Consider the following 72,089-nt stretch of genomic DNA (forward strand, 5'->3'; position numbering starts at 1 on the left):
CAATTGAGTCATTTAACTTGTTGACGTGACTCATATATGGCCTATGTTTTATGATGTGGTGGCCTGCATAGTCAATTTTGGAGTGAGTCCCACTATTAGAAATCTATCAAATAAATAGTTTTTCAACAAATAATCCAACTATAACTTGAACTCATAACAGAATATTAATGAATTGGACCTATTAGATCAAAATTGAAAGTACATGGGCGTTTTTGATGAAATTAGAAGTCCAGGGACTGAATTGATTTTGGACCTAAACCACAGGGTAATAACCAGTATTTAGCCCATAATTTTATTTGTTTCTTTTTTATTTTTAAGTAGATTAGGAACCAAATTTGAAAACCCCCATTTTATTCTTTTATTTGTTAATTGACATTTTTGTGTAGGTGTACCCTACAATTCCCAGACTGAACGATCCCTGCTTATTCTATACTGGCAACTACATTTTGCAGGGTTAAATTGTGAGGCTATCTTAGCCGCATCAACAATCCCCTCATCTACCATGAAATGACATTTCTCCCAATTCAAGACCAAATTGGTCTCTTTGCATCTCGCTGATAGGAGCATTTTAATGGTACGTTTTAATTGCTATTTCCCTATATTTCCTGCTTTATTTCCTTAAAGAAACCCTGTTTAGGAAAGTTTCAATTCTTCGATTGGGAAAGTTCCTATTTGTAGAAAGTTTCCGTTTTGTAGTTTCTATTTTTCATTTTTAGAAAGTTTCCCATTTCAGTTTAGGAAAGTTGCCATTTCTTGTTTTAAGAAAGTTTCTATTTTCAGGTCCTTGGAATAAATGAGCTGAAATGAGCTCATAAATGGAAAGAGGAGCTAACCAATGTTGGAGGGAGTAAAGACAAGACACAAAGGGTTGCATAAATGAGCAGAAATGAAGAAAAGAAGCTTTCCTGTTTCAACCAGGAAATCCTGTCCAGAAGAGGAAACCCTGCCAAAACAAGACTCTTGAACCAACCAAGAATGGAAATCGAAATGATGAAGTGTCATGGTGTGAGGGAAGCTTCTTGAAGACCTTAGAAGATGACATGGCAAGAAGGTGACGCAAGAAGGCCCAAGAACTCTCTAGAATGAATTGGATTTTCGGCAATGGACAAAAGCCCATGTAATTAGGGTTTTGTGACGCAAAGGAGGATATGGTGAGTAATTGCCATGAAATTCTATGAGGAGGAGAGAGAGTTGGCGTAAAAAAATAAAGAGGAGAATAAAAGATTACACAAGAGATTTTCTAGAGAGATTTTTATGGAAGGAAATATTCTTGGAGGAGTAATTTTGTGTGATTGCCGTGATATGCTAGGAGAGAAAGGAGGAAGCAATGTGAAAAATCAGAAAATATAAAAGAAATTACGTTGGAGATTTCTTTGGGAGACTTTTAAGGGAAGAAAAAGAGTGGACACCAAGAAAAGGTCTAAAAGGCGTCTAGATTCATCCCTAAAATCCCTAAAGGAAGTTTGGCCGAAATAAAAGAGAAAAATCAGAATAATTCCAAGGAATTTCGGCAACTAAATATTAGGGAGGTATTTTAGAGAGTTTTGATTGGTTGAACCACATCACAGGGCTTACTTGGCGAGTTATCATTGGTTGAAGCTATGTGGAAAATTCTGATTGCTTGGAGAACCCTAGCCATGTCCCTATATATACTACCTATTCTTGACATTGAAGAGGAGTTCCGCACTCTAGAAAAATTCAGAAAATACACATTGTTGCCGTGAGCTTCTCTCATCCTCTCTCCATCCTGTAGTTCATCCACGGAATTCAAGCAAGGCCAAAGGGAGAAGAAGCAGCCGTGAACCATTCATCCATCAACCACCATTGAAGACTTGCTTCCAAGCTTCAAGGAACCCAACGTCAATCATCCATCTTGACCTTTCATCCACGGTGTAATTCAACCTCTACTTTGTAACCTTGTTTGATTTTCGTTGGATTGTTCTAGTTGATATTTATGTTTGAACAAAGTTATTAATTCTGAAATTTATATGATTGAATGAGAGTTTTCTATTCATATGTTGTGATTCTTAGTTGCTTTTGTGTGATTGTTCAATTGAATTTGCTTAATTGATATCTCTTATATGTTGATTCTAATTGGTTCGAAACTTTTAGGGTTTATGTATGAGTGGTGCTAGATTTAAGAACGTGATTCAACTTATTGTTTTGTGAACTTGAATCAAAAGTAGTAAAGATTTTAGACAAAAATCGAATTCAATTGAAAAGGATTGCAATTAGGTGGACTTTTTCATACTAAGTTCCACACTTGAGTTGATAGCCTTTCTTTGTGTTTCATGCGTTAAACATGTTATGATTGTCTAGCTTTCTAGAGCTTGAATGCATGTTTGATAGGATTAGTCTTTGTGCTTTCACTTAGGTTAATTAGCATTGAAAAGTAAAATATGGGAAATTATTTGCTTTCAATATTTCACATGATCAACTCCTTTCTCATGACTTAGATGAACAATGTTAGGGTTGAATCGAATTTGATTATAATTTTGGTTTTGATCTTTGTTTCTCTCATTTCATTCTTGTAATTATGTTTTTGTGTTTTATTTGTTTTCTTAACTTAGTTAATTTTCGAAACCCAATTCTAAATACCCCCCTTAATTTCGTAAATTTGTTTATACTTGTAAATATTTTTGTAAATAGTATACTTTGTTTTAATTTTAATTCTTTATTTGTCCTACAATGACAGGTGTACCCTCAATCCCCGGATTAGAATGATCCCTATTTGCTTTTACTACTAACAATATTAATAGGGTTAAATTATGCGCATGCTTTTAGCGCATCACTCGCAAGTACAAGTGATAGATGGGCAGCGCAATCATCGACGCTATCTCCATGTATACTAAAATGATCCATAAACACCTCCATAAATTTTTAGGTTATATCATGAAAAATAGACATCATCAACCTTTGAAATGTAACGGGGGCATTGCAAAGCCCAAATAGCATTCTCCGATAGGCAAAGGTCCGAATGGACAAGTAAAGGTGGTCATATTTTGGCCTTCGGGGGCGATTGCTATTTGGTTGTATCGGGAGTACCCATCCAAAAAGCAATAATGAGAGCGCTCCAATAAACGATCCAACATCATGTCAATAAAAGGAAGGGGAAAATGATCTTTTCGAGTAGCAGCATTTAACTTTTGATAATCAATACATACACGCCGCCCCGTTTGTACCCTTTGTGCTACCTCTTCTCCTTTTTCATTTGTTATCACCGTTACTCCACCTTTCTTAGGAACAACTTGCACCGGCGAAACCTCCTTTGAATCACTAATTGGATGGATCACAACCACATCAACTAACTTAAGCACCTCGGCTTTTACCACCTCCATCATCGGAGAAGTCAACCTCCTTTGAGCATCTCGCACCGGTTTTGAGTCCTCTTCCAAATGAATTCGATGCATACACTTACTCCAAGAAGCTTCCCTTCCTCCAACTCACTAAACTTTGATGAAATAATAACCGGAAGGGTATCATTGTCTCCAAGAAAAACATACTTCAATGTAGGCGGCAAGGGTTTCAACTTAAGTAAAGGCACTAACTTGGGCTTGTATGCCTTTTGGAATGACATTATAGTCTCCATGTGATTCACGTCCTCCATAATGTCATCATCATTAAATCTCAAGATATGGTGGTCTATAGAGGCCTCAAATGGATCCTTAGAATGTGACAAGGTAATGAAAGACTCCTCAACAAGATCATCAATAATATCCACCGTCTCTACTCGAAAGCAATTTTTGAGGTACATCGAACTTTTCATGACATCAAATATTCGAAATCCAATTGTAGTATCAAACACCGTCATAGTTAAGATTCCCTTTTGAACATCAATCTTGGTGCCGGCGGTTGCCATGAATGCTCGCCCCAAAATAATGGGAAGCTCCTCACTATCACTACTCAAAGGCTCCATATCTAAAACGACAAAATCGGCGGGTACTAATATCTCATCAATTTTCACCAAGACATCTTCTACCACTCATCTTGGATAAACCACGCTTCAATCCTCCATTTGTGTTAATGTCTAAAAGTCTAGCGGTAGCTGGACCTTAGTTAACGCTGATCCGGCGGGCGGATCGATACCTTTGTTGTGAGTGGTTCCCGTTACCTGTCAAATAAAATACAATGGGTGTCAGAGGGAGACCGCGCCGGGCGGTCTTCAACTCTCCGATGCCTAAGTTAGTCAATGTATTTATGTTGACAAAGTAACAGTAGGTAAGTATTGAATGCGTTATTAATGAGGAGAGAGGAGAGAACCTTTTATAGGTGAGGAAGAGGATGATCTTCTCTTTGTTTTCGATGTGGGACTGATGGTGCTTCAGTTCCCAGTTTCAGTAGCTTCTGATGCCATCTTGACACGGCGCGTGGCGGCGCGTCGGCGGTGCTTTGGGTTTGATCCGGGGCTCAGGCGGTAACCCGGCTAACTGTCTTTACGCCAGTCACTCATATGGTGGGCGTTGGTACCCCTGGTGGTACCATGAGCGTGGCTCATTATAGCTAATTATGCTTGCAAATGGACATGTATGTACAATTTGCAACCTACTCTTGACTGGTTTAATGTCCTCTAAAGCAAGTGTTTTGTAGACTTCATAAGGCATAAGATTGAAGCTCGCTCCAAGATCTAGAAGTGTCTTATCAAAATTTCTCAACCCAATGGTACAAAGGATGGTAAAGCATCCGGGATCTCCAAGTTTAGGAGGAAGCCTTCATTGAATTACGGATGAGGCCTCCTCTCTAAGAAACACATTTTCATCATCCCTAAACCGTCTCTTGTTCGTGCACAATTCCTTCAAGTACTTGGCATATGAGGGTATTTGCTTAATGGCATCCAAAAGTGGAATATTAATATTCACCTTCTTGAACAATTCCATGAACTCCACATTTTGACGCTCTTTCTTCTTTTTGAGGTCTTGCATCCTCTTCACATTAGGATATGGCAAAATCGGCTCTTGAGAGAAAACTAAATGGTGGGGTAAATTTCAAGTTACCCATGGGACCCTTAAGGGTGCTCACGGTCCCACTAGGATCCCTAGCTAACACGGCCTCCCCTAGTGAAGAATAGACCGGAGTACTCCTATCCTTAGGACCTCCACTAGTCATATGAGAATCTTCCGCCTTATTTCTCCCCTTTGATGCAGACTCCGAATTTTGAGCATGAGGCTTCCTTTTAGAAAGGTCTTCCACCTTATTTCTCCCCCGGTCTTCCACCATATTACTCCCCATATGATCACTAGAAGATGAGGCAATAGTAGTGGTAGGCCCAAAGTGAACGTGCTTAGGTGGTGTAGATGAAGTCTTCCTTCCTTGTGCACCTCCGGGAAGTACATTTTCTTCCTCCCTGGCTTCCTTATCCACCCCCTTATTTCTTCCTTCTGTATACAAAGCCACATCACCCACTCCAATTTTCGGGTACATTTTCTTCCTCCCGGTTGTAACGTCTTGTATCTCAATTTATCCATTTACTAGTAATTTGGACGGTAAACGACAACTACTTTCACTTTTTACTTTGTTTCGATACTTTTAGTGGCCCTAAAAGTTGACTTTTTGTTCGGGTCAAAATTTGAGAAAATGTTCTTCATGGAAGTCGTAGAGGACGCTAAACCGAGCGCGTGCATATATGGTACTTAAAAATTGGAGTTCTTATAAGAAATTTATGAGTGAAATTCAGAAGTTACTATTCATGATAAATTGGTTATAAATATGAGATTTTCTACTGTGGTAGGTTTCCAAAACCGGAAACCCACCTCTCTTTCCTCTCCCCCGAACTTTCTCTTTCCCTTTTCGGTTCTTCTTCCCCTCGTTTCTTGGCCGTCCGACCATCAACCGACATGCAACCGGCTACCACAGGAGCGCCCCTTCCTGCTCTACACCCTAGTGACCTTGGATTACAGCGATTTGGCCGAAAAACCCCGAATCGAAGCAAAAACCATTACTGTTGCAGTGGGATGTTTTCAAGCGATTCCTCCATTTCCGGCCATCTCCGACTACCAAACCAGGTCTAGAAGGAGTGCCTTGAGCCAGTGATCAATTTCCCTAAAGCCATTTGCTCCAATTCACAACGTGGAGGACGAATCGAAGGAATTTCCAAATCTATGGTTTGAATTTTCTGGGTTTCACTTCACTGGCCGAATTCGACTATTTCAAGGTAAAATTGGAACTTGTTGTCACTACTACAGAAATGGGCTTTGGAGATAGCCAGCTAAAAGATACCAAGACAGTTTTTAATTTAACCGTCCGTATAACCTAACAAGGACGTCTCCTTTTAAAATCTTTCGTGTTTTTCCCTTAAGCACAGAGTCTAGGCCGTCATTTATTTGTCTGACCAATAAAAAAGATAGAACACTATTCCCTCATCTCTAGAAAAACATGCGAGTGCCGAGTTTTGCTCTCTCTCCTCAAATCTCTTCTTTCTCTCCTCCCAAATCAGTCATCTTCCTCGCCTTCTCCATGATCGATATCGCCATGACCTTGGCTTCACTATCGGCCTCTTCACTGTCCTCCAACATGCACGTATCCTGATAACACTGTGTTCAACCTTATCGCCACGCACCATCACCGGGACGACCTCCACCACTTCGACTGTACCTTTGTGAAAGGCAAGATCTCATACTCGATTCAGCGGGCGTTGACAAGCCTCTTAGCTGTGCGCGAATCCAGTTGCCCAATCTTTGGTATCCATTTGATTTAGGGTTTCTAATCCATATTATAGAATTTTTTTTTATTCAAACTTGTATGATAATTTCAGTTGTTTGGATTCCAAATTTGATTTATGGGTTTCGTCATTCTTGTTTCTTATTCTTAAATTGAGGTCTGATTCATTCAATTTTGACTTGAGATGGCTTGTTTTCAAGATTTTTTCAGTTTGCAGTTTTGCTTTAAAATGAAGCTTTTTTAGCTAAAGATTCATGCCATCTTCTGTAGGTATTCTAAATTTCCTTCTATGTTATTTATTTGTTCATGTAAAAATTCACTTTTCATATTATTTATTTGCACATTGAAAAGGGTAGTGAACCCAACTCTCTATGCTCAACGATATGGGTATGCTGAATGTGAAGTAAGGTTATTGTTCTTCATTGAAATGAATTTGATTTGAAGTGGCCACTACTGATGCACCCTTAGCAAGCGCATAATTTAACCCTGAAAATATCGTTAGTAGTATAAGCAAATAGGGATCGTTCTATTCCGGGGATTGAGGGTACACCTGTCATTGTCAACCAATTAAACAATTAAAATTAAAACAAAGTATAATATTCACAAATATATTCACAACTATAAACATTTTACACGAAAAAGGGGGGGGATTTGTTTTTGGGTTTTCGAAAATAAATTAAGTAAAGAAAACAAATAAAACACAAAAACATAAAAACACAAATGGAATGAGAGAACAAAGATCAAAACCGAAACTTATGATTAAAATTGATTCAAACCCTAATATTGTTCATCTAAGTCATGAGAAAGGAGTTGATCATGTGAAACATTCGAAAGCAAATGAATTCCCATTTTTTACTTTTCAATGCTAATTAACCTAAGCGAAAGCACCTAGATTAATCCTATCAAACATGCAATCAAACCCTAGAAAGCTAGTCAATCATGTCATGTTTAATGCATTACACATAGAGAAAGGCTATCAACTCAAGTGTACAACTTAGTATGGAAAAGTCCACCTAATTGCAATTCTCTTTAATTAAATTCGATCTTTGTACAAAACCTTTACTACTTTGATTCAAGTTTACACAAAACGAAAAGTCGATTTCATGCTCTTAAACCTAGCATCATTCATATCAAAACCCTAAGTGTTTGCAACCACATAAGATTAAAATACAAAAGTTATCTATAACGCAAATTTAATTAAACAAACTCACATAAGCAACTCTCGAATCACAATATATGAATCTGAAAATTCTCAATTAATCATAAAATTCCAGAAATTAATATTTGTTCAAACACATATGTCAACTAGAACAAAACCAACGAAATCAAAGCAAAGGTTACAAAGGAGAATCGGATTACACCGTGGATGGAGGATGAAGATGGATGATTAACGTTGTGGTCTCTTGAATCTCGAAAGCAAGCTTCAAGAATGGTGGTGGATGATGATGCTTACGGCAATTCTTCTTCTCCCTTGGCCTTGCTTGAACTCGTAGCTTGCTCTAGAGGATGGAGGAACTCACGGCTATGCTAAGAACTTTTCTGAATTTTTTCTAAAGTGTAAAACGTATGGAGAGAGAGAGGATCCCTTGACGTTGAGAAAGGGGGAGTTTATATAGGGGACAGCCTCCTTGCTCTCCAAGCCGTGTGCTTCCTCAATAATCTCACGGCACAATGTGATAACTCCACATAATTTCCTCCAATGCTTGCTTGCCACATAAGCCCTATGAAGTGGTTCAACCAATCACAAAATTCTCTTTTAATTCCCTAGAAATCTTGCCGAAATTCCTTGAGATAATTTCTGATTTTTCTTGTTTCAATTCGGCCAAACTTCCTTTAGGAATTCTAGGGATGAATCTAGACTCCTTTTTAGCCGTTTCTTGGTCTCCACACATATTTTCTTTCCTTAAAAATTGCCCTAGAAAATCTCTTTGCCGAAATCTTTTATTTTCTCTTTGATTCACACGGCTATTCCTTCTTTTCCTCTTGGCTTGGACGGCAAAAGATCTCCTAGGGTTTATCTTTCCATAAAAATAGCCCTAGAAAATCTCACCCGAAATCTTCTTTTAATTTCTGATTTTCACGCCAACTTCCTTGTTTATCTCTTAGGATTTCACGGCAAAGGCTTCTTAGGGTTTCATCCATTGCGTCACAACCCTAATTCCATGGGCTTTGTGGGCTTTTGATCCATTTTGCCGAAAATCCAATAAGTCTTGAGAGTTCTTGGGCCTCCATGCGCCACCTTTATGCCATGTCATCATTTAGAGTCTTCAAGAAGCTTCTCTCATGCCATGTCACTTCATTAATTCGATCTCCATTCTTGGTTGGCTCAAGAATCTTGTTTTGGCACGCTTTCCTTTCTGGACAGGGTTTCCTGGTTGGACCAGGAAAGCTTTATTTCTTCATTTATGCTCATTTGTGCTTCCCTTTGTACTTCACTTTGTCTCCCTCCAACGTTGGCTAGCTTTTCTTTCCATTTGTGAGCTCATTTCAGCTCATTTGTGACAAGGACCTGAAAATAGAAACTGTTAGTGAAAAATAGAAACTTCCCTAAAATGAGAAATGGCAACTTTCCTAAACTGAAAATGGGAAACTTTCTAAAAATGAAAAATAGAAACTACAAAAATGGAAACTTTGTACAAATAGGAACTTTCCCAATCGAAGAATGGAAACTTTCCTAAACAGAGTTTTATTAAGGAAATAACGCAGAAAATGTAGGGAAATGCAGTTAAAACGTCGCATTAAAATGCTCCTATCAACTACTACAAAAATTGAATCAGACGACACCTCTCAGACGACGCATCAAATCTGGGTTCTTGTACCATCTTTTCTATTTCTTTTTTTTAGGTTTCACTTTTTCGGTTGGGTTGGTTGGATCTTTTTGTACAAGTTCAATCAATATTTTCAAAGATCTTGTTAATATTAGTGTTTTATTTTTATTTTCTGTGAATTTATGCCAGTAATAGAGATTTTGGTGCTTTGCAGTCACAAAGTTGTAGAGTCCAAGAGAGACCACCCAAGTAGAGTATGTGGTGAAGAGATGAGTTCAGCTCTGGCAACAGAGGAGATTAAATGGATATGAATTTAGGTAAATATGGCAGTGGTAAATATTAACATCAAACTTTACCCCCTTTTTTTTAAAAAAAAAACTCTTATGTTTAGTTCCTTTTTGCAATGTATAATTTGTTCTTCTCTATTCCATTTGTAACTACCATTGGTTTTCTTTGAATTGCTGTTGTAACTACAATTGTTGCTGTAAACACAATTGCAGAATACAAGGGAGAAGCTTTGAAAGGGCCAAGAGACTTTATTTTATTGTAGAGCTTGTAAGTTATACTTATATATAATTTAATAGTTATGTCGATACTTTGATTTTTTTGGATGAACATTTATGTTGTTACTTCATGTTCCTAAGTAGTATGATGTATTTTCTATTTCCCTTTGTTATTTTAGATTAAAAGTTTATTGTGTATTTATCTTTGAAGTAGGTTCTTAGGTCTCCAACTGAAAAAATGATTTATGAACTATAGATTAGTTATGCACTATATGATTTATTTTGCTTTGAACTTGCAGTTTATGTGTGTGGGGCTTTCAATGGAGGAACCCTTGAGGAATCAATTTCAGCCTAGAAAATTAGGTGGAGTTCAAAGGTACTGCATAATCCTATATACCTTACAGACTTTGTCACTTCAAGTAAGAGCTCTATGATAATCTGGGTTACTGTAAGGACTGTCAACTCTAAGAACAAATAGTTCTTTATGTGGTATCTAGATACAAAACATAAGCTACCTTGATAGAGAATTGATGAAGCCGAGTACAGTTCAGTGAAGATACAATTTGCATTGCTTTAGGTTTAATAGTATATGGTGGTAACCGGTGAATCCTAGGATGAGTGTAGAGTAATAATATATGGTGTCTGTTTGTGACTCTTTTTGGCTGTCTTCTAATCCACTCGTATAAAAAGGGTGATGATTGGTTTTTGTATTTTTGGAATGCTTCTTGGATCAGAAACTCTTGAACACAATTTTCTCAAGGGAATGAAAGATCCAAAGCTTGATGGAAATCTAAAGACACAAAGAGAAGAAGGGTCATTAATCAGGTAAATTTTTTCCTAGATCTATTGGCTTTTGTATAAGATTATGATTACCAATATTGGTTGGTTCTTTTGTACTGAAAAGTAATTTTTTTCCTTCCACCCTGTTTATTTGAGCTGTCCAGAAATTAAGTTCTTTTCGTCTTTTTAGTGTCAAAGTCAAGTTCTTTTCTAAGCTAGCTGTAGGTTTGTTCCAACATGTTCAAGTGTAATTTATATGTTTGAACATTATGGTTTTGAAGTTGAAATGCTAAAGCAATGGTAGGTGCCAGTAAAAAAAACAGACTCTAATTATGGTTTTTCAATGACAAAAAGAATTGAATTTTTAATAATATGGTTATTAATTATTCTGCATAAATCCCAATTATGAATAGAGATATATTAAACCCCTGTTTCATATCATAGCAGTCAAGTATAGTGGTGGGTATGGCTGCTTGTGCATGTGTGTTACTTGCTATTGATAACTACACACTTGAGCTTTGTTAATCACTCATCTTTATGTTTTTTTTTTTATTAGGTAAAGCGAAGTAAAAATGATTCATGAAGAAGCATGGGTTGGCGGAAGCTTTGAAAAAGGTCATTACAGAAACCATTCCATTCTTCCCTCAAAGAAAAGTGACTGAAGTTTAGATGATAGGGGCAAGTATGTATGATCTATTGTTATCTAGGATTACATAAGATTAGAACTTATAACTAGGAATTAGTTAATGGATTGTTGTTGTAGAAGTATATTGTAACGAGTAATAGATGGCATTTGTCTTGGTGTTATAAAGATGATTTGGATGTAAATGTCTTTTTTCATTATATGGACTATTTTTTATATTTTTTTTATATTCTATAATAGATACAAGGACGTTTTTTTAGTGTCCGAACATACATTAGATGACCTTTTTATTAGATTTAAGGACACCTTTTAAGTGTCCTAATATACATTAGAGGACGCGTTTCTAGTGTCGTTAAAGACATTAGAGGACGCTTTTATAGTGTCCTTAAAGACATTAGAGGACGTTTTTTTTAGATTAGATGACGTTTTTTTAGTGTCCTTATAGACATTAGAGGACGTTTTTTGAAAGTCCTTGTAAGTGACTTACTATGACTCCTTGATAGATGACGCTTTTTTTGTGTGTCATCTAAAGTTTTCAAAGACGTTTTTCAAACATCCTTAAATGATTTTTTTGTAATAGTGTGTAGTTGAGAAAAATGTTAGGCTTGTTGAGTTGTTGTTGTATATGAAATTTGGTGGCCATCAGAGGAGGTGACCGCCACTGTAGTTGGCGCGTGGGGGCGCGTAGGGCTATTTTCTGACTTAGATTTTTAGCCTATTAAATCCTATAATTGTTTTAGAGGTTGAATATGTGATTTTGGTAAATTTTGGAGAAGTTTGACAGTGATTGTGAATTTCCGAAGTTTGGGAGTTTCGGTTGTCAATTTGTGGGAATCCGACCTTCAGATTTCCCTCGTTTCCGATATGGAATACTTTAATCAACGGAGGGATATTAGTGGTGAAGTTTGGCTTGAATCCGGAAAGAAATGGAGATGCTGGTTTACGAGGGGGTTTTCAGGTTTCGTATTAGAATTGTAGTTATTTGTCGAATTGTTGTTTACGGAATATAATTGTGTACAGGATGAGGTACCGACCCATCGCTTGACGAGGATCCTTACGCTTGGATACCACGTTAGCCGTATACTGTGATGGACCTTTATTTTTTTTAAAATGATGCATGCATTTAATTTTTGAACTAGTGCTTTATTTAATTATCATATTACTTTTAGAGCATATGATTTATTTTCAGAGATTGATTTCGCATTATCTCGTGGAATTGCTTTCAATAATTATTTTCAAAGGTTGGTTATGATTTAAAATATTAGTCGACAAATTATTTATTTCTGAGGTGATTTCCGGAATTATACTTTTTAATTATATTTCTATTCGTCGATTTGAGATTTTTAAAGGATTTTTCGAAATGGGATTTCGATGGAGTTATTTTTTCTTATTTATTTATTTATCTACTTTCGGTTTTGGCATTGGGAATGCCTTGATGATGATTTTGGAATTGGTTTTGTTTCGATTTATGGAGATTATGATTTATTATTACTTCTCGCTTATTTATTTTGAACTTGAGATTATCTTGGCGTGTGGGACACGTCGTTGGAAATTCTTTTGCGAGAGATGGGGAAGCCTTATGTATTTATGGATTTAATGGATTTTCGGATATGTTTCTTGTGCCATACCTTGGGGTGATTTTATCATGCTAGCATTGAGTCCACCTTTGTGGCGACGTGATAGGATCACGGAAGCATGTCCACCTTTGTGGCGTTGGTTACTGTCTTTGTGACAGTAATGCTGAAGCCCAGTATCCTAATCACTACACTTAGTGGCGTAAAGGTATATACGGGATTATATGGGAGTACTTTAGCCCGGGGGGCTATCACCCGAGCCTGGGAGGCTCACTCGTATGGCTATCATTTTCCCCTACTTATTATATTATTTTTGACTAGCGAGGCTAGTCCAATTTCCCTTAACCAGCGGGGCTAGCTTGTCTTTACGAGGTTCTTGTTTCAAAGATAAATAGTTTACCATTGTTGCATGCATCGAGTTTTTTTAAAGGAATAAATGTGGGAAAGCATAAAGTCCATTTTCTTTATAATTACTTATTTTTGTCCACTCACGCTAACGTTTTTATGTACTTTCCACTGGGCTCTTCGGTTTCTAATGCCCAGCTCGCAGTGTAGCTGTTCGGCTTTAGGAGTTGAGGCTTAGCACCACCGCTATCATCTATCCTTCGTAGGTTACTTGCCAACCTACTTTTTATATCGTTGTTCTTGTGGTTTTAGACTGCTCGGATAACCTTGAGACTTTTGTATTACTATCGTAACATATGACTTGGTTATAATTTGAGTTACTTGGATAATTTGATACTCTAAATTTGTGGAGTTGTTCGGTTTTGGGAGCAGGGTGGCTCTAGGAGTTTTGGAGGGTTGTTTAGAAGTGTGAATGTTTTTTCTACAGGCTTTGGGTAGTCCATTTTTAGGTGTGACTTTGCCGAAATTTCGGTATAGTTATTCCTAAGGTGGGCCCCCCAAGGCCACCTCGGATTTCAAGGTGAAATTCGGAGCGGGTCCTGTCACTGGTTCCCATTCGCCTTTGAATTAAAATCATGCATATTTAAAGAATTTCCAACATTGCCACGAGGTACATTTTCTTCTCTCATAGCACCATCGATCAATTCAAAATCACCATCATCACTAGAGCAATCCTCTACCATAACATACTCATCACTAGAATTTGAAATGGGGGAGTTGGGAGCATGCATAGGAAAAGGAACATAACCATTATAAGAATGGGATGAGAAGGAATAGGGGCCATACATATTAGCATACACATGCAAGGGAGTAGGAGATGAAGTTTGTGGCATGTGTACCTTATTGTCGTAGACCTTTCCGCTTCTAAGAATGGATATAGCATTTGCTTGCTCATTGTGGCAAGGATTAGGCACTGTATTACTAGGAAGAGACCCTTGAGATCTTGAGTGCACAAAAGAGACCATTTGCCCAACTTGAGTCTCCAATTTGTGCAAGCCCGCTTGAAGAGAATCAATAGCTTGCTTGTTGATCGCATTTGTAGAATTTTGAACTTCTATGAGTTTACTCATCAACTCTTCAAAGGCTATTTTGCTAGGCTCACTAGAATGCAAAGGAGCATGTGACATAGATGTATGATTGTAATTCCCGCCTTGGTTCCCTCCATGAAAAGCACTAGAACCACCTTGAAACTTGTTGTTTCCATAGCCACTACCTTGCACAAACCCGGGAAGGCCATTTTGAACATTCGAACCATAAGAATAAGTGACATTCCCATGTGTACCATGCATAGGTGAAATCTGCCCTTGATTGTTGTGAGGGCCAAAGGATGAAGAACTTGAGGCATTTTGGCCATGGATGTAGCATCGTAACCTCCTTGACCTTGGGGTACAAAACTCGAACCACTAGGGCCTCTTTGAACATAACTAGAACCTCCTTGCCCTTGTTGACTATAGGAACCACCACCTTGTGAACTTGATCCACCTTGGTTGACTCCCCATGAAAAATTAGGGCGATTCCTCCACCCCGGATTATATGTTGGAGAGTAAGGGTCATTCTTTTGTTGCCTTCCTTGAAAATTATTTATTACCTTTACTTGCTCCTCCACAAAATCGGGATATTGATGTGCTAAATGACATTCTTGAGTAACATGGCTAGGAGACTCATATAAAAGACAAGTAGAAAGAGTAGAATGCACGGCCTTGGCTTGTGAAATGTGTGGGTCACGGTCTTGCTTCTCAAGTAATTGCTCCAACTTTTTCTGAAATCTATCTAACTTTAAACTCATAATTCCATCACTTGGCATAGAGACCTCATAAATCCCACGACCTCTAGGTAAAGGCTCATGACCTCTAACATCATCAACACCATGCTCACATCACAAGTCCGTGGCTCATCATACAATTCACGGCTCCTCCTTGAATCATCAAGGGTGTCACAGCCTTTCCTAGGCTCGTCATAGGAATCTCGACTCTTGTGCTCATCATACAATTCAGTACTCCTTGGTTTCTCAAACTCATCTCTTGGTCTTTTTCTTCGGTCATGAGAGTCCCACCTTGCACTTTGCTTAGATAAGTCTTCAATGATACCCCAAGCTTCCATAGCATGCTTATTTTCTACGCTTCCAAGTGCGGCATTATCCACACGTCTTCTAGATTCTGGTAGCAAGCCTCTATGGAATGAATCAATAAGTAACCACTTATCTAGGCCATAGTGGGGGCATCCAAGGTCAATGTCCTTGAATCTCTCCCATGCCTCATGCAAAGTCTCTCCATCAAATTGAATAAACCTCAAGATATCATCTCTCATACTTGTAGTCCGGTGGGGAGGAAAGAATGCGTTCAAAAACTCTTCTTGAAGTTGACTCCATGATCGTATACTCGCGAGAGGTAGTCTATGTAACCATTCTCTTGCCCGGTCTTGAAGTGAAAATGGAAAAAGACGCATCTTCAAGCTATCCGGTGTAAGTCCTCCCAATTGTATTGTACCACATACTTCTTCAAACATCTTCACATGAGTGCAAGGCCTCTCTTGACTAAAGCAATTGAACTTTGGCAAAATTTGAAGAGTAGAAGACTTGATCTCAAAATTTACTCCACAAGGTGGCAAGACAATACAAGAAGGTTGGTTGACAACGGTAGGACAACTATAGGCTCTAATTGGTCTCTCATTATTCTCCGTGTCACCCATTGCTAACTCTTCAAATCGTGGACTTGGTGATCTCTCTTCTAAAATATGTGAAGTAGTCCTCGATGGTGCAAAAGATTTAGTCCTCGGATTTCTCACTCTTTTACTTGGTCTACCTCTTCCTCTCTTATTAGGAAGTTCACTCATGCACCTTCAAAAGAAAACTATGAAAATGATTAGAAACTAGAATACAAGAAAAAACACAAGTAATTCAAACAAATAATTAAACTTTTTTTTTCTTCTTTTCTACTACAATAATAAAAACTCAACAAAGAACCAATAAAATAAAAATCTGAAATTTTTTATGGCAATAAAAATTACCAAAATATATTTTCAATATTTAACACACACAAATCAAAATAAAGAAAAAGCTAGAAAAATATGCAAAGTGCCTAAAAATCCGAACACCAAGGGAATAAGGTTTTTACACCCTAATCCCCGGCAACGGCGCCATTGGTTCGGTGCATGTACTAGCGCCTCACGCGTAATATAACACAGTCATCAAATTTAGGGCAAATAAATTAAGCTCCAAGTATCGTAATCAAGGGAATAGGGAACCCCACTTGGTTACAAACAACTAAGAACAAATACAAATTATCCTAGCAACAAGTATCTGGAATTGTGATTTTTTACTGTGAAAACATAAACTAAATATGAGAACCGAAATAGAAAATTGCTAAAAATGAAAAATGGAATGCTAAAGTAGTTTTGCGAAAAAATTTAAGACAAGAGAGTGTTGGGTGCTAGGGAGGTTCCTTCACCCAAATCCTATGTGTCCAAAGCTAATCTAATGTAGATGAAAAATTCTTGATTAGGCGGTAGTCGTATCCTAGGCGGTTCAAGACTCAAGGACCATATATTTTCAATTACGGCATTAATGTGTCATTTCAAAGGTCACACAAACTCAATTAGAGGGAGTTAGAGCCGGTTCAAGAGTCTCCAACTCGCCCTCATTGGCATAAAGCTCAAGAATTAGACCACTAAGCGATTCACCCGCGCAATCACGCGGCGGGTGCAAATCACCATGCTTATAACCCCTACAATACCAAATTGAGAGTTCTAGCTTAGGAATTAGAGGGGGTCAAGCCTCTAGCTCCATCCTAGACATGCTTAAAATACATATTCTAGAGTTGACTACGCTCCTAGACATGCATTTCAACCCAACAAAAATTGATATAAGCATCCATCAAATTAAATTACATCATGACATTAAAATAGGCATCCTTTACATAAAATTTGGGCTAGGGCACACAACCCTAACCCTCAACAAAATTTCTACTCACTACCCATAAATATATACATCATCAATTTCATACAAACAAAAGAGGAAAAGGTATAGAAGAGGGAGAACAACCAAGACAAGTTACAAATGATAAAAAGCAAATATAAACAAGCCTTGAAATGATAATTTCTCCCTTTTACCTAAGTGGTGATTAAACCCCTTATGCTTGAAGTGCTTCCCCTTTGAATCTTGTAAAATTGATGAGAAGATGGAATTTTGATGAGGTGGATCTTGGTGAGGAGGTGTGGATCTTTGTGAGGAGAAGAAAAGATGAGAAGAAGGAATTTTGGTGAGGAGGTGTGGATTTTGGTGAAGAGAAAAAAATTGGAGAGAATGAGATTTTGGTGAGGTGGGGTAGATATTGGTGAGGAGAAGGGAAAAATGGAGAAGGAAGGAATTGTGGTGAGAGGTGTGTTCTGCTGTGTGTAGAGGAAGAGGAAGGAATTAAGGGTGAGGTAGTGTGGGTTTTTGGGCGTAGAAGAGGAAGAATGAAGGATAATTAGAATTGTATTGTGGGAGTGTGCAGACGTAGAGGAAGAGAGAAGAGATTAAGTGCCACGTGGCACCACAAGAATGGAGGAGAGAAGAGAAAAGAAGAGCAGCCGTGCGTGCATGTGCAATCATGTTAAAGGCTGACGTCATGATGTCATATATATATTTTTCTTTTCATTTTTCTTTTCTTCTCTCCATTTTTTTCCTTTCTTCTTCTTTTCTGTCTTCTTTCTTCTCTTGTCACCATGTACTTCCACACATACTCTCGGAGGCAATTGACCACGGTTTACCCGCATTGACTATTTCATCCTTTTGCCGGAAACTTCAATTTGCTCCAATTTTGCACCATTTTCTCTCATTTCCGCATAATTCCGCTTATTTTCTATAAAATAATAAAAATGGATTAATTACATATTAATTGACATGTGATTGACTTATTTCTAGTATTTTAGATACAATTAGACGCATATAAATACGTACAATCAACAACTATTAACATGTCAAGTAGATTATCAACTATAAATTTCAAATCAAACATGTCAGAGAAAGAAATCAATCAAGAACAGAGATGAATGCATACAAAATCCTTATTACTTCCTTTAATTAGATTAAATAGATGAACACACCATAATTTATCCTATTAATCATGCAAAGCTAATGAGTGATCAATTCCCTAACAAAACACAATTAACGCATTAAGAACATGTGGAAGTTTTATTGACTTAAGCAAAGACAACAAGTTAGAACGCTAATCTTATCATGCAAAGCTCATTGTTGATTTACCTAAGGAATTATAGGTTTTCCAATTAGCAATTAAGACCTAAAACACTAGCATATTGATAGGAGCAAAAAGTGTGATAATATTATTGAATATATGCCCCATTTTAGCCTTGTTTCTCCCTTAGTTTAGTGTTTTGAGTTATTAAGTCATTTTGAGAGTCTTGTTGAGTGTTTGGAGTGAAATAGGAGGAAAAAGTAAAATCCATGAAAAATCCTAGCTAGATCAGGATTCCTCACTGTCGAATGTTTTTGCAGTCTTTACATTTTAATTCCCTTTATTTTCTCTAGAAAATTCTGATATTCTCCTGCTTGTTGTAGGAAACCTTGCCTGGAGAAACTCTTGGAAACAGCAATGATGGAGTCATAAAATAAAGCATTTCAGACAGTAGACCAAGCAATGAAGAAGGGAAATAAAGGAGAAAGACGTTTTCAGCTGGAGAATAAAGGAGAAAGACGTTTTTCAGTTGGGGAATAAAGGAGAAAGATGTCTCAATTTGTTAAAAGACCACATTATGAGAGGAATTCAGGCCATAAAGGAGAAGTTTCAGTTGGGAAATTAAAGGAATTATGATGCAATCTCATCCGTCCAATGATGAAGGGTATGATCAACCAAAGCCAACCAATGCTCCCCTATAAATAGGCAACGTCCAGAATAGAATTGGCATCACTTCCTGACCAAGATAATTCTCGGCCTATCACTTCCTGGCCAAAAACTTTTCCGAGACTCTGCCCAATTCACTCCTCAAACTTCCATCATCAACAAGACCGTGACCACCACCCATCCTTTAATCCATGAAGCTCCTAGGCGTTGAGTCAAGGACGCTCCACCACCATAGCAGAGACGAGTTCATCACCTTGTTGCCAAGCCGCTGAGGAAAGCTTTAAAGTGTAACTATGACTCTACTTACAATTTTTATTTCGGTTTTGTGTGTTTGGATTTACGAGTTGTATAATTGGAGACATGAAATTTTCAAAATATTTTTATTAATATTTTTGAGATTTTCTGTTTATTATTGAGTTAATTTCGAGAATTCTTTTATGATGCATGTTACAATCTTGTGCCCTTTTACGTGTTTAGGTAATTTTCAGAGTTAGGTTAATAAGTTTGCATGCTAGAATAAACGTGAGAGTTCTTGTGTGTTTGCTTAATTTGCCAAGAGCAATTGTTATTTGTTAAGACGCTGAGTTAAACAAGTAATAATTAGTTCTAACTAGTGGTAAAAATCATGCTTTAATGATTAAATGATTCTAGAAATTACGTGTTAAATTCTATGTTTAATGGTTAATTTGCACGTGTGAGTTGATTCGAGGGTTAGATAATACTACTAGTTAAGAGAATTACGCTGAGTGTTTTCGAAAATTAGTAGTAATAGGATTGGTAAGGACTTTTTCGATCCAAGCCTACATTAGAACGAATTAGATAAATGGATTGATCCGCTGAGACTTTTCATTTGGGCTCTTATCTAGGCATTTAAGATGGGCACATTTTTGTAGCATGTTGAAATGAATTTTCTGTTTTTACACTTAGTAATTTCCGAGTGGTATGGGTCTAGGTTAGAAAAGTCGATCATTGTATATAGTTTTATTTGTTTCGTTTTTATTTTAAGTAGATTAGGAACCAAATTTGAAAACCCCATTTTATTCTTTTATTTGTTAATTGACCTTTTTGACCTCCATTGACTTCTTTTTCGTCCATGTTACACCCCACATCCGATTTACCCCTTTTACTGTGTTACAAGAATTACTGTATGTTTTACCATTCGCGGTTATAGTTTTACCTTTTAGGGGGGGTGGTTGGAAGTTGACTTTTTATGGGTTAACAATTTGAGAAAATTTCCTTCACGTAAGTTGTAGGGGACGTTAAACCGAGTCCGTGGACATGTGGTACACTTAAATCGGAGTTCGTTTGTGAAAGTTATAGCTTAAAATGTGGAAGTTACTGTTCATGGTAATAAAAATATATATATGGAAAGTTACCACTGTAGGTTTCCATTTTCGGAAACCCACGGTAACTCTCTCTCTCCTCTCCCCCGACTTTCTTCCTTCCCCTTTCGGGTTCTTCTTCCTCCCTTTGATTCCACGTCTTCTGGCCACCAACCGGCGTGCAGCCGGCCACCACAAGAGCGCCTCCTTCCTCCCTACACCCTAGCGGCCTTGGATTGTGACGATTTGGCCGAGAAACCTCGGATCGAAGCAAAGTCTTCACAGCTGCAGTTTGGAGCTTTCGTCGATTTCCAGCAATTCCGGCCACCTCCGGTCACCAAACTAACGTCGAAGGTCAGGTTTTTGCCAAAGATCATTTCCCCTAAGGTCTTGCTTTCCAATTTGCAGTGTGGAGGCCGGATTGACAATTGCAATTTTTAGGGTTCTTGGGTTTTTCTGGAAAAATTTCATTGGCCAAATTGGAGCCCTTCAAGGTAAAATTGGAACTTGTTGTAGTTGTAAAAAATGTTGGGTCTGTTGAGCAGGTGGTGCTGCCAAAATTTGGTGGCCATTGGTGGTGGTTGCCGGTGGCACGTGGCCCCACGTGCGGCCACTGTGGATGGCGCGTAGAGCTGCGTTTTATTTACTATTTTGGTTCCATAAATCCTTTAATGATTGTAGAATTTTATACCTGAAGTTTGGTGGAAATTGGAGGAATTACGAATTGAGCATGAATTGTTAATTGTTGATTTACGTGAATTTGATCGCCGAATTTCTTTCGAATTCAGTTTAGAATTTATATATCGATGAATGAATATTATTGGAGAATTACGGATGGATTCGATGTGAATTAAGGAGTTGGATTTTTGAAGGGGGACGTTCTGAATTTCAATTTCTAATTATCGTAAAGTTAATTTCTGTCCTGTAAATATGTTTTTACGAGTGCTATTCGTACAGGACGAGAGGAGTCTTCGTACGAGGAAAATACCGAGCGACGTCAGGATTTACCATATACTGTGAGTGGACTCTTATTTTCAAAGAATGATACATGCATTTATTTATTTGTTTCCAAGATGATAATTTGTTTATCGTATTACTTTCTCGAGCATATGGTTATTTTCGGAAATGGTTTTGGGTATTTGATTATTTGAAGATTTTCATGGCGTGCGGGGTCACGTCATTGGAATATGCTTATTTTCTCTTATTTATTTTTGAATTTGAGTTTATCTTGGCGTGTGGGACACGTCATGGGATTCTTTTGCGAGAGTTGGGGAAGCCTTATGTATTTATGATTTTACTGTGGTTTTCAGATTTTGTTTTGCCATAGTTTGGGTGACTTATCATTGCTAGCTTTGATCTTCCGCCTTTGTGGCGAGGTGATGGGATCACCGAAGCCCTCCGCCTTTGTGGCGCTGGTTACTGTCTCTGTGACAGTAATTTTGAAGCCCAGTATCCTATCTCTACACTTAGTGGCGTAAGGGTATATTACGGGAGTAATGGGAGTACTTTAGCCTGGGAGGCTCACTCGTATGACCATCGTCTTCCCCTACTCACTTTACTATTTTTGACTAGCAGGGCTAGTTCGATTTCCGTTTAACCAGCAGGGCTGGTCCTATTTTCTTGAGTACCGGAGTTTCAATCTTTTCATTTAGTTTTTTGACTTGCGGGGCTAGTCGGTTTTTCTTATACAGAACTTCTCTTGTTTTGTTTTCCTTAAACATTGCATGCATCGGGAGTTTATAGAGAAATAAATGGGGAAAGTATTAAATTCCTTTTGTTTAAAATTGTTTATTTTTGTCCACTCACGCTAACGTGTTTTTCAATACTTTTCCCCTAGGCCTTTTGGTTTCAAATGCCCAAATTACAGTATTGCTGCTCGGCGTTCAGGAGTGAGCCATAGTGACCGCATCCGCTTCCGTCATCATATTTTGTAGGTTACCTGTTTAGCCTACTGTACTCTATGTTAAATTACGTTCCTAGAATTGCTCTGATTACTATGGGATTTGTGACCCAGACTTGTAAGGAATTATATTTGAGGTCTACGACCTAACTTTGGTGAATTGTAGTATTTTTAATCTTGGAGTTTCTTAGACTTGAAGTATTTGATACACTATTATTATTTTTTTGAGTTTGAGTTGGTTGAATTATGGGAGCACGGTGGCTCCCATATTTTTTTGAGTATGTGGTTGGATTTGTTAGAAGTGAAATTTGTTTTCCACAGGTTTTTGAGTTGTCCATTTTTAAGGGAGGTTATACCGAATTTTTTGGTAAACCTTCTTTAAAAGTGGGTCCCGCAGGGCCACTTCGGATTCCAGGTGGAATCCAGGGCGAGCCTTGTCAGTCCATTTGAGCACTTTCTTCCTTCACTTAGATCTCCACCAAGACTTCCTAATTGGCATTTGACTTCTTTATACTAAATCTTCCTCCATGACTGTAGATCATCTTGGTAAAATTTCAAAGCTTAGTCCATCGTGGTGTGGCAAAAAAAACTGCCGGAAATGGGAGAGAGAAAAGTGGGTTGTGGTTTTTTTTTTTTAATAAAAATATATTTTGTAAATGTCTTAATTATCCTTGTGAATTAATTAATTCTCAATGTCTATTAATCTTCTAGCTTCAATTCTATCAAAATTTTAAATTTTGGCTGATAATGCCTCTTCTCTTAATAATAGTATAGATATGGGATTGTGAAAACTGAATATTTTTGCAAAAGGAAATTTGACATGTGCATATTTAATTATGCAAAACAGAACCTGCCAAAGCAGAACCATAAAGTCAGCCTAGCTACTCTGAGTCGGCGCACATCACCAACCCCCACCCCATTTTCCCGCTCCTCACTCTTTTCACTCACCTAAATGGGATAAAGCTAATTAAAGGTTTTTTTTTCCCCACCAGAAAACCATACCCATGGCCTCGATTGTTGTTCAGATCCTTCGCTTCTCTATAACTTCATGGCAGCTCCGGCTAATTGGCTGTCATGCTTGCTGCTTCTATCTTGTTTGACCGGAGGCTATTCTCGGTGTCCTTCACCATCTCTGGCGCCGATAGCGACACCTTTATGGCTAATTCGGTAATATCATCATCGTCATCCTTGGACGTTAAGTCGTTCATTCCGATCTTGCAATCATCGTCTTCCTGTTCAACGACGGCTTCCAATTCATTTCTTCCTCATCAAAACTGGTATGTTCACTGGCACTGACTAGTACTTGAACTACTAGGAAAACAACCAGTGGTGGTGATCTTGTGGTGGCGGTAACTTCGAAATCATCTGTGACTTCAGAAATGTGGTGGTGGTTGATTCTAGAGAGAGAGAGAGTTGGTGAGGGTGGAGAGAGAGAGATAGGAGAGAGGGCATTTGTAATTCATTAATTAGATCGAGGGTAAAATTGTCATTTTATCTTAAATTGTGTTGTTGGGGTAAGTGAGATAGTTTTAGCCTATTTTGGTGCTTTGGGTTAAGGACCCATCAAAATTTCACGTAAAGCCCATCAACTTGATTAACAAGAGTGAATCTTTTACTTATCAAATTATGTGCTTCTAAGCAAAGAGACCAATATTGCAGGGCATAATTGCTTGATGTATATATATTATTTCTTCCGATCCCTTTAGCTATTACTTACAGAAATAACATCTCCCCCAAAATGAGAAAAAGGTTGATGTTGCAAATCATTAATCCCCGATTTTAGGATAACAAAACATGGCTAATGCCTACTTCGTTCGTAGTCAATAATAATGAATCTGTCACGCATCAAATTCCATACATCATGAGATAACTGAACTAGGTTTTATCATATGTGCATGACTCCACACTTACCGGTAATTTTCATGTTGTAAGTAATAAGTTCACTACCTAAACATGACAAGAAGTAATTCGAAAAAGAATGATATTAAGAGAGAGGAAATCTCAGTCTCAACTTAATAGCATCAGAAGTAAGCATAAAAAGGTTGAAATAAACAACATAGTACATAGTTGTTAAGTAGCATATCAATTTTCAAGCAGCATTGCCTGAGAATAGTTGTGAGAAACTGGTATTTATTGTTGAAGTACTGGTTACAAAGAGAAGATGAATATTTCACATTGACATTTTTTCTTCTCTGTTGTGTTCTGCCTTCATTGAACAGATTCAAAGACTATTTATACCACCATGCAAGATGCATACACACTTACACGTACTACTACACCTATAAAAAAAGAAGACTCCAAATTGATACAACTACAAAAGCTGGGCACTAGGGGACCAAACTATGATACACACTTTAAGAAGAAACAAAACTCGAATTGATGGGTACAGGACAAAAATTAAATTTGCATACACGGAATAGAAAAAAGTGAATCTACTGCATGTGAACAAAAGGAAGTGAAACTGCTGCATATCCTACCTCTTTTGTCATTTTGAAATCACTATTGGTTATGAGATTTGACAAGTCCGACACTTAATTCTCTTACTTTTCAAACATATCACTTAATCACTTACTTGAACACTATCTTACACTTAAGTCATTATCGTTAAATCTCTCATTATAAGTCTTAAAAATTGAGAGTATATTTGTCTGGACACTAAAAAATACATTTCTAATTGGGAAAAAAAAAATTTGAAGTTATTAAATTTTTTTTCAACTCTTTTTATAATTTTCTAAAAATTTCTAATAAAAAAAATTAAAAAAATTGAAATATAGTTTGAAAAAAAAATTTGTCATTTTTTTCTTAAAAAAATAAGAAGTTGGAAATGCAATTTTTAGGGGGGTGTATTGTATATGGAATTAGTGGAACTTTTAAAGAAATCTATGGAATTTAAAAATTTGGGTGTCTTCAATATAGAATTTTAACAGTCCATGAAAGTCTTGAGGTATTCAATTACGATTTTGAAAGACTTCATGAATTCCACCAAAATCTAGGGGTATTCAATTAGGACTTTTAAAAATGAATAAAAGTACAGAGGTATTCAAAATATCATTCATACTTATGGAATTAGAAAATCATGGATTATCATGGACTTTGTAGTATTAACTATACATACCAAACTCCAATAATTTTCTAGCCTCCAGACCAAAGATTTCAAAAAGTCTATCAAAGTTTCCTTTTCAAAAAGTCTATCAAAGTTTTTTTCTCTACGCACGAAGAAGTTTGTCCTTCATCATCTCTCTTTCTTAATTTTTTGTCTTTTCTCTAATTTTTTATGATATCAACCTTTTTTGATACCCAACATGTTCATTGTAGTTGTTGAATGCGATTTTTGTTTTGTTTTGTTTTTTTTTTTGTTTTTTTTTTAATTGTGATACTTCGAACCCTAAAACTCAAATATTGTGGTCTAACCCTAAGACCTTGAACCATACTAAATTTTATCTTATTAGTTAATTATTCTCATTAATTTGAATTTATATTATAGTTCAAAAAAATGTTGAACAATTGAATTTCAATTGATTGATTATAGATCAAGACATTGACCAATATTGCTACAATATATGTTAATCGGCGAAAACAGTTGTTGGGAGATTAGGAATGAGAACAAACTCGCTAGACAGACTAACAATCATTTATTTGAGTCAATTTCTATTAGAAGATACTGGAGCATTGAAGAGACAACAAGTTATTATTTTGTTTTGTGTTTGAGTTGCATTTGTTTTTTTTTTTTTTTTGTTTCTTGTTTTTTTAATATTTTGTACATCCTAGGAAATCTGTAGAAATCATTCATAATAAAATATATAGATTTTCATGAATCAATAAAAGTCTGTTGCTAAAATCAATGGTTTTAAGAAATCCATAACAGTCTATCAACTCATAAAAGTCTGTTCCTACTAATTTAACCAATTGCTTATGTTTCAGTTTCGAGATGAGATATCTCAAAAATGGAAAGAGCTTCCAGCTGAAGAGAAGGAACAGTATGTAGTGACTGATCGATGTGGTCAGTCATCAGTTTCTGAGGAAGAGTTGCTTGAGTTGGTTCGGATTGATACCCGTTGCTCTCCAGACAGCTTCAGGTCTTTGGTTGCAGACTTTAGCGATGAGAAAAAGCAGCCTGTTCAGCAATTGGATTTGATGTGTTGTTGAAGATGTCAGGAAGGAAAATTCACCACTCTATGTTGCGTGTCCTTGTGGACTCCGTAGACTCCAATGCATGTACTATAACTATGCACGGAAAGAAGATTGAAATGGATGCAAGTGACTTTGAAAATGTGATGGGGTTGAAGAATGCTGGGTCCGAGGTCGACTTTAAAGGTTCCACTAATGATCACCCTGAGTTGATGGCGATGATAAACTCCTTGTGTGGGAAGGATAAGAAGATCAGTTTAAGGGACGTGGAGAACTACCTTAAGGATACAGAAGAAGTTGACAACAAGTTCAAGCGCCTATTTGTGTTGTTCACAATGAGCACCATCCTTAGCCCATCTGCCTCATTGACAATACCAGAGAAGTGGCTGCTGGCCCTGAAGGACACTCGCCTGATTAGCTCTTTAAACTGGGCTGATTACTCATTCAAATGTTTGATGGAGGCCATTGTTAGGTTCAAAAAAAACTCCCAGTCCTATTGTAGCAGTTGTGTCCTGTTTCTGCAACTGTTCTATTTTGATTGTGTTTCACATGGGAAGACCATTGTGGACAACTCCTTGTACCCAGTTGAAGCTTGGGGGGACCATGAAACGAGCAAACTGCTCAAATGGGTGAACAAGCAAGGTAGTTTGCTGGATGAAAATGTTCTTGTGGCAAATGTTGGCGATCGTGTTGGTAGTGGAGATCAAGCCAAAGCATATGGGGTGATTAAGAAAGAAATGTCTAACTTGGCTGCTAAAGTGAATGGGTTGGAAAATAATATGTGCAATCTGAGAGATGATATGATGGGAAAGATGGACAAAGTCTTGAGTATGCTGAACACTCTGACTGCACAAAATGTGAATGTCAATCAGAACCTTCAAACTGATGGCTTAGCAGAAAAAGTAAGCCCCAAGAAAGTTTCAAAAAAGAAAGCTGGAGAGCAACAGGAGGTATGAAGTTATGAAGTTGTGGGCAGTAGTGAATGGAGAAAGAAACGAAGTGCTGTGTTTCTTGTTAGTTGATCAATAATAAAGGAATGCATTTAGTGCATTCCTTTATAGTTTTTGTGTTTCTTTGTGGTTGATCAATAAAGGAATGCATTCATTGCATTTCTTTATAGTTGCTGTGTTTTTTTGTGGTTGATCAATAAAGGAATGCATTCACTGCATTTCTTTATAGTTGCTGTGGTGTTTCCGTTTGTGCAGTGCATTTGTTGCACCTTGTAACAAGACATGAGTGGGTTTTAATAAAGTTACTTTTCAATGTATCCCTTCTCTATTCACTGTTAATGAATGCATCTACTTTCCCATTCTGTTTACTAACACGCAACTACTTTCTATCTCTTGTAGGGGTAAAGGAAAGGTTTTTCTTTGTGTTTAGCAATAATTGTTGGTTTTTCTCTCGATCGCACATCATTCTCACATTCATATTTTCAACAGATTTTCATACCAATGCATGACATCAATCATTGGTACCTCCTTGTTGTGCATCTTGATAATCAGACAGGAGAAGTGTGGGATAGCTTACAATGTAACAGGAGACGAATGAATCTGTGCAAAGCCGCTGTAAATGATGTTCTTACATTTGAATCTTTTTGTGTTGAAAACCCTATAAGCCTTGTACTTATCATTATTTTTTCCTAATTGGGCAGTTGCAAACACTGGACATTATCTATCACCATGTGGAGTTCAAAGTCAAGAATGTTGTGAAGAAGTTTGCTGACTTCCAATTATTCGAGCCGGCTGAATGCCCTAAACAAGAGGGCGGTTCTGATTGTGGGGTGTATGTGATCAAACACATGCAGTGTTATGGATCTGAGTGGTGGAATCAGGTATGTTTGTCATTTCTGCATGAGGTATGAATCTGAATGACATGTTGGTAATAGCTTAGCTTAACATTACTTATTCAAATAACATTGCAGTTTAACTCAGAAGAGGTACGCATGGACTTAACCATTGAATTGGTAAGGAACAAATTCAATGAGTGCTGGAAATGGATCAATGAAGCCATCAAAACTAGGCCACCACCAATATGTTCTACACCTAAGACGGCACAAAGGGAAACTAAAGCATCACCGAAGAAAGGGACCGTGAAGAACCCAATCGTCCGACCACCTCACACTAGAGCTCAATCCAAGATGGGTGTGGCATCAAATGTTCGTCGTAGCAGGTGAAGGAAGGTTGCAGGATTTTGTGATTTTGGAATGTAGTTTACTTGCAGGTTTTTGTGGTTTTGTGGAAGACTTGCAGGTTTTTGGGATCTAGTTCAGTTCACTTGTAGGCTAAGAATGTAACACCCTACTGTACTTGCAATTCGATAGGCAATGTAGTTTACTTGCAGGTTTTTGTGGTTTTGTGGAAGACTTGCAGGTTTTTAGGATCTAGTTCAGTTCACTTGTAGGCTAAGAATGTAACACCCTACTATACTTGCAATTTGATAGGCAATGTAGTTTACTTGCAGGTTTTTGTGGTTTTGTGGAAGACTTGTGCAACATTGAAGTCATTTACTTATTTTCCAATTTACCATTAAGCTCACAAGTAGACCTACAGATGCCTTGTACAAACAGACCTACATGTTTTCTACACATGAATCCTTGGCCCAGTAGACCTACATATGAGGAAAACTTTTTCAAACTTCTTCAAACAGACCTACATGTTTTCTGAACGTGTTCACCTTTCCAGCAATATCATTGTTCCCCAATGAGTAGACCTCCTTTCTCAAGCCAATAGACTCTTCTGGCAAACTGATTTCTTCGAAAAGGTCTACACAATTAGGGAGACAAAGATGCTCGGACAAGTACTTGAACTACATATGAAACTCAAAACAACGTAATTTTTTTGGTTACTCATTTTCAATCCACAACACCATTAGGCAAGTAGACACCATTAAGGAGCCCGATAAAAGGGAACTACATCATAAGGAAAGCATGTTAACGTGAAAACCGATGCCGTGTGTGTGATGTGGGTAGACCAATCTTCGATGGTTCATAGCCTATGGCCCACTTCAGTCCACGTGTTGACAAGATGGGGCTAGTTTGATCAAAATACAAATAGACCTGGTTCACCTCTTCATCACGATACCTATTGATGACCAAGTAGTGGAGATACATAAACCAGTGGACTTTTCTGGCAAACTGATTTCTTCAAACAGACCTACATGTTTTCTGAACGTGTTTACCTTTCGAGCATTAAATTGTTTCCCTAATGTGTAGACCTTCTTCCTCTAGCCAGTAGACTCTTCTGGCAATCTAATTTCTTCAAAAAGGTCTACACAATTAGGGAGACACAGATGCTTGGACAAGTAGAACCGCCTATGAAACTCAAAACAACGTAATTTTCAATCTAGGTTACTCATTCTCAATCTTGAATTCGATAGGCAAGTAGATACCATTGAGGAGCCCAATAAAAGGGAACTACATCATAAGGAAAGCATGTTAACGTGAAAAGCGATGCCGTGTGTGTGATGTGGGTAGACCAATCTTCGATGGTTCATAGCATGTGGCCCACTTCAGTCCACGTGTCGACAAGATGGGGCTTGTTTGATCAAAATACAAGTAGATCTGGTTCACCTCTTCATCACGATACCTATTGATGACCAAGTAGTGGAGATACATAAACCAGTAGACTTTTCTGGCAAACTGATTTCTTCAAACAGACCTACATGTTTTCTGAACGTGTTTACCTTTCGAGCATTAAATTGGTTCCCTAATGTGTAGACCTTCTTCCTCTAGCTAGTAGACTCTTCTGGCAATCTGATTTCTTCAAAAAGATCTACACAATTAGGGAGACACAGATGATTGGACAAGTAGAACCGCCTATGAAACTCAAAACAACGTAATTTTCAATCTAGGTTACTCATTCTCAATCTTGAATTCGATAGGCAAGTAGATACCATTGAGGAGCCCAATAAAAGGGAACTACATCATAAGGAAAGCATGTTAACGTGAAAAGCGATGCCGTGTGTGTGATGTGGGTAGACCAATCTTCGATGGTTCATAGCATGTGGCCCACTTCAGTCCACGTGTCGACAAGATGGGGCTAGTTTGATCAAAATACAAGTAGATCTGGTTCACCTCTTCATCACGATACCTATTGATGACCAAGTAGTGGAGATACATAAACCAGTAGACTTTTCTGGCAAACTGATTTCTTCAAACAGACCTACATGTTTTCTGAACGTGTTTACCTTTCGAGCATTAAATTGTTTCCCTAATGTGTAGACCTTCTTCCTCTAGCCAGTAGACTCTTCTGGCAATCTGATTTCTTCAAAAAAGTCTACATAATTAGGGAGACACAGATGCTTGGACAAGTAGAACCACCTATGAAACTCAAAACAACGTAATTTTCAATCTAGATACTCATTTTCAATCTACAATTCGATAGGCAAGTAGTAGAGATTCATACACCAGTAGACTTTTCTGGCAAACTGATTTCTTCAAATAGAACTGCATGTTTTCTGAACGTAATTTTTTTGTTACTCATTTTCACCATACAACACAATTAGGCAAGTAGACACCATTGAGAAGCCTAATAAAAGGGAACTACATCATAAGGCTACTGGTTAATGGTCAAAAGTTACATATATTATAACGCGAATACAGCTAGAATTGCTTAAACGAAATGCCAAAATGATGGAAGTTCAGCTTCTAACATTAAAATGATTACACAAACAATCTAAGGAGAGTACATTCACATCCACAGAACACTTGCTTGGTGAAAATCATCAATATCTGGAGAGAATTCAGAGTCACTAGGCCACCACCAATAACCTGAGGGAGGTGATATTGGCATTCCCATCTTGTTCCTCTTCCCAGTGGCATAAGATACAACTGCATCTCTTTTTGTTGTCTGGACCAACGTTGTACAGGTGTGCGCATGTGTCGCATGGTCTTTTAGTGACATCGGTGATATGGATGCAAAATCCTTCTTCAACAGCAGAACATGTGTGCGCATGTATTGGCTTTGAGTCGTCTTCCTTCTCATATTCATCAGAGATATGCTTATGCTTTTCATCTAATGCGGGGACCATAAGGCTACCTGCAATATCAAGACTAGGCTTCTTCTGATCCCAGTTCACAATGGGGGGTGTTTCTTCCAGTGAAGACATCTTGCACACCACAGTGAAAGGACCAATAATACCTGTCAAAACAACCATGAAATTTTTAACAATTACAATTATCGAATAGGTTGAGTAATCATCAAAGCAATAGCCACATCTCGAAGTTGAGCATTTAATCGAACAGGTGGTGTGCATCTTCATTTGAACCTCCAAATCTTTACTACTTTGTTTCATTGTGAGTATACCAACTACTAAACAATACAAGTAGACCATCTTCTTGTTGTTGATTAATATACATGATTCTCAGCTATGAGAGGGGAGACACAAAATGAAAGCAGTCAACAAAATAGAGAAATAATAGTAGCTTACTTACTTCTGGCAAACTAAAATGAACACTTTCTAGCCTTCCTCCAGACTTCCTAAACAACAGTTTTTGATGGTTCTGGGCATTCCCATTGAGCCACTGATCAGAGAGAGTTAGTGTTAGCTGAAACCTTTGCCATGGAAGAGAACATGAGAGAGTGGAGTGCGAAGAGAACAGAGCAGGAGGGTGGAAATCAATTTATATTGTGTGAAGAGAACAGAGCAGAAGGGTGGAGTGTGATTTATATCGATGGGATTTAAGGTGTTTTTCCGCCTTGGTTTCAAATTTCGATGGCAAAATTTCAAAATTTTGCTTTGCCGCCTTGGTTTTGCCGCCTTGAACAGGAGGGGCTGCGTTTTGGATATTTATGGGTTTGACTAGGGTCTTTGTGGATATTTATGGTTTTGGGCAATTTAGGGTTTTCCCTCAAGTGTCAACCCTAAACCCTAAACCCTACACCCTAAACCAAAAAAATGCATTTGTGTTTGATGATCCTAAATCCTACCCTATAACGGACTATGTAATTGATCAACATAATCCTAAACCATATTCCTAAACCATAATGGACTATAAAATTGATCAACATAATGAATCTTCATGATGATCCAAAAACCCTAAATCTCTATGGGCAAACCCTTTACAGGTAGGAGGTTACTTGTGCTTGATGATCCAAAAACCCTAAATCTCTAGGGGCAAACCCTTTACAAGTAGGAGGTTACTTGTGCTTGATGATCCAAAAACCCTAAATCTCTATGGCGAAACCCTTTACAAGTAGGAGGTTCCTTGTGCTTGATGATCCTAAAACCGTCAGGAACAAAATAATGGACCATAGCATATGAATCATTAGATGTGACTTCTAGAGGCAAACCTTACAAGTAGGAGGATACTTGTGCTTCATGATCCTAAACCATAATCCTAAACTCTAAGAGACATATAGATCAACGTTAATGAAGATTCATTGTGACGCCTAGAGGCCCTTTACAAGTAGGACTACTATATTGGAATTATAAATCAATGCAAGTTAGCTATTACATCATCTCTTACATAATGTCATATGATGTAGGGATGATGTATGTTGATTTCCTTATTGCAATAGGATAACTCCACCTCTAAAGCGTAATTGAAATATGTTTACTTATTTTCCAATTTACTATTAAGCTTACAAGTAGACCTAACTCTGATGTTTACCTTTTTTCTAAGATCACTATCTGTACCTACATGTGCCAGAACGAGCATAATTAGCTATAATGAGCCACGCTCATTGTACCGCCAGAGGTACCGACTCCCACCAAGGGGGTGACCTGCGAAGGCACGGCCAGGCGAGCTACCGCTCGAGCCCTGGACCGCCCCCATATCACCGCCGACGCGCCACGTCAAGATAGCATCAGAAGCTCCAGACGCTGGGAATCGAAGCACATCAGTCCCACATCGAAAACAAGAAGAAGATCAACCTCTTCCTTACCTATAAAAGGTTCTCTCCTCTCTCCTCATTAATTACGCAATTACTACTCATTTATTGTTATGCTGCCCATGTACAGTGACTGACTTAGGCATCGGAGAAGTGAAGACCGCCCAACGCGGTCTCCCTTTGACGCCCTGTCTCTCATGTTGCAGTAAACGGAAGTCATCTAATCCTTGGAGTAGTGGTCCGCCCACCAGACCCGCATTAAACAAAGAGTCGGCTACCACCGGACTTGAGCATTAACATTGGCGCCGTCTGTGGGAATCCTTGAACAAAAGGTCATCCCGCCACAATCACCGTGACTAACGGTAGCGAGGGGAACGCTGAAGAGCAGGCAGATCAATCCGCCATTCCCCAACCCACCAACCCAGCGGTAGGCATCAACCGCGCGTTATTCACCACCCCTATCAACCCCGGCGGTGAGACAAACCCAAGTAGCAGCCGCCCGCCAGGCCAAGACCTCGCCTCTCTGTATGAGCTGGCACTGGCAGATCTTCACAAAGTGAACAGAGAGCGCGAACAAGAACGCAAGGAAAAGGCCGAGGCCCAAAAGCAAGTGGCCATGCTTGTGTCCCGCTTTGATGAGCTAAAGAAAACGCTGGAGGCAACCGCCAACCCGGCATGAAGCGAGCAGTCACGAAACACCAGGCACAGCCGACCTGGTACCGGGGCATTGGTACCAGCACCAGTCGTGCATATGCAGGTCCCGCTCCACCCACTAGAGCTAGCGGGAATGGGACCACCCCCTGTACCCCAGCTAATGTTGGAACATGAGGCAGAGTCATCACTGCACACCCACCGCTCGAGACCTCGGGCAAGAACAGAGGGAAACCCACCCGCTCCCAGGCGAGGATCAGTTCAGCGGAGTACCCGGCTAGACCCCGTCGGCGATGCAACCGCTCAAATACTGGAAAGGATGCAGCAGTTGGAACAAAGGTTAATCCAGGCGGAATCAGGCACCCCAGCACCAACTTCAAATCCACTTTTTGCATCCAGGCCAGGACCATTTACTGTTGCAATTTTGCTGGCCGTCAGACCAGCGTATGCAAAGACTCTAAAAATGTCACATTACAGCGGTAAGACTGATCCCTTCGTCCATATGGACACCTTCAAGAAAGTCACCAACAATAAGGGATTCGATGACGCCACCCTGTGCCACTTGTTCAGCGAAACGCTGGACAATGAGGCAATGAATTGGTTCTTCGAATGGCCGTCAGGATCCATTGACTCATTCCAGGCATTATCGCACGCTTTCCTTTCCCGGTTCATCCTACTGTCCGCCGGGCACCACAATACAAGCCGACTGTTCAACGTCAAGCAGGGTACGGAGGAGACACTGAAGGCATTCGTCACAAGGTGGCGAGCGGCAGCATCTCAGTGCCGTGATCTTGATAAAAACAATGGCTTCGGCGGCTTTTAAGCAGGGACTCCTCAAAGAGCCATTCCTCTATCACCTCAACTACAATCATCCAAATGCAGTATACGACCACCTCATGAGTGAGGCGGTCATTCATGCCCAAGCAGAATTCATCACATATGGAGAAACCCCACCGCCACCAGTAGCACTAGCAAAGTCGACACAACCCTTCTCCAGTCAGCAGGGGACCGCTAACAAAACCTCCAACACACCGCCAACTGACAAGAAGCAGGAGTGGCAGCAGGGCCAGTACCAGAATAAGCGGCAGAAGGACCAGCACTACAAGGGAAACCGCCCATCCCATGGGGACAACCGCAACAAACATACTGAGTCTTCCCAGCGGTATGCAGTATTTACAGTCCTCACTGCCTTGTATGAAGAAATATACAATCAGTGCAAGGATCAGATCTCACCGCTGCCCCGGGAAAATACCCAAAAACGGGAAAGCCAAGAAACACCGGCAGGTGGTGCAAATACCACGAGGATAGCGGTCACAATACCAACAGCTGCAACGCCCTCAAAACAGCCATTGAGACCTTGTACTGTGATGGCAAGCTGGAGCAATTCAAGGTACGCCAACCTCCACCTGTGATCGCCGACATTGAGACCATGGGCCGCATCAACACAATCAACGGAGGTGCTCTAATCACCAACATGTCCCACAGAGATAGAAAGCGTTATGCGCGAGCTAATCACCCAAAGGAAATCTGCAACATCCGCTACGAAAGATCCGCCAAACTCCCAAGGTCTGGTTGGGAGCCTATTACCTTCTCAGAGGAGGAGGAACGCGGAGTACATCTTCCCCATGACGATCCCTTCTTGATCGACGCTATTCTGGGCAAAATGTAAGTGGGAAGAATCCTAGTTGATAGCGGGTCTGTTGTCAACGTTATATTCAGTGGTTGTTACAACGACCTCAAGCGGAACAGAAAATTGCTCCAAGATCATGAACCACTGCTCAGCTTCTCCGGTGACGTTACGCAACCGCCGGGCTCTGACTATATGCGGGTAGTTATCGGTACTAGTCCATGTATGGCTGAAGTACATACGGAGTTCATAGTTTTCGATTGTTTCAGCTCATATAACGCCATCATTGGTCGGCCAGCGCTCAACAAACTAAAGTGCATCATCGCCGGATACATGCTGCTCATGAAATTCCCCACACCCAACGGCACAGGCTGTGTCAAGGGAAGTCAACAGTTGGCACACGAGTGTTATTCTACTACTATAGCACAATCAACCCGCCGCCATGAGATCCTAGCGGTAGGCAGTCAGGCACCGCCACCAAACATTTTTGGGGACCCCAGGGAAGACGAAAAGAAGTACGTGAGGAAGGAGCCGATCAACCCAAAAACATCACTGAGGGTTGTCAGCATCTCGGACGAGCACCCTAAGCGGATAGTCCGCATAGGCGCTCAATTGGACCCAGAGCTGGCGGCGGAGCTCACTCAGTTCCTACGTGACAATGCTACGGTCTTTGCCTAGTCATATGCAGACATGCCAGGTATCTCCCCTGAAATCATCTCACACAAGTTGAGCATCAAACCATCCTTCTACCCTATCAAACAGAAACGCAGAGCCTTCGACGAAGAGAAATACCGTGCTATAGGAGAGGAGGTTGCCAAGCTCCAGGGCATTGGGTTCATCTGCCAGGTCATCTATCCTTAGTGGATTTCCAACCTGGTTATGGTTAAAAAGGCTAGTGGCAGGTGGAGGATGTGCATCGACTTCAAAAATCTTAACAAGGCATGCCCAAAAGATAGTTTCCCACTACCCCACATCGATCAACTGGTCGATGCAACCGCTGGACACGAACTTCTCAGCATGATGGATGCTTTTTCCGGCTATAACTACTTCAGGATGCATCCCGACGACCAGGAGTGCACCCCGCCTTCACCAACGACAAAGGCCTGTATTATTACAATGTGATGCCTTTCGGTTTGAAGAACGCAGGGGCAACTTATCAGCGGCTGATGAACGCCATGTTGGCGGAATATCTGGGCAAGATAATTGAGGTCTACGTAGACGACATGTTGGTCAAGAGTATAAAGGCCAGCGAACATTTGGCAAACCTAAAAATCATAATAACCATCCTCTTGGCCTACGGCATGCGCCTTAACGCGGAAAAATGTTTCTTTGGCGTCACCGCCAACAAATTTCTGGGGTATATAGTCAGTGAGCGGGGCATCGAGGCCAACCCTGACAAGGTTCAAGCCATCCTCAACTTAAAGGACCTGGAATGGAAGGTGCACGTCCAATGCCTCCAGGGCAAGCTAACCGCCCTGTCTCGATTCATCTCCAGACTGACCGACAGGTGTGCCCCATTTTTCAAAGTCCTTAAGACAACCCACAAGAAGGTCATCGATTGGAACCCAGAGTGCCAGGCGGCGTTCCAGGGCCTAAAAGAATACCTGGTGGCAGTTCCACTCCTTTCCATTCCTGTGCAAGGAGAAACATTATACATTTACCTAGCCGTATCACAGTCAGCGGTGAGTTGTGCCATCGTCCGACGAGAAGGCCACGACGAGCTCCCGGTGTTCTATGCCGGTAGGGGCATGAATGGAGCAGAAACACGGTATCCTCCCTTGGAGCAGCTTGCTCTCGCACTCATCGTCGCTGCCAGACGCCTCCGCCAATACTTCCAGGCCCACATAATCCATGTATTAACCAATCAACCGCTGAGATAGGGAATGCAAAACCCTGAACATTCGGGGCGCCTCAGCAAGTGGGCCATTGAGCTCAGTGAGTTTGACATAGATTACAAACCAAGAATCGCCATGAAGGGCTAGGCGGTGGCAGACTTCATCGCTGAGCTCACACAGCGTCAGCCCGAATCCAAGATTGATGTACCGCCCGGAACGGAAATTGTGACAGCCGAGGAGCCGGCTCCCTAACAATCGGACTGGAACCTACACGTGGACGGTTCCGCTTGCGCCAAGGCCAGCAGCGCTGGAATCATCTTAACAGGACCAGGGGGCTTAGCGTCAAATACGCGTTGAAATTTAACTTCAAGGCTTCTAACAACATGGCGGAATATGAGGCACTCATTGCCGGCCTACTCCTCGCCATTGATTCAGGGGCCGACAGTGTCAATATCTTCAGCGACTCTCAGTTGGTCGTTAACCACGTCAATGACAGCTTTCAGGCCAAGGACTAGTAGTTAGCGGCATACTTAGGGTACGCCAAGATGCTGCTCAAAAAATTCAAGTTCCACACCATCACACAAATCCCCAGGGAAAAGAACGCCAAGGCTGATTCACTGGCAAGACTGGCAACCGCCCAGCCACAGCAGAGTCCAGCGGACACAAGGGTAGAGTCTCTGGACAGGCCAAGTATTACAAAAACCCTGGCGGAGATCTTTAACATTGAGGCCAATCCTAGCTGGATGGACGAAATTATTCAGTACAAGCGCAACGGGACGTTGCCAGAGGACAAGATCAAGGCGCGACAGCTCCAGCGGAGAGCAACCCGTTACAACATGCAGAGCGGCAAACTCTACCGCCAAGGATTCACTCACCCTAACCTTCGCTGTCTAACCCCAGAGGAGGGAAAGGTCGTGCTGGCAACAATACATGGCAGAGAATGCGGAAATCATTCAGGCGCCAGATCCTCGGCTAATCGCACAATGCGACAAGGCTACTTTTGGCCTACGCTTGGTGATGACGCCCGGCGGATATCAAAATCTTGTCACAAATGCCAACAATATGCTGATCTTCCACATGCCCCGGCGGAACCTCTGTCGGTTATCGTCAGCCCCTGGATTCACTCAACGTGGGGCCTAGACTTGATGGGAAAATTCCAAACTGCCAAAGGTCAGTTCAAATACATCATTGTCGCCATCGACTACAACAGCAAATGGATAGAGGCGGAGCCTTTGACGGCAATAACTACCGCCAAGGTAATTCACTTCCTCTGGAAGAACATCTACTGCCGCTACGGTGTCCCGCATGCAATCATCACAGACAACGACACACAGTTCAACAATAAGGAACTCATCTCTTTCACCTCCAACCTGGGCACCAAGATGCGTTTTGCATCAGTCGCTCACCCCCAAACCAATGGCCAGGTCGAAGCGACAAACAAGATAATCAAGAAACTGTTACAGAAGAAGCTCGACAAGGCCAAGGGTTTGTGGGCGGAGAAGCTCCCTGAAGTTCTATGGGCCATCAGAACAACCCCAACTTCCGCCATAGGTGAAACCTCCTTTTGTATGATGTTCGAAACTGAGGCTGTCCTGCCTATCGAGGTAACCCAATCAACCGCTAGGGTAGAAGGCTACTGCCCCGAGACCAACAGCGATGGCGTTAACCTCGACAGGGATCTCCTAGAGGAAATGCGAGACGCAGCCCATTTGCGCAATCTCCAGAACAAGCGACGGGTATCGCGTTTCTACAACACCAGGGTCAAAGCCCGCAACCTCCAACTGGGGGACTGCGTAATGAAAGAAGTCATACCACCGCCAACAAAACTCCGCCCAACTTGGGAAGGTCCATACAAAATTGTAGAGGTCGTTAGCCCAGGCACCTTCTACTTAATGGACAAGGATGGCGTCACAACGACCCACCCTTGGAATACCGAACACCTTCGGTATTACTACAAATAGTCATTCCGCTACCCAAGAGCATCTTGACTTAGCTAAATTTTTGTTCAATATTTAGGTAAGGGAAGCTACCCAATGGGTACGACCCCGCTTTTGTAAACGTTGTTCAGACAGCTATCAATGAAACGAGGAATTATTCAAACCATTGTTACCAAGTCTAGCACTGGGGCAACTGGCAACGCCAGTCAGCGGACTACATCGGCTACATTGTGCACTTGGACCAATTTTAATTCCTTTAATGTTTCATTCATGGCCAAAAAACGAAATTGTCAAGACCTCTAGCGGTACATACATCATCACAAACAAAAGAAAAAACCAAAGTATAAGAGCTTAGGTTCCAAAGTTTCATTTATATCCAAAATGTTACATCAAATATTTATGCCTCAGCGGCTACAAAAACTTTCCTACTCATATTTTCAGGGGTTAGCGGGGTTGGCAGGGTTGACGAGGTCGGCTCCGCTACCTTCGGCATCTCCACTGGCGGCCTGCGGTGGATGGGAACGGCTCGTCTGGTCTGACCCTCGGGCTGTGGGATTGGGTGTCTCAATTGTGCCATCCGCCCGGGTGTGGGCCGCCAAGAACCTAGCACGAGACACCCGGGTGTGGGTCTCAATTGTGCCATCGGCCCACCGGACCCGCGTTAAACAAAGAGTCGGCTACCGCCGAACTTGAGCATTAACACTATCAGTCTCCAAGTAGACCACCGACAGTAATTAGTAGGTAGGGTCATTACTTTTGGCCGACATCACTCTACATGTCAATGGGGGATTGGGTACGTTGTTGCGCCACAGGATGTACACAAAAGATTAAATTATTTATCTTTTTTTCAATACAGTTATGATAAACAAGTAGACCACTGAGTTTAAGTGCGTATATGTATTTGCTCCAAAAACAGATAGGTAACCTGGTTTACATCTATTTCCATAATTGTATTGATTAACAAGTAGACCAAGTGATAGCAACAAGTAGACCAAGTGATAGCAACTAGTAGGTGGGAAACTGTTCCTTTTTTTTTTGAAAATGGCTACACGATTTGTGAGATATGAATACTTTGACTAGTAGACCATACAATAACATATAAGATTGGCACTACTACAAAATCACTACAAATGTCAGGTGAACTTGACCTGCAACTAGCACTAAGATTGGCACAAGATCATTATCACAATCTCTACTCACTACTTCAAAATGAGGTCACCTTTTTACATGTACAATATGTGTGCCCATCACCTTTGCATCTACTACAATGAATGGATCTTTTCGCAGGTGTTGCATTCCGAGTGTTGCTTCCTTCGCCGCCTGTCTTTTCACCTTCTTTGCCGCCTCTCTTCTCAGCTTCTTTCTCCTTCCTATCTTCACATGTCTGAGTATTGTGGCTAGGACCTTTGCAATAACTACAAGTAATCGGTCGTTTGGATGGCTCATACTTTTTGTCGCTTTTGGCTTCTCTGCCTTTGGTCTTAGCGGTGATAGGATCTCTTAAAACACAACCTTTACTCTTCGGTGTAGCTATACTTTGAACCTGTTCACAGCCTCTCAACAACCCTTCCATTATTGTTGTCAGTCTATTTACCTCTCTCTTCAACATGTTGTACCCTGCTTCCGACTTGGAAGTATAAAAACACATTCGGTTGCAATCAACACTCATAGCACCATACCTACTAACTTCCAGGGCTTCTTTGGAAATATCTTGTTCCGGATATTTGATTGAACACACATCTCTAGCAGACTTCGACCATCTCTTCACAATCAATGACTTTGGAATCTCATTGATGTGTTCGTGTTTCATCACTGTGAACATGTGACGACATGGGACTCCCCTATACTGAAACATGTTACAAGAACATACCATGATCGGGTCTGTTGCACTTTCAGTGTTTTTCCCACGGTAGTAAACTACCTTGTGCTCAAAATTAGGCTGCTTGTAAGCTGACATTGTGTAAACACGGTGCCCATCTTCAAAGTACTCTGGTCCCTGTCGTAGTGTGGCTTGGCTCTCCTTCCTGATCTCCTTCCTAACCCACTTAAACACATCGTATGTGTATATAGAAGCTGCATGATTCTTCAAGTCTTTTAGGTGAGTTTCGAGAACATGGGTTGAGCTCATAGTGTTAAAGTCATCCCTTACTTGATTGTTTCTCAATCTCATGAGTGCTCGGTCCATCCTCGGAACGACTTTGACTAGTTTCATGCCGCTCCCAATAGAGTCTTTGATGAACCTATTCATGCCCTCACACCTTTGCGTGCTTCTCATGCCAGCCATAAAATGGTTCCTGAAAAATGCTTGAGCCCACTTGTCTCTTTTCTCATACATCATGTTGATCCAGAAACTGTTGTGGAGATCGAATTTCTCCACCATGTCGTGCCACATTACTTCAAACTGCTCCACAGTTTGGAATTTTCTCATGCACCTGTTAAAAACTTTCAACTTTTCGTCGCACTTCAAATTAGTGTTGGCATTTCTGGAAAGGTGTCAAGCACAAAGACGGTGCTTTGCTTGTGGCATCACGTCTTCAATTGCACTACGCATGGCCTCATCTCCATCTGTGAGTACAGCTATTGGCATCTTCCCATTCATTGCACCCAAAAACGAACGCAACAGCCAAGTGTATGTCTCCACTGTTTCATCGACAAGAAGAGCAGCACCAAACAAAATACTTCCCCGATGATTGTTTGACCCAACAAACAAAACCAATGGCTTTTTGTAAACATTGGTTTTGTATGTGCTATCAAAGATCAGCACATCCCCGTAACACATAAAATCAACAAATGCATGCCCATCTCGCCAAAACATGTTTGCTAACCTGTCTTCTATATCTACATTGAACCTGCAGTAGAAGTATGGGTCTTGTGCTGCCAGACCGTTCATGTAGGCAAGTGCGCCTTCGGAGTCACTCTCAAAGGAAGTGGTGCGCCGTTGTTGGTCAAGCTTGTTGTATAGGTCCTTCTCAGTAAATCCCACTGTCTTATATCCCCCCGCCTACTCCACCATGTACTCATACGCATGGCAAGGTCTAATTGACACTTTAGACATTGTATTTGCACGGGCCAAGTCTGATTTGCCGACATTTCAATGCGAACGAATGAAGGCAGTCTGGTTTCCTGTTGCTAACTCGTGAGAATGCTCTGGAACAAAGGCTTTCACCACATAAGCTCCTACAAGCTCGTTGTAATTGACCCTGAACTTAGCCTTGCAATTTACCCTTGTAATTTTCCAAGGAGTACGACCCCTTCCGTCCAGTACGAACCACTTTTTAGCTCAAGTCCCTTGCTTGTTGCAAAGCCATTGTCTCCTCCGGATCGTACCTTCAGCCTCTCCTTTGGTATCCTTCCTAAATCCAAAGCCAAGTGCCAAGGAATATGCAGAATAGAACCTCTCCGCGTCCTCTACTGTCTTAAACGTCATAGCCTTCACGTCTTCAACCTTCAATCTTCTGTAGTCTGGGACATCGTTGAACACTTCATCATCAGTTCGTGTTTCATCAGCTCGAGTCCCTTCCTTGTTGCAACCCTTTGTTGTGTTGTCCATCGATTCGATGCTTCAGATAAAAGAGGATAAATGAGGGGAGACAGAGAAATCGAGCCAGAGAGAGATGGGGAAGAGAGAGAATAGAGAGAGATGGGGAAGAGAGAACAGAGAGAGATGGGGAAGAGATAGAACAAAGAACAGAGAGAGATGGGCGAAGCGGTCACCTTGGTTTCGAATTTCAAATGCTCCAAACGGTCAGATGACCGGATCTTCAGGTAACCAGTTGCACCTGCAGGGCCTACTATCCAAGCGTACCAGTAATTATTTGCCACGTAGATCACGCATGGGTGCATTAACGCACCGAAGTCTTTCCCATTTCTTTTACCCGTGAGGTACTTGTTGTTCCCTCTAAAAAGTAATAATTGGAAAGCCAAAAATAATTGAGACCGAAAAAAAACAAGAGCCAAAAATTAGAAAAACAAAAAACGCCAGAGGAAGATCGAGCGAGCCAGCGATCTCTCCAAAGCGAAAAGTTTCAAAAAGAGAAAGTGGCCCACAGAGGGAGAGAGAGAGAGAGATGAGTGAAATTTCAGGTTGCAGATCGTTGAGTTCGCTCTTGTTATTGGGTACAATTTTCCTACAATTCATTCCAGGTTGGGCATCTCTCATCAACTTCTCAATTATTCAAACTTTCCATTCCATCCCATATTTCGATTTACATTGGTGTTGGTAACCTGTTTTATTCTTGATTCAATCACTATTAGATATGCTATTTGCTTTCCGGGGCCTTGCAACTCACTTATTTCTAGGTGGCAAAGAATTATATTATCTAATTGTATTCTCATGTTTAATCTTTTGGGCCTTTTTTGGTTCAGGGTTTTCTGATGATGGAAAAAACAGTACAAATCCTACGAGTCATGCTCCCTCCAACAGCAGAAATGGGTCTACATTGGCCTTTATACCTTTTGGACTTGTAGTAGTTGGATTGTTATCCTTTTTCCTCTTTAAGCTATGGCAAAAGAAGAAACGAGAAGAGCAGTATGCTCGTCTTTTGAAGTTGTTTGAAGAAGATGATGAACTTGAGCTTGAACTTGGTCTCCGGGATTGATATACCTAGTTCATATAGTCAAGGTGTGTGCCTATCATCTTTTCCTATCTGCGCTATATATTTCCTTCCAGAATTGGCTTTGGGGCATAGCTATGTTTTCATGAACAACTCTAGTGTTGATACCTCTGTAACGGTAATCATTCAATAACATTTAACAATAGTAGAAGAGTTTATTTAGTTAGGTGTTGAAATACTAAGAGATTCATTAGAAAGCTACCATAGAAGGGATGGACCGCTTTGTCCAGACAGAGCGCTCTTGATCAATACAAGTTGAGATATTTTGAGTTTCTAAGCTATCTTACAGTAGCTTTTTGTTTTCCTTTGTGAAATCTAGACTCCGGTGATATTTGGAGTATTGTCTGTCCTTCTTACCTACTGTGTAAGATTAAATGAGAAGGATTGAATGTATCTTGTGTTTACATCATTTGTACACATCCACACTCCATATCTGTGACTGTCGCAGTTAATTGCTGGGGAAAGTAGTATCACAAAGAGGAATTTGGTGGGAAAATTTGTTGAGGAAATTTTTGTGAGAAGAGTGGAGGAAGGAAAGAATAATTAGAATAATTATTTAGGTCAGTGCATTTTAGGCTTGAAAGAGAAAGGAGGTTTATGATTGGGAAGCTTGATGAAGAGAAATAAAACTCTGTCATAAAAAGCAAGTCTAGCTGCATGACAATGGCTGTGATTACGTCGTTGTCCTTGTCCAAAATAAATGTTAGCAACGAAAAATGAGTCATATTTCTGTTCCTCCTTGTTCTTTATTTTATTTGATATTATTTTTCGGTTATTTGAGCATTTGTTCTGCCCCTTTGAGTGGACGATGTTTCTATCCAATTATGTTTCCAGTAAAGATCTTGTATCTGGACTTTTTGCAGGTCAATGGCTTTTGTATTTGAAATATTCAGTCTCCTGATAACCAACCGCACAAGTTGGTGTCCTCGATTGAGGTTAGATAGATTTTGTCAGCTGTAATATTTGTAATCATATGCCCAGATGATTTTTCTTTTTGTTTGGTTTTGGAATATCATTTCAAATGAGTTGTGAGTTAAGGAAATGATACTACCACTTACGTGGAGCGTTTTGAGATTCCCATTGAAAGTTTGTATATTGCCTTGAATTTTGAATTTAATGTTTGATGGACATCAAAGTCTTGACACGTGGTTTGGAGTTTGTTCCAAGAAGAGGCATCTTGATATGCTCTGAGACTTTAGGCCATAAGTACACCATCTTCTTTTCATTGGCTCGGCTTAATTGGATGAGAATCATGAGATAAACTTGTGTGCTTCATAGACATTTTTTCCAATCACTTTGCCTATGTGGAGCAATGTTTTCTGTAATAGGTCTTGTGTGTTGTGTGTGTTTGGAAAAAGGAAGCAACTTCAATTATATTGGTACTGGAATCAAGGCAGTGATATACTTGTTGGTTGATTATGGATTGGAACTATTGTGTTGTACATTTTCTTGGGATACCAGTGAGACTGGTCAATAAACGTATGATTGAGTGTTTTAATGCTAGACCAATTGTAAGCTACTTTAGTAAGGAATTAAATTTTCTGATGTCTTGCTCCGTTTTATTAAAAGCAAGCATGATAGCATACTGTTCTGTGCATCCTTAAAATAAAAAGATTGATTTCCTAAGCATTTAATAGTTTAGTCTGGAAGTAATCTGAAAATCAGAGATATTATAATTTGGCTGTCGAAGATGTCTTGCTGGACGGCAGAAACATTGACTGGAGATTACAAAAACCTGCTATTGCTTGTTTATGTCTCAGTAATAAAGGCTGTGTTTTTTTTTTCCCCTCATTTAGCCAAATCATGTGGCCTTTAGTTTTGGAACGATCGTTTCCATTTTGCAATACAACTGACTACTTGTGAAGCACCATGGAAGTGGGGAGGGGAGACTAGTGGAGTGAAGTAAAAAAGGTCAGACGGGCATTCTCAAAATGATTGTGGCCTAGTAAGTGTTTGCTCTTTTAGTTTGGAACTCTCGAGTGTGTTTGTAGCACTGAACCCCTATGATAAATTTGGTTATAAAACGGATGGTTGGCTTAACACTGAACCCATTACAAGTTGAAGCTTTATTGAGAATCTAGGTTCTGTTTGAGATTCAGCAGCTTAGTTAAGCTCAAATTACTCGGTGTGCACTTCCACCATTTTTCAAGTTAATTTCAATGGGAGATTTATTTGACATTTCACCGTTGGAATGATACTATGAGATTTAGGTAAGGGGAAAACCTTCATCTTCTTGTCTTGTGCAAGGAGAAATCCTCCTCTCTTCTGAGGCATCCAAATACTCAAACTGATGCGCTGAAGAAATGCATGGAAATTACGTGCACGGTCAATCTGTCAATTTTGATAGATTTTTACGAATTACTTCTGCTCATTGGTAAGAGTTGAAGTACAAATCCTCATCTCAAAAGCCATCATTGACCCAAAAAAAAAAAAAAAAAATCCCTCAAAAGCCAGCTTTCTTCTAGAATTAGGCGAGACTGGTGAGTAGTAATATGGTCACTGTGTCAATTTTGAAAAATCTATCATTTACGAATTACTAGTTGCCTAATAATACTAGAAGAGGTTTTTTTTTTTTTTTTTTTGGTGGTCAATGATGGCTTTTGAGATGAGGATTTGTGCTTCACCTTGGTAAAATATCTGGGCAATTGGGCATGCCTGTGATCCACTCTAGAGTGACAAAGTGCATGAGAGACTAGCAGGTTGGAAAACTTGTACTCTGAACATGACTGGAATGTTATCTCTTATTTAAGTTGTCGCATCTTCTGTCCTCCAAAGTTGAAACTTTGTACATTGCTTTTAACACAGGAAGGCAAAGCTCACAGCCGACCTTAGCTGTCATTTTGTCTAGGGGATATGCTTAAGGACTACCTTGAAGCTCAGATTGTTTGGAACTAGTACAATCCCTCACATTACACGAGTCGCCTTCAATCTTAACTGAGAAAGGGTGGATAGTAGCCAATTGATGTCAAATGCTTGCACAACCAGAGTGCGAACCATATAACAGTCTGCATACTGAAAAGCATGGAAGAAAATTCACAAATATAAGCTAACGGCTGACAGAAAAAAAATGGCAACCCCAATAAAACAAATCTATTTGAAACTTCAATAATATTTTGAGCGTGAGCATATAAGCATTTGTGCAGGATTCTGCACATACAAGGAACTGGCGAATCATAAACCACTAAATGAGTGCCTATAAGTTAGGGGCTAAGCTGCAATAGCTAAAGAATAATGTGTTCCATGTTCTAAGGGATAGCGCATAAAAGAATATCATACTGGATGTAGAAGCATATTGCCCGGAACTAAAGGGCCAGTTGACCCATCTGAGACGTCAAAGTGTCCATAAGCAATTCAACCGTAAGCTTGTCAACACAGTCAACATTATGGAGATGCCGTGTGATCTTCAATGAGTCATATGCTAAGGTTTCAGTGATTAAACATGTTTCATCATCAGCATATGCATATGACCTATTTTCCTGTCTTGGCACGTTTCATTCCTGTACTGTTAAAGGGTGACATGCTTGGGCTTAGACTTGGGCTCATACTTGGGCTCTCTTCCCTCAATGTACCATTAAGCATAGCTAATTCCCTCAGCTGTTGCTTCTTATAGTGATCGAAAGACTCATCCTGCAAGAGATTAAGTAACAGGTTACTCAGAGAAATGAATGAAAGAGAAATAACTCCACAATAATCCTATCCATACCACAGGCTTGAGAAGGTTCTCTAGCATAGCCACTGCATAGTCCAAGCGAGCATTGATTATATCTTCGGGAAATTCAGCCTCCACCAACACATGCAACGGCTCATTAAGATGTTCATATCCAGGCTTTTCTTTTAATTTCTCTTCCTATAGATGATCAGAGACAGATCATCAGAATTTGAAAAGGTATCAATGTGCAAGCAGCGTAATGAAATCAAAGAAATTGAAAACTGTATCCATGACTTTTTTTTAAAAACATAATTTGTTAACAAAGTCTGCAAATCTCTGGTCCAAGATTAAAGAAATCTGAAAAACGATACTCTCTCTAGTTGTGGCACACATGGTGCCATTCCAAAATGGTTTTACTTCATCGTCATTCAAATGTTGACACAAAAGGATGCTAATTTATGTAGTGAAGAATATACAAGTCATTAGACCCTATGGCTTGGCCATGCTGTTGAATTCAGCATAAGATCTATGAGAATAATCAAGGTAAGAATCAGGTCATATGACTATAGTTCTTCTAAACTCAAAACTATTTTGTAGCATAAAAGATATGGTAACTCTCTAAACGAATATAGCTAAGAAAATAAAATTAATCTTCACACATCTATTCCAACTAATATGCTCCAGTCTTATCACATTTTCATACCAAGCAATTTGTTGTAAAGAACCCTTACCTTTACCGAATCCTTCACAGAACCCTTTCCTCGGATATACACCCTACATTCTGTCATGGCTTCAACTCTTTTTAGGGAGTTCCCACGTGGTCCCAAAATTCGGCCTACGAAATTGTACTGCCAAGCTTGGAGCAAAATTATTAACTTAAAAAAAGGGGTCAAAATCAAACTCTATATCAACTAAGAGATCCCTGCTTACATGTGGATATTTGTCCACCGGAACATCAAGTCTAATAACTCTCTTTACAATAGGAGTGGTTGGAATTCCTTGCACCCCAGGCCAAACCATCGAAGGAGATTGAAACGGGACCATCCGTTGGATATGTCCATTTTCCTGCAGGAAAGAATTTAGCATCCCATCTTCAGACATACAATCACTTAAGACAGAAGCAAGCTATCTCTTCCCACCAAGCTTCTGAAAAGCTTAGGCATACTCCATGAAAGACTATTCTGTTTAGTTATGAGCACATGTGCATGGAAATATGAGTTCATAACGGGGTTAAGTACTTGCCCCATTATTCTATATCTATAAGGCCAAGATGCTTACTATATGAAGCAGGTGAGTTGAACTACAAGTCTACAACTAGTATATATGTATGCTATCAATGGCATCATATTAGAACCATGCCACACTATAGATCAAACTATTATATTTTACATTACAATCCACTCATTGCATCCTTAGATAACATTACAGCCAGCCTTAGGTAACATTACATCCTTAAAACTTGAATTGTTAAAGAATAGCCGCCTTATAAGTAAACGGTAAAAATGGCAACCAAATGGTGAAAGAAAAAAGGGGGATTGGGGGCATCAACCAAATTACAAATAAGTATCAGAGAAAAGTTTAGTGTTACCTCCATTTGCATTCCTGACCATCCCTCCAAATCCATTGGTCTACCATTTGTGTGTTGACCTAATGATCTGTATGGACTTTCACGCTCAAGTATTTCATGATCTGCAAGAGTTTGATTGAAGCCCGACACCCTTCTGATCTCTGGCACGAAAGAACAAATTAGATAGAATGTAACGGGGACCAAAACATAGGAATCTACTATATAGGGGTGAACTGTAGACATAAATATCAACCATGACTTAGAAGTCTGCTACATAGCGGCAAAACCTGCACAAATGGTCCCAACTTTTGCTTCTCTGCTAGAAGTTCAGCCAAATATCTGCAATTATACCAGCTGAGTATTAATGATCAAGAAAATGAACACAGTGGATAAGAACTCCACAAAAAAATAAAAATAAAAATAAAAAAAGAGAGAGAGGAAAGAAGAAAAGAAGAAGCACTAATAAAGCCAATTACATAAAAAATATAACAAAGACACTAAATAACAACAACACTACAATTTGAGAAGATGGCAATTAACCAATCTCTGAATACTTAGAAAACTGATGCCTATAAGGATTCCCAGAACTGAACTCTATCCACAAATTACACTCCTCCCTCACATCTAACCAAAATACACTGGCAGGGAATTATTTCCAACTTTCTCAACATTCAACAAACACCAATTGAAGTAATAAGATTTTGACAAAAAATATTTGATGTTATAACTTATAAGCAGCATTTTGCAACACACACACACAACACATTTTTTCCAAAACGTACCCTATTTACCAAGCAATAAACAACAAGTCGAGCCAAAGTTAATCCCATGAGAAATATATTTCCATGGACAACAACTTGAACCCTAACCACTACCTCAGAATCCCAACCATTGTTGCTAATATTTGCTTCCAATGACAACACAGAATGGATTATCCCACTCCAAATAAAATATACACAATGCCATCTAGATCCCATTAACAATCTACTAGTCAGTTTTCTCTAAATGGCAGTCAAAAACATGTCAATGGCCACGTCTCAAAGGTACGGATTTTATAGAGTTAATAATGCAAGACTCCAGTTCTCTTGATGCCTTCAATTATCATCTTCTCCGGATCAACGCATACATGAATCACATGATGGATGAGGGAAGTATATGACACAATGAGAGCTTTACATACAGCATGTCAACAGCAGTGATCTTCAAAAAATACAAGCTCATTTTGAGTTTCAATTACAAATTTCTGCCTCTTTCTATGAAACCCTCTTATTGCTGTCTTTTCATTCCTTGGAAAACATCAGAAACAATCAGGTGAACATCCCAATAGCAATTTCTGTACAATCACAATATGTAAGAAACAACCCAATTCTTGAAATGAATTGCACGACTGAAATGCAAATTCTTGACTACCACCAACATCAAACAACAAGTATGTAATGGCATTCAAATTGAGATGAGATTAAACCTTTCTCGATCTCCAGAAGGGAGCGGAGACCTGTGTGGAGATGCAGGGACGCCGGGAGGGGGATACTGGAAGTAACTCCCAGGAGGAATTCTCTCTCCCATCACACAATTTCGACTACTTGCTGTTAACATAAACAAAAACAGTTGAGAAAAATGATTGATTGAGATAATATTAACATAACATAACATCTTGCAACTGAAATGAAATGAGCATGTCCCATCCAATAACGCTATACATTATTCAGAAGCAAATATTAGTGATACCCAGCAAGAACAAGAAGCAACACCAATATATACCGGGGGAGGGGGGGAGGCCTACCGGGTGGGTGGGAAGGAGATAGAGGAGGAGGTGGGGGCAGAGAGATCGGAATCTATGTTGCCTCTGCCTCTGCCTCTGCCCCTTACTGGGAGTAGGGAGTGTGTGTGCGCGAGAGAGCGTGAACAGGTTGAGAAAAATGAAAGCCCTACTACTACTACAATATGTACTTGCTGTTTTATACTCCATCAAATCACCTTTTTTTTTTTTTTAAAAATCCCTCTCCACCCTCCACTCTAGAGGCAGTAGTACTACACCGCCTACACCATTAAAGCAAGTTTACCCGTTGAGTAACCAGATCACCTACTATTCACTGCTTTTTAGTGTATATTTTCATTCTCTGGGTTACAAAACATACTGTGCCCGTGACCCAGGGCACAAAATACACTGTGCAGGTCACCATGGTGACCCAGAAAGTGATCCAGAATGACCCACGGCACGAAATACACTGTGCAGTGACCCAGAGGGTGAAAATACACTAAAAAGCAGTGAATAGTATGTGACTTGGTGACCCAACGGGTGAAATTGCTCTTAAGGTTAGCATGTTCAGAATTTGTTAGGCCTAGGACTTCTGAACCGGGAACTTGTCGAATTGCGCCAACCCGAATCGTTGGTGTCAAGTTACTTAGAATTTAACAGTGGAACCGCATTGACCCGAACTAGAACCGATAGTTCGGTTCAATTCCTCATATAGAAACCATTCATTTTTACAAGAGCCGAACTATTTTACAATTGGCGGTTCGGTTCCGGTTTTGCGTATTCCTAAAGCTATAGAACCGAAGAAACTGGTCCCAAAGCAGGCTTACCCAATAACCCCATAATGCTTTAGAATATGCGTGTGAATAGGATTGTGTCTGCAACACAAGAAGGAGAAGAAGAAGTTCAGTCACATCATCCCTAGAACGAAGAAAGTTGCTGCAAACAGATCTCCTCACTGTGTTTTCTTGCTGTGTATATAGGTCTCATCATTTGGCTTGCGGATCAATGGGCTGTTGGAGGCTTGCAAAGGCTGATGGGTAAAAGCCTGACCCGGCCCACATTTAGGCCCGCAAAAAGCCAGGCCTGGTGGATAGAGGCTCGGGCTTTGTTTAGGGTTTCAAGCCTGACCCAGCCCATAGGCCCGGCCCATAAGTTAATAGATATTATACAATAATATAGTTAATTACTTAATTAGATGCATATATTTATACTTTTATATATTCTATATATATATATATATATAATACATATCTATATTTTATATACTTTTAGAAGTAGCCGGTTAATACACACACACACACATGTATAATTCTGGGTTTATATTGTCCTAACTTGTAAATTCTTTTCAGTTTATTTTTGTTATAAGTTGTAATTGGGAATGGATTTGGTATAAGCCTACATTCCCCTTTTGTATGTTTCTCCTTTTTAATTCAATAAATAGAACCAGGCGTGGGGGTGAGCCTCTTAGGTAAGTGGTTTCCAAATCCCTTAAAAAAATATATTAAATTTAAAGATTTTCTTTGTAAACTTAAGCCGAGCCGGGCCCGATTTATGTAGACGGGCTTGGATCTTGTTATTTATATAAAAGCCCAGCCTGGCACGGCCTTATCTAAGTCCGCTATGAATGGGCCCGTTGACGACCCCTATGTGTACAGCTATGAAAACAATAGATAACCGAACCAAAAAAAGCTTTCCGATTCTGGCAAATATGATAAAATCAAAATCGATCCTAGACCTAGAATTTTGCTCAAGTAGAAGAATTTTCATGTTACAATAAAATTTTGATAAATTTAATAATCGCTCATAAATAATAAATATTAAATATTATATATTTTTGGTCTTGATTGAGCTAATGTATTAAATTAATGTTCTTACTTGACCCAGGGCACGAAATACACTGTTCCAGTGACCCAGAGGGTGAAAATACACTAAAAAGTAGTGAATATATAGTAGGTGATTTGGTGACCCAACGGGTGAACTTGCTCTTAAGGTTAGTATGTTCAGAATTTGTTAGGCCTAGGACTTCTGAACCGGGAACTTGTGGAATTGCGCCAACCCGAATTGTCGGTGTCAAGTTATTTAGAATTTACCAGTGGAACTGCATTGACCCAAACTAGAACTGATAGTTCGGTTCAATTCCTCGTATAGAAACCATTCATTTTTACAAGAGCCGAACTATTTTACAATTGGCGGTTCAGTTCCGGTTTTGCATATTCCTAACTCTATAAAACCGAAGAAACTGGTCCCAAAGTGGGCTTACCCAATAACCCCATAATGCTTTAGAATATGCGTGTGAATGGGATTATGTCTGCAACACAAGAAGGAGAAGAAGAAGTTCAGTCACATCATCCCTAGAACGAAGAAAGTTGCTGCAAACAGATCTCATCAATGTGTTTTCTTGCTGTGTACATAGGTCTCATCATTTGGCTTGCTGATCAATGGGCTGTTGGAGGCTTGCAAAGGCTGACGGGTAAAAGCCTGACCCGGCCCACATTTAGGCCCGCAAAAAGCCAGGCCTGGTGGATAGAGGCTCGGGCTTTGTTTAGGGGTTTCAAGCCTGACCCAGCCCATAGGCCCGGCCCATAAGTTAATAGATATTATATAATAATATAGTTAATTACTTAATTAGATACATATATTTATACTTTTATATATTCTATATATATATATATATATATATATATAAAATACATATCTATATTTTATATATTTTTAGAAGTAGCCGGTTAATACACACACATATATATAATTCTGGGGTTCTATTGTCCTAACTTGTAAATTCTTTTCGGTTTATTTTTGTTATAAGTTGTAATTGGGAATGGATTTGGTATAAGCTTACATTCCCCTTTTGTATGTTTCTCCTTTTTAATTCAATAAATAGAACTGGGCGTGGGGGTGAGCCTCTTAGGTAAGTGGTTTCCAAATCCCTTAAAAAAATATATTAAATTTAAAGATTTTCTTTATAAACTTAAGCCGGGCCGGGCCCGATTTATATAGACGGGCTTGGATCTTGTTATTTATATAAAAGCCCGGCCTGGCACGGCCTTATCCAAGTCCTTTATGAATGGGCTCGTTGACGACCCCTATGTGTACAGCCATGAAAACAATAGATAACCGAACCAAAAAAAGCTTTCCGATTCTGGCAAATATGATAAAATCAAAATCGATCCCAGATCTAGAATTTTGCTCAAGTAGAAGAATTTTCATGTTACAGTAAAATTTTGATAAATTTAATAATCGCTCATAAATAATAAATATTAAATATTATATATTTTCGGTCTTGATTGAGCTAATGTATTAAATTAATGTTCTTACTAAATGCATAAGAGAATAATATTTTTTAAACTTTTATATTTTCATTGAATATATAAATTAATAATTATATTAAATGATAAAAGTTGAGAGGCCGTGAGTTCAATTCACAAAGACAAGTTGTTGATATCATAAAAAAAATGACATATAAAAGTTTATAAAACATTTTCTTGTTCTCAACTTCTTAATTCTTCTCTTTTTCGAAGTATGCATCTATAGTCGTTTGCTTATTCTATTTCCTTAAGCCTAACTTACTCATCCTTGATCTTTTGGAGTGCATATTCTATTTGATATATATTTTTCACTTTGTTTAAGGTCACTATTGCTTGAAATGCCTATTTTGGAGAAACAACAACTAAAACACAAATGTCATCAAGATCATCATCATCATCATTAGGTATATTCGTTACCCCTTGAATAATCTTTTCATCAGTAGGCTTTTCCATTGGTGCATCATTTTTACTTGGATAACTCAAAAGAAGTTCTACATTTATCAGCATTTTATAATTTAGACTAGAAATGACTTGAGATAATTCTTGGATGCCTTCATCTTCACCACCACACATTTACACATTTTTGATGTGAGATACTATATGGTATTGCTTAATTTGAAGGCTTTTGGAAAGCAAGCGAGGATGACCACCCAGCGAGATATCGGCCGACCCCATGGCAAGGTACCTGTGTGTCGGTCTAAGTAATGCATGCTATGAGCGAAGCTTATCATGTCATGCTGTCGTCTACGAGGTCGTTGTTTATGCTTGGCGACTTGTAATATAGGTAGTATGTATAGCCTAAATGCAGAAAAAATATCTAGTAATCAAATTCATTACATACTTGATTCCACACTTACTCAAGCTACTAAAACTAGATAGAAAAGCATGTATCTAGTACAACAACATCACTCCAATGTAATAACAAGCAAGACATGTCAATAAACGCAATTGTGGTACAAAGCCCTACCCATGCTACCTTCCACGACATAGCCGCACTAATTATATAATTACTAGCCTCAATCACATATTACATTTGTCTTTCCCATTAAGAGGTGGGACAAGAGCAGTACTAGTGAAAGAGGGAGTTATAGGTTCTCTCTTTGAAGCTTCTTGCTTATGGTTTGTCACAATTATCACGATGCCTACCACAAACACCCTTGGCTTTCGTTTCTACAGTCACTTGTACTTCTACAAGTTCTTCCATGATCCACTTCATATCCAAGTTCTTAGTGTGTCAATTAAACAAAGGCAAAGCATGACGTATATGTTTCTCCCCACTATCTTCCTTCTCATCTCAAATCTGAAATATCCCAATCAAACAGGTTGATGCAGAAGGGACATTGACAATCTGTTGCCTTTCCTTCACTGGTCTAATGATAACAAATCTTTGGTCTCTCTAAAAAACATCTTGACACCGTAGGTTGGTAAGTAGGGAAGAGGATATGGCTGGAGGTATATTTTCCTAAAAACCAGCATCGATAGAAATGCACCAAATAAAGATGCAACACCATTCAATGAGGCCTCACCTATTGCCCCACTGTACTGTCATAGAGTTATGCAGAAAAAAGGACACATGGAACCTACATGATTTAGAGATCTGCAGTCTCTACACCACCCACCAGATGCTCAAATTGAAACTCTAGGGTTGGGCTTTCAATTGAGGAAAACCTAAATTTGTACTCTAAATCAAATTGGGTTTGTGATACGCTCAAAGCAAGCGCATAGTTTAACCCTGCATGTAGTTGTTAGTATAGAATAAGTAAGGATCGTTCTAGCCGGGGATTGAGGGTACACCTGTCATTGTAAAACAAATAAAGAATTAAAATAAATGCAAAGTATAATATTTACAAAATATATACAAATAACTAAATAAAATGGGGATTTGAGAATTATTAAATTGAAATTAAATAAATAAAATAAAGAAAATGTAAAAACAAATATACATGGGTGGAACGCAAGGAATAAAGATCAAATCCACAGTCATATGAATGAAATCAAATTACAATTCTTATAGTTGATTATCTATGTCATGAGAAAGAAGTTGACCATGTGAAACGTTAGAAAGCAAACGATTTCCCATTTTTTACTTTCCTTGAATAATTAATCTAAGTGAAAGCACCTAAATCAATCCTATTGAACATGCAATCATAGTCTAGAAAGCTAGCTAATCAAGAACACATTCAACGCATGAAGAACAAAGAAAGGATGTCAACCAAAGTGCACAACCTAGTTATGAATAAGTTCACCTATTTGCAATCCTCCTTAATTGATTTTGACTTTTGTCCAAAGCCTTCACTACTTAAATCTAGCTCCAATTACATGCATATATCCTAAGTTGGCCACCAAAGAACACATACATATAAAAGTTTTCTGTAATCGAAAATCAATCAAGCAATCTCACATAAGCAACATTTAATTTGATAGGAGCATTTTAATGTGACGTTTTAACTGTTATTTCCCTATATTTTCTGCGTTATTTCCTTAATAAAACTCTGTTTAGGAAAGTTTCCATTATTCGAATGGGAAAGTTCCTAATTGTAGAAAGTTTCCGTTTTGTAGTTTCTATTTTCCATTTTTAGAAAGTTTCCATTTTAGTTTAAGAAAGTTTCCATTTCTTATTTTAGAAAGCTTCTATTTTCAGGTTTTTGGAATAAATAAGCTGAATTGAGTTCATAAATGGAACGAGAAGCTTCATGAAGATGACATGGCAAGGAGAGAATCAAGGAAGAGTTTTTTTTAAAAAAAAGAAAATATATTTTCCTTGGGGATTAAATTTGCCGTGTAATACTTAAGGAAAAACAAGGTGACAACGTGGGAATTAAGGTGATTGATTGAGAATTTCACGTGGAATAAATCAAAGGAGATTTTCTTGGGAGATTTTTATGGAAAGAAATATTGTTGGAGGAGTAAATTGGTGTGATTGCCAACATGAAAAATCAGAAATAATCAAGGAGATGACGCAAAGAGAGATTCAAGGGAGATATTTATGGAAGGAAAATATGTGTGCACCAAAGAAAAGCTCAAAAGGCGTCCAGATTCATCCCTAAATTCCCTAAAGGAATGTTGGCCGAAATTCATGAAGAAAATTAGAATAATTTCAAGGAAATTCGGCAATTAAATATTAGGGAGGTATTTTAGAGAATTATGATTGGTTGGAACACATCACAAGGCTTACTTGGCATTCTATGATTAGATGGACCACATCACAAAGCTTACTTGGCGAATTCCTATTGGTGGAAGCTATGTGGAAATTTCTGATTGCTTTGTGAACCCTAGTCGTGCTCCTATATATACCCACCTCTTTGAAGTTGAGAAGGGTTCCTCTCCCCATACAATTTACACTTTAGAAAAAATCAGAAAATCTTCTTAGCATAGCCGTGAGTTTCTCCATCCTCTAGTCATCTCCACGAGTTCAAGCAAGGCCAAGGGAGAAGAAGCATAGCCGTGAGCATCCATCATCCATCTCCAACCTTGAAGCTTGCTTTCGAGATTCAAGAGACCACCACATCAATCGTTCATCACCATCCCCATCTCACGGTGTAATCCGATTCTCCTTTGTAACCTTTGCTTTGAATTTCGTTGGTTATGAACTAGTTGACATATGTGTTTGAACAAATATTAATTTCTGGAATTTTTATGATTAATTGAGAATTTTCAGATTCAAAAAAAAATAATAATAAAATAAAAAAAATAAATAAATAAAAAGAGAAAAAAGGGCCTAATGTCTTCATGTTGGGCCCAACCTTCATTCTAAACTTCCCTTGAACTCTTGTGAATTGGACAAAGGCCAAATTTTTCATTAGTAGGCCTTCAATTCAAAACAATCTCCAAACTCACCAAGTATGGGGGACTAAAATCCATAAACATTTTTCTCTCTGTCTTTCTCTTTTTAGCCGTACACAATTTTTTTCTTTTCTTTTTCATTTTTCACGGCTTTCACATATATATTTTTTTTTTCATGGACAAGTCTACCCCCACACTTGAACTTTCACCTCTTCTCAATCCTCATCCTTGCGCTAAATCCTCAAGTAAAGTCCCAAAAGATAGCTCCACTAAGTTTTTAGAACAAAGGGTTGGATTGTAACTATACTAAGGTTCGGGGGTTAAGGATTTTAAGGGTAATGAAAGAAAAGGCTTAATGTAGGCTCAAAGGGGTTTATCTAAGGGAGTCCCACTATTGCCAAATAAGCCTGTGTCTTAGTAGTTTTTGAGTTAAGTGTCCTTGAGTCTTTTACATTTTCTATTCTTAGTGTTTTTGATGAGTCCTTGAGTCTTTGTTTTTAATTTCTTTGTTTTTATTTTGCTAAGGGACTAGCAAAAGCTAAGTGTGGGGGAATTTGATAGGAGCATTTTAATGCGACGTTTTAACTGTTATTTTCTCATATTTACTTAGTTATTTCCTTAAATAAATCCGTCTTGATTAGGAAAGTTTCCATCTTTAGAAAGTTTCTATTTTTAGTAATTTTAATAAAAGTTTCTATTTTCTAGGTACATTGGAATAAATGACAAGAAAATGAGCTGAAATGAAGAAATGGAGTTTTCCTGGTCCAACTAGGAATCCTAGTCAACGCAGGAATCCTGATGAGGCTAGGAAACCTGAAGGCATTAGGAGACTACATGGCTTGAAGATATTATGGGAGATTAAATCTGATTTTTGCATGGGAAATGATGGAGATAATGTGGAAATCAAGGAGATTACGTTGAGAAAATCAAGGGAGAGTTTCAAGGGATTGTGCAACAAGAAAAGGCTCAAAACAAGTCCAGATTCGTTCCTTAATTCCCTCAAGATATGTTGGCTGAAATTAGAGAATAAAATCTGCAATTTTAATGTGGGAATCAAGAGAAAATCAAGGGGAGGACATTAAGGATAAAGCCATGGAGAGATTAAAGGGAAGAAAGGTCCAAAATGCATCCAGATACATTGTCTAGGTTCATGCCTAGATATTTGGCCGAAAATTAAGAGAAAAATCAGAAATAATCTTGGGAAAATCAGCAACAATATATTAGGGATTGATTTTGGAGCTTCCTGATTGGTTGAATGACATGGCAGAGCTGACGTGGCATTAATTCATTGGTTGGAGATGTGTGGTGCAACCAAAAAATTCCTTGGAAATTAAATTCATGAAGCCTTGCCTTCCCCTATATATACCCTCCTCTCTAGACGTTTTACACACACCATCAAACAGAAGAACAACACCACAACACCTCTTCATTCAGAAAAATTCTCTCCATTCTCTAGTTGCAAAGCTCTGCGTTTTCAAGCAAGGAGAGGAAGAAGAAGAAGGAGCCGTGAAGATCATATCCTCCATCATCCACCTTCAAGGCTTGCTTCCAAGATTCAAGATCCAACCATCTAGCTCTCCATCTCCATCTCCACTCACGGTGTAATTCGTTCATTTTCCTTGTAACCTTTTTGATTTCCTTGTTTGATTTCGTATGAACTTGTTTCTAATTAACCTAACGTTTAGGGCAAAGTTTAAGCCCAATTTCTATGTTTAAATAAAATTTTCAGATTCATATTATTGTGATTCGAGAGTTGCTTATGTGGGTTTGTTTAATTAAATTTGCGTTATAGATAACTTTTGTATTTTAATCTTATGTGGTTGCAAACACTTAGGGTTTTGATATAATTGGTGCTAGGTTTAAGAACATGAAATCGACTTTTCGTTTTGTGTAAACTTGAATCAAAGTAGTAAAGGTTTTGTACAAAGATCGAATTTAATTAACGAGGATTGCAATTAGGTGGACTTTTCCATACTAAGTTGTACACTTGAGTTGATAGCCTTTCTCTATGTGTAATGCGTTAAACATGACATGATTGACTAGCTTTCTAGGGTTTGATTGCATGTTTGATAGGATTAATCTAGGTGCTTTCGCTTAGGTTAATTAGCATTGAAAACTAAAAAATGGGAATTCATTTGCTTTCGAATGTTTCACATGATCAACTCCTTTCTCATGACTTAGATGAACAATTATAGGGTTTGAATCGAATTTGATTACATGGAATTGGTTTTGATCTTTGTTCCTTGCGTTCCACCCTTGTATATATTTTTTTACATTTTCTTTATTTTATTTATTTTAGTTTTTAATTTAATAATCCTAAAACCCCCTTTTGTGTTCATTTGTATATATTTTTATTCTTTGTTTTATTTTTGTAAATAATACTTTTTACTTTTATTAATTTGTTTTTGCAATTACAGGTGTACCCTCAATCCCCGGAATAGAACGATCCCTATTTGCTTATACCACTAACGATATTTTCAGGGTTAAATTATGCGCTTGCTTTGAGTGCATCATAAATCAACATATAAAAATCACAACTTTATTTCAAAACATAAAAATGGGCTTTAAACTTTCCCCATAACGTTTATGTCAACTAGAAATCAAGTTCATACAAAATCAAACAAAGAAAACCTAAAAAGGTTACAAGGAAAAAGATAGAATTACACCATGAAGGATGAATGGTGGAAAGCTTGAGACGTTGGTCTTGGATCTTGAAAGCAAGGCTCCAAAGCTTCACGACACAAGGTGGATGATGGCGGCTAGGAGGCTTCATGGCTTCTTCTTCTCTTCTTCTCTTTGCTTGAAGACACAGAGACTTGAAACTAGAGGATGGAGAGAAAGCTTGACGTTATGGAGAGAATTTTCTGAATGAAGGTGTTGTGTTTTGGTGATGGTGTGGTGGTGTGTTTGTCGTGGTGGTGTGGTGTTGTCTAGAGAGGAGGCTATATATAGGGGAAGGCAAGGCTTCATGAATTTAATTTCCAAAGAATTTTCTGGTTGCACCACACAGCTTCGACCAATCACGTAGCGCCACGTCAGCTCTATTGTGTCATCCAACCAATCAAAAAGCTCCAAAATCAATCCCTAATATTTTGTTGCTGATTTTCCCATGATTTAATATGATTTTATTCACAATTTTCGGCCAAATATCTAGGCATGAACCTAGACAATGCATCCAGACTCATTTTGGACATTTTCTCCCTTAAATCTCTCCATGGCTTTATCCTTAACATCCTCCCCTTGATTTTCTCTTGATTTTCATGACAAAATGCAGATTTTATTCTCTAATTTCAGCCAACATATCTTGAGGGAATTAAAGAACGAATCTGGACTTGTTTTGAGCCTTTTCTTGTTGCACAATCCCTTGAAACTCTCCCTTGATATTCTCAACATAATCTCCTTGATCTTCTCTTGATTTTCACATTATCTTTATCATTTCCCATGCAAAAAATCAGATTTAATCTCCCATAATATCTCCCACGTCATCTTCAAGCCACGTGGTCTCCTAATGCCTTCAGGTTTCCTAGCCTCATCAAGATTCCTGCGTTGACTGAGATTCCTAGTCAAACCAGGAAAACTCCATTTCTTCATTTCAGCTCATTTTCTTGTCATTTATTCCAATGTACCTAGAAAATAGAAACTAAATTAAAAATGATTAAATAAAGGAAATAACTCAGAAAAATATGAGGAAATAATTATTAAAATGTTGCATAAAAATGCTCCTGTCAGTTTGGATTTTCAATTCCTCACGCACCTCACCTTTCTTTTGTCAAGTTATGTTAATCTAATTTCAGAACCTCGCCAATAGTTTTGCCAATAAAAGTTATCATCGATGGCATGATGAAAGGCGGAGGGATTCTAGTTATTTGGACCCAAATTCATTCTTCAACTAATAAGAAGCCATCCTAAATAATAAGAACCATCACCGCTGAGTTAACAATTTCAACTAATATTATACATGTTCTAAAAAACGACCGCCCAGGCTGCCTAGGCGCTGGGCGGCGGCAGACCGAGGGATTATTGGCTAAATGGCGCTCTTAGGCGGAATGGATTTAGGCGGCCTGGGCGGCTAGGTGGGTTTTTTTTTTTTTTTTTTTCCCCTTTTCTTTTCGCAACATCTAAAGCGGCCTAAACCATTCGATCCCCAAATCAATGAGACATTTAGACCTAATCTGCCTACACCATACGCTTTTCGGCCTCTCCCTAATAAGCCACCGAGCCTCTACATCACGCGTCCACATCTTCATCGCAGCTCCCCCGAACCACCACAGCTCTCCCCAAGCCACCGCAGCTCCAGTACTAGTGAAAAACTCAACAAGTTCTTAAACCACTATTAATCCATTATATAACTTAAACAAACACTCATTGAGAAGTGGCTTTTTGACTTTCCAGAACAAAACATAAGTCATTTCGTAGAGTCAACAATTGGAAGGGAGTGTATCATACTTATCATACAATAATAAGTCATTGCATTTACGCCCTCACAAGGGGCTTTCCCGGGGAATTTGGGTCATTGTGCCCACAACAACTCAAAGTTCATGGGTCATTGTGCCCGACCTTTCACAATCCTCAACCAAGCTACATACTCACCACTTTCATTTTTTTTAAACCAAACTTTACTAGATTTTGATTTTCAAGCTCAAAGAAGCAATTAAGTTATTGCATGTAAGTCTGAAATATGAAAACATTGCCTGCAAAAAATACATTGGGCAACGAAGCAAGATACGCGCTACCTTCAAGGATCTTAAACAAAATAGCCTCTGTTTACATGGTATTAAAACAGATAAAACATGCAATTAGGAGTAATTATCAATGCATTCATAACAAAGAATGCTCTTGATCGAGTTTAACAAAACCCTTTTATCAAATTTCTTTTTAAGAGAAACGAAAATGCAGTAACTTGAAACCTATTTTTCCGTACCTCAAGTTTATCAGGTGGTTTTTGTAGTATCAAGGGAATCAACAGCTTGCTCCAAATTGTTCTCCTCCTTTTACTTATCTAAAACAAAGATAGCTCATTAAGTCTCAACCCAAAAATAAATCCTAAACAACTCCCTAACACTGAGCTTAAGCTAATTGGGGACTTTATCATACACTTATGTGCAGACTTTAAAAACTAAAATGCATGGTGAGATTCTTGCTGTAATAGCAGTCCCACCCAAGTCTAAGAGAGAAAAGACTAATAGATATCTTTGTTTAATAAATATTATCTTTATTTCTTTTCCTGATTGCACACAAAGTAGTCAAAATGGAGAGTTTAAGAAGAATCTACTTTGTGTGCAATCAAGAAAAGAAATAAAGATAATATTTATAAAACAAGGTTTCCTGATTATATAAATATTGCAAGTTGGCTGAAATATGGACTAGATACATGGTGAATTTGGCAATGCATCCTACTTTCTAGATTCAAGGTTGATCTCTATTTCCTTTGGAATATTTCTATTGGTCAGATGATGCAGAACAAGTAGAGAAAGACTTTGACACTAAGTTCTGCCATGCAATATAAATAGAGGGAGGTGTAGACGTTGAAAATCATCATCAAAACCTAGAATCAAAAACGCAATACCTCCCCTTTTTCTCTCAAAATTTCGACCCCTCTCCATTGTTCAAGCATTGAAGCCATGAAGCATCTCCATCTCTCTGCCATAGTCATCATCAACATCCTCCATTCTCTTACAGATCATCGTGCGTTCTTGAAGTCTTCAAAAGTGTAACTATGTTTTGTAATGCAATAAACAATTTCACTAGCGTTCTAGGTTTTTGTTTTAAATGGATGTTTAAACAATTTTTGAGAATAAAGTTTGTGTATTGATGTTTAGTTTCCAATAACCATGAAGCATGAAAACGTTTTAAGTTTCTTTTAATATAAATTGCGATTTTAATGTGATGAATTTTGATTGTTGATTTTGTGCTTCAATCCCACCTTTTATATGTTTTGTGTTCTTTTGTTGTAAACTTAGAATATTGAGCATGTAATATACTGAATCGAGGGATTCTTTTATATTTCATTTAATATTTTTTTTTCTTTTGATATATATTGTTTCTAGATTAAGATATACTAGAATTCTAGGTCTTAATTGCCAAGTGAAAAATCTATAGTTCCTTAGGTAATCAACAATGAGTCTTGCATGCTTGATTAACATTCTAACTTGTGTGTTTGGCTTAAATCAATCAAACTTTCAGTGATCTTTATGCATTAAGTATTTGCTAGTAAGTAGTCTTCCATGACTAGCATTGCATGTTTAATAGGATTAACTATAGTGCGTTCATCTAGTTAATTTAATTAAGGAAAGTAAAAAGGACTTTGTATGCATTCATCTCTATTCTTGATTGATTTCTTTCATCTACATGTTTTGATCCGTGATTTATGTTTAGCTTACTTGTTTTCATGTTAATGGTTGTTAACTACATCTTTACATCTTTTTCGTTCCCTACCTCTACCTTGATCCATGGTTTAATCAATCACTTGTGTTATATAGTTAGATTAGAATACAAACTCTTATAACCCTCCCTATTTTGTATTTTTCATAAATATATACTTTGTATTTTTTTTTTCATATTTTGTGAATAATACTTATTTGTTCAACATTTTTGGGAAGTGTACCCCAATCCCAGCTAGAACGATCCCTACTTATTCTAACTACAATCCGATGCAGGGTTAATTTTGAGCACTCATTTTGAGCGTATCATGTATCATACTATTTTTATTACCCATACTTCAATTTTATTACTCTTGGGCTCCTTGGCCAACCGGAGCAAAATAGTTCATTGCCAGTTGAAACCTACCTAATAACGTATGTAGATTTCCCAACCCAAATTGAACTTGTGTCTCCGCTATGCCATTGACCCAAGCCTCAATATTAGTTAATAGACTAGTGTGGATCCACCATGCGGATCTTTCAATCATGTCAGTTGCTGCAATAATTGCCTGCGTCTGATTAAGAGATGGTTGGATCTCTGGCTGGGTCCCCATGATTTCATTGATTTGCTGCATTGCTCCCCAACTTTGGACCCATCAACAATTAATAGCAGCCAGATTTTACTGTATCACCTTCACAGCCTATGAAACATGGTTCCCCAGATTATGTTGATGGACCTCCACTTCGATCACAACCATCCCACCGGTGATGGACACCCACACATCCTGAAGTTATTGCATTACCGCGTTTAAGCCATTGATGCTGTCGTGAAAGACAAGATCTTCTTAGGCATTCGCTCCTAGAGTGCCGCTGCCACCACCTCCATGAACTTCTTTTCTCTAATAATGAACTCTTTCTAAAAAAGAGACAAAAATTTGGAGTTATCTACTGCACTGAATTTTATAAACCAACTCCGCTTTAAATTTTCTTTTCTACAAGTGCTGGAAAGGTTGTTCATGTAATTACACCACTAATGGACTTTGTTGTTCATAAACGAGCTTCAAAGTCTGGATCTCGGGTACTTTATAGCCTTATAAATTTGGAGAATATATATTTTTTTTTTCAGAAAAAGTTTTGTACCTTTTGAGTACCACTTTATTTTTTTTATTTTTTATGACTGTGTAATACTGTTAAAAAATATTAACTTAAGTTGGATTAGGTGATCAAGATGGTTGTGGAACCGCGGATTACTGTGATTCCGTTGCCACCTGTTCTTGTTGTTGCCTCTCCCCCCCTCCACTGCTGCCCCCATCCCCACCTACACCTCCGCTTCCGCTTGTTCTCCCACCACTGCAGGCTGAAAGAGAGGATGGAGCTCGTGCTTGGGTGATGCTTACTGCCCTTTCGAGCATTGCAGCTGTTTGGATCGGTGGCGAGTCCCTCTCTAACCAGTGTGCCACCCTGCAAATCGACAAGGATAGATATGAGATGGAGAGACAGGCAGGGCAGCTGAGGAGGAGGCAGCAAGCTATCGAAGACCAGGACCGCAACCACTTGTTTTGGGTGTTCTGGCCTAGGTCGCCAATGGCCAACCCGCCACCGCTTTCGGAGGAGGAAGAGGCTATTGCTGCAGCTCCAGCTAGTCCGGTGTGTGCCCGTTCTGGGTTTTTGAAGATGCTGCCTTGCTGCACTGAAGCGAAGGTGAATCCTACCACCACCGAGCCACCCACCAAGCCCCCCATCGAGCCCTAGGCGGTTGGATTTTTGGTTTGATTGTTTTTCTTCATATGTTTTTTGAGTAGTATTTGGATATGTTGAACTCAATATCTCTTTCTGTTTTCGTCTCTCTGGGTCTTAGTGAGTTATTGGTTCTGGGTCGCATTTATGCTTTTGTTTACAGACATCACCAAAGCCTCAAATTTCCATAATCACTAAATGTACCTGCTTTAATTCTAGGGATTGGCGACCCTGGAGGTCTGACTTGGATTGGATTCCTTGATATTTTTGTAAAAAAAAAAAGTTGATAATAGCTCGTAAATTTCTAAGTACACTTCATGTTTGATTACAGAGGTCACTGTGTAATGGTAAAATAAGCAGAAGATTTGGTGGATCATCAATGTCGAAGTCTTAGTGAGTGCAGCACACACCTTTTTCTTTGTATCAGAGTGTAAACTCACTACGTACAAACAAGATTCTGAGAGAAAAAGGAACTCTACAACAATGGTATGTACGTTTTTATATATGCATAAGACCTTTACATAGGAAAAATCCAATTTATGTAGTCTTGATTGTACACTGTGTTATACCAAGTGTTAGAGCAAGTGCCTAAGCTCTGATTAACATCCATGCTGGAATAACAGTTAACGCATAAAGTTTCTTATATGGAAGTTTGATTGATTTAAGCAAAGCACATAAGTTAGAACGCTGATCAAACATGCAGAACTCATTATTGATTTACCTAAGGAACTATAGGTTCTCTACCTAGCAATTAAAACCTAGAATGCTAGCATATCTTAATCTAGAAATAATTACATGCTCAAAATTCTAAGTTTGCAACCAAAGAACACAAACATATAAGGGTGGAATTGAAGTACAAAATCAACAAACAATCAATGACATATTGAAATCGAAATTTATAAAAGAAAACCTAAAACGTTAACATGCTTCAAGGTTATTAGAAATCAATCTTTAACATCCAAACTTTAATCTCACTAGTATTAGAAACCAAAGAAACAAAACAAATATATGTTCTGAATTACAAGAAAAGAAAACCGAAATTAATATGGTCATGGTTACACTTTTTTGAAGATCTTCAAGGATGCAAGAGGAGCTTCAAGGTGGTGTTCCCAAGGTGATAGGTACTGCAATTAAGGAGGATGAGTGCACAGCTTCTTGACTTGAACTTTGGAGAGGATGCCGAAATTTGAGCGAGAAAATGGGAGGATTTTGTTATTTGATTCAGGGTTTGCAAGATAATTTTTCAAAGTCTAGAGCCTCCCTTATATAGTACACGACATAGGCTCCATGTTTGGGTTTTTCTCTACTTCTTCTGCATCATCCAACCAATAGAAATCCACCAAAGGAAGCAAAAATTCAATATGACTCTAGAAAGTAGGAGCTTTGCCAAATTTGTCATGTATCTAGTCTATATTTTGGTTAACTTGCAATATTTATGCAATTAGGAAACCTTATTTGATAAATATTCTCTTTTATTTTCTTTTCTAGATTGCACACGAAATAGATTTCCTTCTAGATTCTCAAAGATGTCGAAATCTAGATGAATACTTGGAAATTCGTCTAAAATCATTCTATGTCCAATATAGACTCGAAATCTGATCTTTATCCATCTTCTAGATGCTTCTTGAAAGATCTTGGGCTCTCCTATTCCACTCGGGTATCCTAGTATCATAAGGAATCGTTATGCCAACAGGTTTCCTAGTCCAATAAGGACTCTTCATTTATGAGATGTTCTGGAATCTTCTTAAGCTCTTCTTGTTCAATATGGACTCCTAGTCTCATTAGGTTTCCTTTTCCTGGCAGAATTAGGTTTCCTAGACCAACTGGGATTCCTGGTTTTATCATTTCTGTAATTTCTGCGAGCTTGACTCCTAGTTGACTTAGGATTCCTTTTCCTAGTAGGATTTGGAATGCATCATTTCTCCATTTCTGATCATTAATTTCTACCCCTCATTTCTTCCTTGGCTTCATTTTATTCATTTCCAACTCCTAGCTTCATTTTTGCTTGTGGAGCTCAAATGTACCTAATTACAACAAACTATGTTAGAAATCATAATAATAAGAGAATAGCTTAGCAAAATGTAGAGAGAACACCATTTAAAATGTCGCATATAATGCTCCTATCAATTATGGGCTACGACCTTACTATTGTGATTTGAGGATCGTGCCAAAGTCTCTGAAAAGATATCTTTAAGGATTTTTCTTATTCTTTTCCAATATACGTCTATTAGCTGGTGGGGGAGGTTATTTCTAGGAGGATATATAGGATTTTTCAATTCTACTTTGTCCTTACTTATTCAGTCTTTATTAGGCTTCGTATCATACTGTTTTTATTGCTCATGCTTCAATTTTATTACTCTTGGGTTCCTGGGCCAACCGTAGCAAAAAAGTTCATTGCCAGTTGAAACCTACCTAATGCCATATGCATATGCCCCAAATTTGGACACATTACTAATTAATAGCAACCAAATTTTGCTGGGTCACTGTCACAACCTGTGCGACATGGTTCCCCAGATTCTGTTGATGGACCTCCACTTCGATCACGACCATCCCACCTGTGATAGACATCCACACATCCTGAAGTGATTGCATTGCCGTGTTTAAGCTATTGACGCCGATGTGAAAGACAAGATCGTCTCAGACATTCGGTCCTGGAGCGCAACCGCCACCACATCAATCAACTTTTTTGCTCCAGCAATGAACTCTTTCTATAAAGGAGACTGGATTCCTTAAACTAACTGCACTTTAAATTTTCTATTCTACAAGTGCTGGAAAAGTTGCCCCTGTAATTACAATTTACACCATTAATGGACTTTGTTCTTCATAAATGGGTTTCAAAGGCTGGATCTCAGGTACTTTATAACCTTATATATTTGGAGGATATATATATATATTTTTTCAAATTAAATACCTTTTGAGTACCACGTGCTGTTATTGTCTATGACTATGTAGTGCAGTACAAAAATATTTAACTTACATTGGATTTGGATGATATTAGCTCATAAGTTTCTAGGCACACTTCATGTTTGATTACGGAGGTCACTGCCGAATGGTAAAGCAAGCAGAGGATCTAGTGGATCCTCAGGTTGAAGTCCTAGTTTAGCTATGACCAAATGAGGTTCCGAGAGAAAAAGAACTCTATAACAATGGTACATATTTTTATGCATAAAAAGTTCACATAGGAAAAATCCAGTTTATGCAGTCCTGATTATACATTGTGTTAACTCTAAATCAACTAAGTAGTGCCTAAGCTTTGACTAACATCCATGGGAATAACAAGAATTATGGGCTGGGACGTTACTATTGTGATTAAAAGATTGTGCCAGAGCCTGTGAAAAGATATTTTTCAGGGATTGTTTTTGTTCTTTTCCAATATACGTCTATTAGCCGGTGGGTTGAGGTTTATTTCCAGGAGGATATATAGAATTTTTCAATTATACTTTGTCCTTTTTTATTTAGTCTTTATTAGGCTTTGTATCATACTATTTTTTATTACTCATGCTTCATTTTGTTTGTTTCGGGGTTGTAACTTTAATTTCTGGAGAATTTGATCGGAGGTTGGAGCTCCTTGCTGTCTTAGATTGAGAACGTTTGACTTTCACGTCTTTGTGTCTTCTGTAGAGTATTTTTTATTGAGGATCACACATTCACACGTTCCCATTAGTAGTCCATCTTTTGGGTGGAAGTTTAAGGTATTTCCACTGAGGTCCATTTTTCTTCTGGGGTTGTTGCTCATGGAGCAGATGGATCTTTAAACCCCACAAAAGAGGCCATTTCTTTATCTCTACCCCAAGCAATATCTGATTTTTTTTTTTTGAGAAATAGATAACTTCATTACTTATCCATGGCCAGAAGGCACGTACATCATAGGTTGTCTCATACAAACAGAATTCGAATGGCACAAACCGCCAAACATATGATAGGTGACCCTCATTGCAAACAAATACGCACAATTATTAAAGTGCCTAGCCAAAGAAACAAAACTCCAAAACTATCTAAGTTCATGCCATGACCACCCTAGTCGCCTAAAGACCTCAATTGGTGTATGACTAGAGAAGCCAACCTATATAGCACCAGACTTTACCTCAATTGCTAGACACAAAGAGAGGAAAACCTAGAGTTTTCCTTTGCCCTTTTCTTTAGGGCCAGCTTCTGGAACAGTTTTAGCAGATGGATAGGTGAGGCGTAGAGGAGTTATCCCCACCTTCTTTTGGGACCTAGGGCCTTTATTCTTACTTCCAAGCGGTTGACCCATCTTCTTCTTCAATTTCACAAGAGTAACATCATCCTCAGCTTCAACCAAGCCAAGTGCATCAGCATGTAGTGTGAGTAGCTTGCCTCCAAGAATAGTCTTGAACTTCTTCAGCGAAGTTACACTTGCTTCCTGACGAGCTCTCTTCTTGTAGATCAAAGTTTGCTTCTCCACAGTTTGCTTGGGAGCAATAGGTAGGTCTTCAGATCTAGGTTTAGAAGAAATCCCCGAATCCACCCTAGTGATTTGATCCTGCAACACAGCCTCACCATTCATTCCTTCCAGCTCTGCCCTGTTAGTCACGATATCCTCCTTAGCAGCAGGATCAAAAGATGATCGCTCCAATCGCCTAATGACCGGCTTCTTCTTCTTCAACAGAGTAGATGAAGGCAAAGGTAGGTCCCTGTTATTCTGAGCAGAGAACGAGAAGCCTCCACTGGAGGTAGAAGGACCGCCACCAAACCTCAAAACCTTAGGAGTAGAAACCACAGCATTGGGTTCCTCGCATTTCTCACCAGAGTGTGTAAGCAGTCCACACTGAGGGCAATGACCCTTGAGATGTTCAAACTAGAATTGCAGTATAGGCTCAACACCTGGGGCCAGAAAAACTCGACACTCCAAGAGAACAGGTTTAGAAATATCATGAGAAAAAAGAATGTGGATGATACCTTTTCAAAATTCCTTCTTGTCATAGTCCAAGTTGTGATGCCCCAGAAATTCGTAATTATTTTCTGAGGAATTTCCGGAATCTAATTTATAGTTATTGGACGGTTTCGTGGCTCGTGGATGGAGCGGAAGTGTTTCAGACGAATTTTTATTCGAAGAATATGGTTTTAGGGGGGTTGCAAAGGTTGACTTTTTATTCGTTGGGTTTCTCTGAAAACTTCCTTCACGAAAGTCGTAGAGCACGTCGATACGAGTTAGTGGACATGCAGAACGTGGAAATAGGAGTTCGTATGAGGAAGTTATGGCCGTCGGAAAAAGTTTCTATTTTGGTATATATGGGATTTTTCCGGAAAATTTTCAGAAAAATCAGATTTCCCTTCTTGGAAACCTTTTCTTTCTCTTCTCTCCCGAGCTCAGTTTCTCCTCTCCACTTCGCCGACTTCGTTCTTCCTCCTCTGGCCACCATCGGACATGATTCCAAGTGGGCTTTCTTCGCCTCAACCTCCTCTACACGTCTGTGGAAGTGATTCTTCATGATTCGAGCTGTGGTGGACGCTGCAAGGCCGAGAAGAAGCCACGTCGGGGATGAAATCACCTTCGTCGGAACTAGAGATTCCGATCACCTTTGCCGGTGATTCTTGAGGGCTTTTGGAGCTCGGAGGATGTAGATGCTTCCCACAAGGTGGCTTGCATCGATTCAACTCGTGGAGGTTGAATTTTGGAATTGAAATTCTAGGGTTTCAATCGAGCTATTTTGGTCTAAGGTAAAATTCGATCGATTGGTTCATATTTGGACTTTGGTGTAGTTATGAAAGTTGAAATTAGGGTTGAGATGAAGAACTTTGGTGTTAGGAGTTTTGTCAAATTCTGACTTTGGGTTGGCGGCGGTGCCGCCACTGTGGTGGTGTTTTCCGGCCACCTCAAGGATAGTTTATATTCCTGAGTTTGATCTACTCGTCGATACGAGCATGAAGAACTTTGGTGTTGGGAGTTTTGTCAAAT

The 72,089-nt window shown here is 39.0% G+C and overlaps 2 protein-coding genes and 1 non-coding gene across 3 annotated transcripts; 1 reads left to right on the plus strand and 2 right to left on the minus strand.

Moving 5' to 3' along the window:
• Positions 1-15,530: 15,530 nt before the first annotated feature.
• LOC112181089 lies at positions 15,531-15,637 on the plus strand. Its single transcript, XR_002928694.1, has one exon. It is a non-coding gene; the product is annotated as a small nucleolar RNA R71 (small nucleolar RNA).
• A 24,964-nt stretch (positions 15,638-40,601) lies between these two features.
• On the minus strand, positions 40,602-41,777 carry LOC112177920 (protein FAR1-RELATED SEQUENCE 7-like). Its single transcript, XM_024316158.2, has one exon. It carries the CDS (start codon positions 41,775-41,777, stop codon positions 40,602-40,604), a length of 1,176 nt encoding a protein of 391 aa, XP_024171926.2.
• Positions 41,778-47,070: 5,293 nt separating this feature from the next.
• On the minus strand, positions 47,071-51,150 carry LOC112175371 (KH domain-containing protein At1g09660/At1g09670). The gene is made up of 8 exons (XM_024313043.2): positions 51,010-51,150; positions 50,692-50,812; positions 49,480-49,565; positions 49,248-49,387; positions 48,590-48,724; positions 48,391-48,507; positions 47,714-47,857; positions 47,071-47,637 (listed from the first exon to the last, which is right to left on the minus strand). Exons 2-8 carry the CDS (start codon positions 50,790-50,792, stop codon positions 47,479-47,481), a joined length of 882 nt encoding a protein of 293 aa, XP_024168811.1. The 5' UTR covers positions 50,793-50,812; positions 51,010-51,150; the 3' UTR covers positions 47,071-47,478.
• Positions 51,151-72,089: the final 20,939 nt, after the last annotated feature.

The sequence above is a fragment of the Rosa chinensis genome, chromosome 7 (assembly GCF_002994745.2).
Source record: "Rosa chinensis cultivar Old Blush chromosome 7, RchiOBHm-V2, whole genome shotgun sequence".
Lineage (NCBI taxonomy): Eukaryota > Viridiplantae > Streptophyta > Magnoliopsida > Rosales > Rosaceae > Rosa > Rosa chinensis.

Excerpts from the sequence above, each read along its gene's own strand:
- LOC112177920 (XM_024316158.2), bottom strand. The coding sequence starts at position 41,777 with ATGGTGGAGAAATTCGATCTCCACAACAGTTTCTGGATCAACATGATG.
- LOC112175371 (XM_024313043.2), bottom strand. The coding sequence starts at position 50,792 with ATGGGAGAGAGAATTCCTCCTGGGAGTTACTTCCAGTATCCCCCTCCC. Across the intron at positions 49,566-50,691 it reads CCTTCTGGAGATCGAGAAAG|ATATTTGGCTGAACTTCTAG; the intron begins GTTTAATCTCAT and ends GTATAATTGCAG. Across the intron at positions 48,725-49,247 it reads GGTCAGGAATGCAAATGGAG|GAAAATGGACATATCCAACG; the intron begins GTAACACTAAAC and ends TCTTTCCTGCAG.